At 43.5% G+C, this 72,089-nt stretch overlaps 1 protein-coding gene across 1 annotated transcript; it reads right to left on the reverse strand.

Annotated features, from left to right (window-relative positions):
• Positions 1–27,187: 27,187 nt before the first annotated feature.
• On the reverse strand, positions 27,188–48,698 carry serpinh2 (serine (or cysteine) peptidase inhibitor, clade H, member 2). The gene is made up of 5 exons (XM_069672500.1): positions 48,629–48,698; positions 47,403–48,046; positions 41,820–41,912; positions 41,229–41,461; positions 27,188–29,831 (listed from the first exon to the last, which is right to left on the reverse strand). The coding sequence occupies exons 2-5, from the start codon at positions 48,037–48,039 to the stop codon at positions 29,526–29,528; spliced, it is 1,269 nt and encodes a 422-aa protein (XP_069528601.1). The 5' UTR covers positions 48,040–48,046; positions 48,629–48,698; the 3' UTR covers positions 27,188–29,525.
• Between the last annotated feature and the right edge of the window lie 23,391 nt (positions 48,699–72,089).

Raw genomic sequence — 72,089 nt, forward strand, 5'->3', positions numbered from 1 at the left:
GGCTGATTGCAGTGGCAAGCAAATGCTGCTTTTAATGAAGCAGGGGGAGAGAGGAGAGGGGAAACACAGGAAATTAAATTGATATGTAAATGACGGAAATTCTCATTTGAGCTGAAGGTTGAGAGTGCTACAGCATTAACCAGCTTATGAGTTAATAATGATTTTTCCCTCCCTCCCTTCTTTCCTTCTCAGTCTGACTCCCTCCCTCTCTCTCGGAGAAAAAAGGATGGGAAGGAGAGGGAGGAGGGTGAAGATGAAGACAACATATGTCCCTGAATCTTAAGTCTCCAGAGATTTTCCCTTAAGCTCTTGTGTAATCAGTTTCCTCAGGATCTGGACCTCTTCAGAAAGCACGCATTAGAACAGACAAGACTTGACTTTAAAAGTACATATCCACTGGACCTCTCTTCTGATGACACATCGCTCCCTTTTGTGTTTTTCCATCTGTAAAAATAACCAGATGGCGCCGAATATATCTCAGATGGACACGGAGGAGACGGAGGGTATCGGACAGCTTGTAATAGCGTTGTAGCTCCGTGTAGCGAGGAGTAACAAAACAAAGACAACATCAGCTGCAGCTACAGAGAGCACCAGAGGCAAATGACTGCAGAATGATCACTGCAGCTATTATCAACCACTAGGGTTATTATTTTCTCTCCCCTCTCTTTGGTATTAGCTGGAACGAAATAGCTCAGTCAAAAGTCCTTGCCCCGCAGTCTTCAGTGATTGGAAAATGATATTAAACCAGACATTGTGTTCCCCAGTGCAAAAAGAGAAGAGCAGAGAGAAAAGAGAAGAAACACAAAGCTGCAACAAATGAAGAAAATGGTTGAGGCCCTGCAGGAGAGAGAGGGGGGCGGCGGCAAGTCACACACACACACAAACTCACAGTCCCAGATGTGCACACGGAGGAGAACACACAGCGGGAAACATTAAGTGTCTGCATTACACATAAAACACACATAAAAAGAGGAGAACAACGACACACGCTGCCATGAGACTAATGCACTTTGATTAGAAGGTATTAGCCAAAAAACATCAGACACAAATGGAAACCACATCAGTGATCTGGTTCTGCTCCAGCGAAGAAGGAGAGGGGCCTCGCTGCCTGATGGAATCTCTTCACTGCAGAAAATAAACAAGATATTTTCCATCTCTGTTATTTTGTACAACTGGAGGGGGAAGAAAGCTTCCCGACCATGAGAGGAGATAGAAAACATAAAGCGACGCAGGAGACGCCGAGGCCGTCTGAGAAGCACAGTGAGCGACAGGTTTCCTTCATGGCCAATAACAACATGCAGCAGTAAAAAAATATGCATGATTGCACTTTAAGATCTTTCTTTTACACTCCAATATGCAAACATTATGCAAAGACCCAGGTCAGTGGTTAATAGTGACGCCTGCAGACTGCTGCCCTGCTCAGCGAAGAGAGCGTGCCTTTATCCAGCAGCAGAAGAATCTCAGCGAAGATGGCAGTAAAATGGCTAACCTCCGCCTCAGGTGCGAGTAATAATAAATAAGTGAGTAAAAATGTCTCAGAGGCTACAGAAAAGCCTTTCATGACACCACTGAAGAGCACTGAATTATGTGAAAACATTAAGCCAGAGATGTAACCAGTTGTGAGAGGCTCAAGGCTGAGCCACTGATGTAGGCTACAAAGCCATCAGACCACTCAGCATATTTGCTGTCTTCTCATACTGAATAAAATAGTTCATTATGTTTAATGAAATTCTACTTCACAGGCAAACTGACTCCTCTGGTTGTACTGTCCATGGCCACAGAAATGTGCATAGAGTGTCAATACGTTCCCACTCCCAACGCGTCAAATACGGCAGCTTGGTTATTGGCCCTCAGCTTTAAAAAATGACGATCTAGGTACAAGGCTAGCATCAGTTTGGTAACTGTAAAGCCGGAGATATACTTGCTTGTAACGACACGTTGGTACGTGAGATGCAGTATGCACTTGCACGGTAGGGGAGTGTCGAGGCGGATGGGATGTGACAACGCAGCAGCAGGGACAACAACGGCAGAACGTTTTGAAAAAGAGTGGATAGACCAAGTCCGCAATTATCCTCATGTACGATGTGTCGTTGCCACTGCGCAGCGACAAACATGCCTGTTAAAATAGCTGGCGAAAGATAAGATCGATTTTAGAAGTCGACGAGGAAACCGGCAAAACTAAATGGAAACAAGCCCAGGACCGTAACGTCCGTGCACGGAGGAAAACGTTGGAGACACGAAGAGGGGATGGTGCTGATGGTGTGTTCTGCCCTGAACACACAGTAACGTCCTCGAGTGTCGCCATGTCTGTTGTTTACATCCCGCACATACGGCAGTTGCATACGGGCTGAGCTCTCTGGTGTGCCCTCTAGAGGTATTCTCCAGTAACACTTGTAGTGCAAAGACAAGTATGTGAACAATTACGTTCATGACGCAGGCGGCTGTGTACGCGGACGCAAGGCTAAAAAGCACATCTCCGGCTAAAGTCTCCGCAGTCAAGTTAGCTACAATAAATATGCAAATAAAACAGTCAAGCTAATAACAATAGATATAATCCATGTGCCAGGGGGTTGGTCGCACCAATTTGGACGGACCATGTCTCATAGTGATTTTTATAAAGGGTTAGGGTCACTCCTTTTTTCGTCATCATTACGATCTTTTCTTTTCACATAGAGCCAGTATAAAGGAGGGTAACCTGCACAGAATATCATTAAGTTATATATCATTGTAAAGCTTAGATAGTATTCTATCTACCAGTCACATTTTCATGAGACTGAGGACAACAGAATTTGACCTTTGACCTCTAACGCCGACTGACCAACCGATAGAATGAATTCTGAATCAGAAACAAACTGCACAAAGTGAAGTTTATTCTGATAAGAAATGTTGTTATTGTTGTTATTCATGCAATTTCTCATTTTAAAGCAAAGGAGCTATCCATACGCACATCAGATTAATATGAAGGTAGTTCAAAGGGCATTTGCAGAGGCATGGAGAATTGGCCCTATTACAGCATTAGAGGTCAAAGGTCAAATTATGTTGTCCTCAGCGTCATGAAAGTGACTGGTAGATAGATTATAATCTAAGCTTTACAATGATATATGTCTTTGTGATATTCTGTGTAGGTTACCCTCTTTTATATTGGCTCTGTGTGAAAAATGTTTCATGATGGAGGGATGAAAAAAGGAGTGATAGCACATAGAAAGCTACCATTGCTGCAATGCTGTCATACATTTTCCAACCTTTATAAAAATCACTATGAGACATGCTCCCTCCAAATTGGCACGACGTGCAAATTCTGGGGGTCTGGTTCACAGACTAATAATCATAATCAGGATTCCAAATTAAGCTTTTTTTTTTTCTTTTTTTTTCTACCATTTCATTCTCTGAACACGTAACAAGCATTAAAACATGGTTAACATAGTTAAATGGTTGCAGGTACATGGTTAGAAAAGGTCAGGGTTTGGGTTTAAAAAAGTACTAAGGTGTACAGTATACGCTAGGTACCAATATTACAAGTGTGTGTAACTAGCGCACCATAAATGACGTAAATAATGTACGTAAGTTACAGAACTAATGTACATTATGTAATTTTAAAAGTCAACTTCTTACAAGAATTTAACATCAAGTATGTTTTCCACATTGAAATCAAACATGTTTAATTGCTAAAAATCTTGTTTGACCAATCCTTTGCCTCTGACTGCCACCCCAAGCTGACATTAGCAATCGTTTTACTACTTCATCTGACTTTAATCCTGTTTAATGTCCTGAAACATACATAAGACATAAAGGGGCACCTGCAGCGTCAATTGTGACCACTTGGACCACTCACCAAGCTTAAATTTTTGAGGAATTGGCAGTGCGAATGGTCTCGGAGCGCTCTGCATTTTCCAAGGTGTGGGGTAAAGGTAAATTTTTGGATACAAAAGGTTTTAAGGTATCGCAACCATTCTGGAAGAAGCTTCATCCTAACAGTGCAGTCACATCCACAACTGTTTTGTTTGAGCAAGTACGCCTTGATGTTTTATCAAAGGAACAAGAGAGAGAGAGAGATAACAGGACGGAGAGGAGGAAGATGTTAAAATAGAGGGACACATAAAAGACCATCAGACAAAGAAGAGTCATGCAACAGGGCAGCACATGATTGCAACAATGAGGGTTCAACGCATAATTATTTTACGTTAAACATTTTTCCCTTTTAGGGCTGTCAATTGAAATGACACGAGTAACAAAAACAGAGACAGGGCCTTATATTTGGTGGGTATTCTCTTGCGATGTCTGGTCACCCTTGGTGAGTTCAGTGATGATGATGACGAGAGAAACCTAGTCCAACTTACGAGCTGATCTAAAACTGAAGGGATGCTCTGACAGTAAAAGGTTATCTGTTAATGCTGCTCCAACGACTTGTTTGTTATATACCAATCAATTATGTCCTCTTTGTTATATCATTTAGAGAAACCCAATATTAAACCATCACGAGGAAGCACTTGGCAACCGGCAGAAACTTTGGTAGTAGAATATCTATTAATTATCTCCAGCGTCTGTGTTAGATAATTAAAGCCAGATTGTTTGACAAGGGGCGGTCGCCTCTCAATCGGAAGGTTGGGGGTCCCCTGTCCTTGGGCAAGACACTGAACCCCAAATTGCTCCCGAAGGCCTAGCCATTGTGTATTAATGTGTATACTGATTGGAGATTGGCACTTAAGCCTTTACTATCAGTGTGTGAATGTGTGTGTGAAAGGGTGAATGTGACATGTAGTGTAAAAGCAGCTTTGAGTGGTTGGAAGACTAGAAAAGCTCTGTGTAAGTACAGTCCATTTACCATTTACAAGCCTTTTATTTGATAGGCACTCATTCCAGTTCGTCAAATACCAACGCTTTGTCAAAAGCCTTTCAAACCATGTCATTAAGATGAACAAGGTATACTCTTGCGTCTCATCCAAACTCACATTGTAGTGTCTGTTTTCTGCCTTAGAGAGAGGGTAAGGAGCTCGGAGATCCGGGCGGAGCTGCTTCTCCTTCACATCGAAAGCCAGTTTAGGTGGTTCGGGCATCATGTTAGGATGCCTCCTGGGCGCCTCCCTTCGGAGGTATTCCGGGCACGTCCAACTGTGAGGAGACACCGGGGCAGACCCAGAGCTCGCTGGAGGGATTATACATCCCGTCTGGCCTGGGAACGCCTCGGAATCCCCCAGGAGGAAGTGGAAAACATTGCTGGGGAGAGGGACGTCTGGGTCACGTTGCTGAGCCTGTTGCCACCGCGACCCGGTGCTGGATAAGTTGATGATAATGGCTGGATGGATGGATGAATTTTCTGCCTGTTTACCACATCTGTATGGTTACATTTAGGCAAAAAAACAATGTGGCTATGGTTCAAGAAATCACTATGGGGTAGGTTATAGCAGTAATGCAACTCCTGATTCATACGTGACTCAAACCACAGCCTCTTGGGTGATTGGGTGTTTTTTGTATGCCAATCGCTGCACCAATGTGCCAAAATGTGAATTGGCTGGTACATGCAGGATCTTTGTGAGAGTGATTGGAGTTAAGTTAGAAAATCAAGCTCAGAAACTGTGGCAAAATGCAGGTGCCTTGTGGAAGAGAGCAGCAATTCTCTCACTGACGTTGACCCAGGTGATGCAGATGGGAGCACAACTTTTATACACACAGAAAAGTAAGCAGGTATAAAACAACTGTAATGCAATCCCTCTCAAACATCCATCTTTTCTTTACACTCTCTCCTATGGACAGTTGCAGGCTATAATCTACAGGTATTTTGTGCTTTACCTCGAGTGATAAATGGCAAATGTCAAGCGCTGCCCCACACAAATAAAAGAGAAGCTTTGATAGAGTGCAGTGTGCTTCTGCCCCACAGCCTGCTTCTGTTTGTGCACCGAGACTTTGCTCCACATCCTTTTCCGTTCCCGTCTTAATACATTCAATAAACTCCAAACACTGGCTTCAGTCTTACAGCAAGCCAACTGTGTGCGATTTGAGCATTAGCCAGTGTCATCAGTCATGGAGTGCCTAAACTTCATATCCACACAGGTGCCATTGGGCAGACTTGGCCCTACAGTGTTAAATGGATTGTTTAGCTGGCTAAGCCAACTCAGAGCTGTAAAGCACAGTGGATAAAGCTTCATTATTCTCTGTTTGCCCATAATTCATCATACTGTGCTTCCATGGTGGCTTTATACCAGCCAATATGCTGTTGGCCTAAACTACGTGCACACTGCACACTGCTGCAAGCAACATGCACCTTGCATGCAATTTGAAGTTGTCTGATGCAGGGATTTGATGGCTAACAACTAAATGAGACATGCAGCATCACTTATAATGCCAGGAGTGATTTATGTGGCACAAACCGTTTCAGCATATTCCATTTTTTACAACTCAAGATGTACAAGATGACAAAGAAAACATTCTGAAGTTCAACTCAAGGCTCATTGATTTACAGAATTCGTAAAGACTCTTACATTGGTCACAGATCTGCAGAGTTTCCACCACTGTGTTGCCCAAGGAACAAGGACATTTGAATGACTATCTGGATGTGCTTGACCTTTGCAATTTGCAAATTGGTACAACAGCTCCTCCAGAAGGCCATCTCTCGCAGGAAGCCACAGTTGCCCCTATCATCCCCATCATTTCCTGAGGATTCAGTAGCTCCTTGGTCTGAAGTGATGGAGGAAAGGGAAGATAAAGAGGTTAAAGAAATAAGTCATGGACAAAGGCAGCTGAGAAAAAGTTGATGTTGGAAACAGAACACAATGAAAGAGAAAAGCATGGATTGAAAGAGATTGTTTGGAATTGGAAGGGGAGAGATGATGGAGCAACAAAGAGCCGAACGAGCGAGAGACAAAAAACAATAAAAGGATGCGGATAGGTGAAGGTGAGAGGTTGCGAGCCCAGTGCCTCATTAAATAAAAAGTCTAAAGAGTCAAAGTCAGAAAGCAGATGCCGGAGCTTCAATGGTGTTTTGAACAGAGAATCACAGATCAAAAGATAAAGTCTGTGTGACCTTTTAGACAGCATCCCCAGAGAGACGGGTTGAGAGACAAAGGCACCCACACAAACACACACAAACACACATACATTGAGCCCCTTAGGCTTACACTCCATTCTCTGTGCTGGCTTTTTGTCCTTGCTGGCCTCCTCTGGGCTGTGCTGTAGGCATTCCTTTGGGGTGTACAGCATTATGATGCCTACTGCCATACACACATTATCTGTGCAAAAATTATATAAAACATTACGCATCAGACAGCCACATCAAGGGTTTCACTGGATTACACCCAGGTGTGAGGAAACGCAAATGAGGAAGAAAAAGGTTTGTGTTCCTGATGCAGTCAAGTCTTACATCTCCTCAAGAGAACAACGCTCTCTGAGGTTTTTATGCTTACCAAATGCAATATTTGGAAATGAATAAAAGCGGAGAGTATGAAGAGAGTGGTGCTCTCTCAAGAATAAAAGAAAGGTATTGCACAGATTTCTTCATCTTGGATGTACCGAGGAAATTCTACTCCTGCATCATTAAGAATGTCCTGACGGAGAGCATCACTACCTGGTATGGAAACATCGTCCAACAGGACCCAAGGAACTGCAAAGAGGGGGCTGAACATAAGCTGTGCCAAAGCATTCTTGTTATAGTTATTCCGATACCAGTATACAAGTAACGATCTCGGCCTCCAATACTGCCTAAAATGCAATATTGGCGAGGACGCCAGTCAATGCACCAATGCGACACTATGACCAATTAACCCCAAAGATCAACTGGTTTCAGGTAAATCTTTTGACAGTATCAAACAACAGTGTGGTTTTAGCAGATGTCACGATTTGAGGTTAAACTAAAAGGGGGGGGACCCAGGTGAAGACTTAATGATTTATAAAATAAAACAAAAGGCAAATTCAAAAATGTCAGAGCAAGTGAAATACAAACAAAAAGACAAACTCCAAAACGCTTACTCGGGGGAGGCACGAAGATAATCCAGTGTAGAAACACGAGGAACAAATTCACAGGAGGAAGGACATAGACTCAGTGAACTGGCACAGAAGGGTAGGAACACAGAGACTAAACACACACAGGGTAATCAGGGACAGGTGAGACTAACCAACACAGGTGAACACAATGAGGGCAGGGCACACAATCTAAAAGGCGGGAAACAGAACAAAGGAAGGAAGTAAAACAAGACATGACAAGCAAGGGGAACAGGAAACACTAGAAACCAAATGCAGGACTAACAGGGCTACAAAGTAAAACAGGAAATTCTCTAAATGAAAAGCACAACTAAACCAAGACAGGAACACAATATACTAAATACAAAACTAAACAATAAGAACTCATGACAACAAGAGACAATGTGACCAAGGAAAACAGGAAGTAATATCTTAACACCAAAATACAAGACAAAACCAGAACTTAACTAGAAATAGCAGAGAGAATATTGTTAGTCAAAGCTGGCAAAATGTCAGTATTTTTCCACCAATATGAATGTAAGCAAGGGACAATGTATAGCGAGCAGGTTGTTATCCTGGAATGGAACCCTGACAGGGTGAGCGGGGTCTTGTCTCATTTGACACAAAAAAAAAGATTATATTTCCATTTTCTGTTTCATAATACTCAGTTACACTCACAGTGAGTCCATAGCAACAGTTAACTCTAGCCTACTTTAACTGAGCTAACCTATAGTGTCCTCGTGCAGTGTGTTGAACTCTGACTTAACACCAAGGTAAACCAGAGTCAATGAAGAAAAACTCGTAGCAAGGTTGACCATTTACTGTCACTCTTTTTTATACAACATGCTGTTTAAAACTGTGAATAAACAATACAAAATGTTTGTTTCTTTTAAAGTTATTAATATTGATACAAATTGCTTTTTGAAAATGTAAATTGGGTTACAATGGCTGCCAGCATTAGCACTGTACTGTCCACACTGTGTTTGTAAATAAACTGTTTTTAAATTGCTTATTAAATATATTTTAATTGCAAAATAATTACTAATATGTACTTTTAACATCTTTTACATCAAATATACAAACTTACAGCATTGCCTCTATGACGCTTCTTAGCAGATGCAAATTTTCTTTTCCATACACCGTCTTCAAACACCGCCGTATCCCGTACGGTGTTTCGTTTAATGTTAACTTCATGTGCCATCTTCAGTTTTGTAGAGCTCTCTGTTGTAGCCTACATTTTTTGCCTCTTTTAACCTTTGTTGCTTTCTCTCCGCTGGTTTCTTTTTTTCCTCAGTAAACAGACCAACGTCAATTTCACACGACTTCTTTCAGCGGATTGATGTGATTACAGTTAGTCCTCCGGATTGCGTGATTAGAGCCGCATCCCTAGCAACGGTCTGTTCTTCATAGCAACAGTCTGCTATCGAGGAATAGCAAACCTCGAAATGGCGTAATTAACCATCACAATCAGGTATTTAACACAGCTGTGGAATAAATGTGCGTAGCTCTTTTAATAGAGGGGTACTGGTTACCAGTCAATACTCACTAACAGTGTTTACAAGTTCGCCTGCTATGGAAAACAGAAACTTCCTCTAATCTAAAGCAGTATAAACCCTTAAGAATATAAAAAGAAGTTGCACAAGGTGAAAATAGTATCATCAAGAACATCAATTAGGATGAATAAAACTATCAGTCATAAATGAAGAATAGGTGCATGAATGAAAGCAGAGGGAAACAGTGTGCAAGGTCATGAAGAGAAATGAGGGACTTTAAAGGCCAGTGTGTTGGTGAGACTACAGCTTCCTGCTGTCTGTTTCTACTGAAGAAAAACTTAAAGAACTGAGGATCAGCATAAAGAATTTGGCTGGGCATCATCAAAACACACTTTTATGCCCAGTGGTGGCAACATCTTGCCCTCCATTAGCCTTTTAAAAGGGGAGCTAAACAAGACAAGGACAGGAAGAAATGCAGGAAAAAAGCACAATAATGAGCACATAGGGTGAGCAAAACTGCTTATGAGCACAAAACAGAAGTCTGTGTGTTCCTTTGCCAGCCAGTGGGTATTATTTCATCCCCATACCTGTTTGTGTGCATGTTTCAGTGTGTGTGTCATGTGCATGCTTTCTATGGTCACTTAACCTTTGTGAGCCTGAAGTGAACGGATGAAGACAAAGTGATTGCGGTGCAGCCTTGCTCAGGGCCAAATAAGTGCTTTACATGATTGCTACCACTCAGTCTGACATGGGAGTAAAATCTGTATACCCTGGAGCTATAATATTACCTGTGTTCTCCATTTACATACATATTTATGCTTGGCAATGACTTCATTGTTATTGAATCTGGAAAGTTTAGAATAAAGTTTCTAGAAAGCAATAAAAAATGTTTACCCCACAGGCCCGATTTAGGAGTCTCCGTATTCTAAATCCCTGAAAGGCCTTTGATTGTCGGGGTATTGACTGAAAATGATATTGCAAAATGAGAATTTGCAGGGGGGCTGGGGGAATGAAAAGGATTTCTGTCAGGATTATCCAATCTTTGTCTGATTATCCGGGAAACATGGAGCTGTGTCAGGTAGAGGAGGTTGTAATTGTGGGTGTGCAGTTTCTGTTTACTACCAGCGTGGGTGTGCACACATGCCTTTGTGTTCCCGTGTATGAGTGTGAGTTGCCTTACTGAAAAGCAGTGGCGTTTTGTACACTGATTGAGATAATTAGCATGAGAATTGAACCATCACAACTTACATGTATGCTGTGTGATTACCCCTCGGTGTCTCTCGATTTAACTAGTCCGTCAGCATTTACCTTTCTGGCTTTGCAAACAACAGGGAGAATCTGTTTGGCTGCTACATGAAAGAACAAATCCAAATTGTAAATGCGCCTGTTGTTCCACATGAAGCAGATCAATGTTTGGCTGTCAAACTGACATTTTGTCAGAGAGGAAGCAACGTCGCCGTTATTGTGATGAACTCTTCATTCAAGATGAGATGTTTTGCGTGTACAGCGGGTAATTTAAGGCAGCTGTAATGAAACAGATATTAAGTGCTGCTGTTAAAAAGGGTTGGCTTAGATTTGGCTTCCTGTTAGGGGCTGGAAGAAAAAAGTAAACTATGACGAACATTGAACCACAGTAGTGGTATGGATTTGGAACAACAACGGAAGGTGTAAAATAGAAGTCTTACATTTTTTTAATTGATTTGCAATTTGATTTTTTACCATCACCTTAATCAGCCAATCATCCTGCTGCTGTCAGCTTGTCATTTCAGTGTGGATCGTTGCAACCCTCCTCCACCCCAGTTACCACCACTCCAATTCTAAGCAAGCTCACACCTAAATAAGTTGAACTACAGGGAAACTGCCAGTGTTGTGACCAAGTCATCTTTGCTCAAGTCCGAAGTAGGTCTCAAGTCATTTGGTCCAAGTCCCAAGTAAGACTCAAGTCGAGTCCTTAGTTAAGGCAAGTCAAGTCACTTTTTTTCCACCCAAGATCCAGCACTCTTATCTTTAGTATCCGGTCTTTATAAAGAGAAAAGACAAGGTGTTAGCAGCTCGTCTAATAATGATATTATTGGCCAATTTATAGAACCTGTTCAAAAAGTATGACAGTGAATTTGTATTATTATCTTGGCACAGACGCAGCCATGATGATGGTCTGCTCTGAGACCGTATTGAGGAGTAACAAGTATGACTGATGAGGCTTCTCTTTGGGGGCTTTGATGTTGCGTGTTGCCATAGCGAGGACTTTGCGTACATACTTGATAGTTAGACAGAAACTTGACATCATTGAATTTTATCATTTTATATTTAACAGCTAACATTCAAACTTATGAACACACACGCAAGTCATTCGAGGCTTCATGCCTCAAGTCAAGTCAAGTTGCACGTCATCAAAACAATGACTCAAGTCAAGTCAAGTCACCAAGTCTCAAGCCCACGTCTCTAAAAACTGCCACAGCTGGAAATCGAGTTTTGTCAAGGTGCTTAATAAAACTGGTTCAAAGTAATTTGTGAAAATAGCAATAAAATAAATGTCTGTGTAGATTTGATTTAAATTCATAACAACATAACAGAGAAAATGCCACATGGCAACAAAAGTGCCACCCGGTTTTTGGGTTTATTGCAAACATTTCACCTTGTTCACAGGAGATACATACAGTGTCCATCATTCAGACACCTGCCTTCCACAAACGAGAGTCCAGGCGGGGATGTTGCACCAAGCAAGGTCGCTCAGCTGGCCAGATGACCTCGTAACATTTGTAATTAAATATAAAGATCAATACTTGATCTCGTATGTACTTAAGTTTACTTCTGACGTTTCTGATTGAAGGCATTTAGCATTTAGTGTCTGCTAAATTAAATTGTAACATTTAAAACGAGAGCCAAATATATTTCTCAGGTGGGCTGACAATCCTGCCTCCTGAAATGACCCTAAACCTGTCCGAAACAAAACTAAACAATCTGGGCTTTTCACAAAGCTGCAGACAATCTTACATTTTCATTGTGTCATGGTTTGGGTAAAAATAAAATGGTGAAGGACCCAGGTGCAGACTAAGATATATGATTTAATTAACAAAAGGCAAAAATGCAAAACCAAAATCTAGAATCCAACAAAAAACGGGAAACCAGATGGTAGAACAAAAAGTCTCATAGTCAAGGTAAAAGAATAAAAAGGAAAAACTGGAAACACGCACAACAACGGGGAGCCACGAGGGAACAGGGAAAATCCACAAGGATGACAAAAGTCGACAGGTAACACGACAAAGACAGTGAACCAGCACAGAGACAGGGGAGCACAGAGACTAAATAAACTTAGGAGGTGAGGCTAATCAGACACAGGTGAGACAATCAAGGGCAGGTGAAAACAATCAGGGCAGGGCACACAATCAAACAAGCGGGAAACACAAAGGCAGAAGTGGATATCACAAGAGACAAGGTGTCAAAGTAAAACAGGAAATGATCTAACCAAAGAGACACAAGTGAAATACTTCACTAAACAGGACCAGAACACAGAATAAACTAAATACAAAACTAAACGATGAAAACTCATGACAAGGGACAAAGTGATGAGGTAAAACAAACAATAATACCTGAACACCGAACTGCAAGACAAAACCAGGACTAAACTACAAACTCATGACATATTGTCAACTAATCATCCGACTAAAACATAGTTAAGAAAAATATTTAATTTGCACATACTTCGGTTATTCATGATGACTTTGTTTGTACAAACCGGTTAGCCCATTAGTGGCCACGTTAGCCGGTTAGTGTCATAACCTCGCCCACAATACAACTGCCAAAAAAATGTTATTTTATTTAACAAAACAAACAAAAAGGAATGCAAGTATTTTAATCACGATGATATTTGTATGTCATTGAACTTGCTGAAAGCTGCAAACTGTAGTTGCATAACTAATTTAATTAATTTACTGCTCCCCAATATGGACTATTGTAAAACATTCCTCTGAAAATTATAACATCCCACTCGTTTCAGCAGACAGTAGAAACCCGCCACAGACCAGCAGGGCAAACTCAGTTACTGCAGGACAGTACATATTGTACAGGAGACCCATACGTGTCCTTTTTCTAGTAGAAAGTCAAGTTTTTGACAGCAAACTTTCTCTTTCCATCAAGTTACCCACCTGTGAGGCTGATGAAGCAGCAGCACACATTGGTAGCGTAGTTGTCCTTGATGCTCTCCTCCCAGTAGGCGCCGAAGGCAACGAGGGTGCATGCCAACAGGTCGTCCTGCTCGGCTCCGGGCGGGGTCACGCTGCGCTGTGCCAAACTGTACGGCCGCATCAAATGTCTCCTTTGTGATTACTACCCATGACACATGGACCTAGTGGGCCAGCTGCTCTGCCACCTGTCCGTGTAAAAGAGTGAAAGCGCCGGAGAAATTAATCAGAGCGATGAAGAGAGGCGGAGATATAAAAGGAACACGGGGATAAAGGAAGAAGGTGAAAAGAAGAAAAGAGAAAAGACAGGAAAAATGGGGAAATGAGAAAAGATAAAAAGGGAATAAATAGAGATAGGTGTTGAGAGAGGGAGAGAGACAGGAAAAGACAAAGAGCAAAAACCATAATGGGGATACGAAATTTCCAAAAGGCACAATACACGCAGAGACACCCTGAAATACATAATTAAATTATGGCATTCAGTGATTCTCTTTTGTGATCTCTCGAAAGCAGGAAACTGCTGCAGCCATGAAATGGGAGACATTTTTATTAATTCCTGTGGGTCCCTTTAGTTGCAGCTCACTTGGTATTCAGGGACATCATTACCAAAATCTACAAAAGCTCTTATCAGTTATAATACTGCATAGCACAGCCTCCGTGTGCAGGGGTGTGTGTTCGTCTTTGACAAGGCTTGGCAGCAATCTCTGCTTCACATCTCTTGGCTTCTGAGGAGAATGGGCAGTCCGGCTTTTTCTACAGTGTTTTTGACATTTCCATTAGCCGGGATGAAAGCTAAACAGGTATCAGACAAGCTGGACAAGGGCGCATAAAGAACCGGAACAAAGGCTTTCGAAAAAACCTCTCTCTGATGGGGACATGCAGGTACATGCATACAAAGCGGACAACACACGGCCAATTAAAAAAAACCTCAGCTAAACATTGTTTCGTCCGTCTCTGCTCAAGCCGCACTTCCCTATATCAAAATGTGTTAGCTACTTGAACCAACTCATAGGAATTAAGCAGCTCCCCCCTGGGATCCTCAATGTCAGAACATTCATTATAGGGCTCAATGGGGCACAACTCTTTCATTAAGGGCTCCGTAACACACGTCTCACTGGGGTTCAGTCGTTATCTGTCGGCAGTACAGCATTCACTGCCACTACATTTGTTTGGAGGGGGGTCAGCTGTACCTTTGAGGACACTGTTGACGCCATCAGCCGCCATAGCATCAGTAGAATTATCCAGCCTTCTCTGTCTGACCTTCAAGTCGTTGGTTACAGCTGCCGTAGCTCGGAGGGTCCAAGGACGGGAGAGAGAAGTTTTTCATCCAGTGTGATGTCAGCATGCGACTGTGCTCACCAGATATAAATGGCCGGAACAGTTTGTGCAATTACACCAGCTGATATGTATCCCCCAATTATAACGATGTATATCATAATTGAGGAAAGCTGTGTTGCAGTTCCACAAAGTCACACGCCCGCCAACCCACCTGGCCCCCATTCCTCACCATGAATTTAAACACGCCAGCAGGTGGTGCCTGAGCTAGCTCCATTATTAGCCAAATGATATCACTATGCAGATTATACATGGAGCTGTCCTGTTGAGTAATGCTAACCAGGCACAGCAAACGGTGCATGATCCAGTGTGCGACTGTAGAGGTGTTATTTTGTACACACACGTACGCGCGCATTCACTCACACAGCATGCATTAACACTGCAGAGAATGGATATGGATCACCAGATGTAAATTCAATTACTATTTTCCCTGAGAGTGAAAATTAATTGTATTAATTCAATTAATGAGAGGACAGTGACTGTGCAGGTTCAGTGAGCGCACACCAGCAACTCATCTCAACCTGCTCTGCATTTTCTCAGTTATCTTTTTTACCTCACTGATGTTTGTTTGCTAAATTGAAAAAAAATATTGGCGTACAATATAAAGACAAAAGTTTAAGTTTGATAGGCTGGATGAGAAAAACAACAGGGAAACATCGAAAGATGATGTGGTTGTTGTATGACAAGGACTGCTTTTAAATGCATCTTAGTCATCAGACTAGTCCGGTCAAAAAGGGAGAGGGTAACTGAAAAGGTAACTGAGAAACAGTCCAGGTAGAAATCCAACAGAAACACAGGGAGCCACAAGAAAGTCCAGGTACAGGTTCGGGAAACAGGATGACTGACAAGGATCCGGGATAAAGACGACAAACACTGAGACAGGGGAGCACAGAGACTAAATAAACTTAGGAGGTGAGGCTAATCAGCCACAGGTGAGACAATCAAGGGCAGGTGAAAACAATCAGGGCAGGCAACGCAATCAAACAAGCGGGAAACACACAAAGGCAGGAAGTGGATATCACACGAGACAAGGTGTCAAAGTAAACTCATGACAAGAGACAAAGTGACAACAAGAAATAATAACTGAACACCGAAATACAAATCAAAACCAGAACTAGACTAGAGTAACTCATGACAAGTCCTAGCATTCAGCTGAAAAAGAATAAGAAAACAACACGTGAAAAGAAAAATCTATTTCTTCCATCAGGTTCAGAGATAGAGGGCATTAAGGGGAGTCTGGTTAGCACAGTTTGGGGAATACTGGTGGGGATAGGATGCACTAGAAGCAACATCTGCCACGTGGAATATGGAGCTACACTCAGCAGCCTCCGAGTGAACACAGCCGGATCGGGCCTGATGGGAGCCGGTTTAATGACAGGGCTACGGAGCTGATTTAGAGTGGCCTTAAAGACACGGCAAGTTCAGGCAGGGACAAGAGAGGCATAATGCACCAGAGGCTGGGGTTAAATCTGGGGATAAACCACGGAATAAATCCACCTCAGAGCTGTGAAAGCCCTCCAACACTGTGTGTGTGAGAGTGGCTGAAGCATCTGAAGAAGTGCAATCTGCTTTGATTGATACGATTAAAACTAATTGTATAAAAAAGTAACAATATTGCATATTTATTAGGAATACATTTGCCAGGTTGTGACATAAGTCACATAACAGCATATTGGCCTACATAGAGCTTTGTTTCAAGCTTAATGTTTGTTGCTGCCTTCATCTTACTTTCTTGACGTTTAACCACCAAACAAGCAGATTTCCAGAAATAACCAGCAGACTGTTTGTACATATAAATGCTTTATCATATTCTCTTTCACAGCCTGATATCCTGCTGTTACGCTGAAACCAAACACTACAAAAAGCTGCTAAATTAATCTTTAATGCAGGAAATTCAACTGTTTAGTTTTTGTACTGAGAGGTAAATTACAGGGTTACAAACAGGGTGCGATTTGCCGGGGGGGGATTTCCCCCTCTGGTCATTATAACCCGGCTTCTGCTGAATTATTTTCATCCCCGGTGTGGACAAAAAGATATGCCCTTAGTGATAAATGGTGTTTCACCAATTGGCCATATAAAATAACTTAAAACATCTTCAACATAAATCAAAGGACAGAGCTGCAACGGGCCGACAACACTGAGCGCGGGCTGGATGACAGCAGTGTTATTTCTGCTGCAGCTGCTCTAAATCCATCCAACGTGCCATCTGATGAACACGAGCACATCCTATATAATAAATCATCATTTCAGTCAGTCAGCTCACGTTTGTAATAGTTTGAAATGTTTATTGCAGCAGCAGGCCTAACTCGACGTAACACTGGTGAAGGGAGGTGCCCTCTTGATAACCCTGTTGATGTGCTGCTTCTTGCCGTCCATCTCACTACAAGTTTGAGTTGCGGGGGCCGTTAAAAGCCGTGCGGTAGGGTAGGTAGGTAGTATCAGCTTGGGGTGAGGGTTACCCCCTACCCTAGCCTCTTCTCTCCTCTCTTCCCTCATGAAAGTGAGGGAGTTCCTGAAGCGAGGTCATGAGGGAGTAGGGGGAGGTAAAGCTTACAGCCCGATCCAGTGGGGGTGAGCGCTAGCCCCGGACAGGGCGCCTCACCCTGGCTCTGCCTTCTATCCTTCCCCTTCTATTATTCTCTGTCTGTTTGAAACATGGTAGTATCAGCGTTGTCAATACCTGGAGCCTGGGTCTTGGCCTGGGTTGCGGTGGCCATTAAGGGCCATGTGCAAGTATTGGGATGAGGGCACAAGGGGAGGGATGAGCACTTATCCTCATCGTTAGGGCACAAGTATCTTCTGTTTAATTCAAACTGAGATTGGCGTTTAGGCTCCGACCTCATCTCTTCTTGCAGATTTATCTTACATGCAGAAATTTGAGGAGTGATGAGATCATATCTTAAACCCCCAGCAGCCGGAGCCTGCAGGTGGATGCTGGGGTGCTAGTGGGGCTGAAAGTATGAGCACAGTGCTGGTGCGGGGCAGCAGTGGCAATGACAGAGCCGAGGGAGAGACCAGAAGTCTCGCAGCTTAAATAGACCACCAAATTGGGGGGGAAGTGTATGTCAGGTGATTGTGGAGAATGTCAAGTGTGAAATCAGTGCCGCTCGAGTTGCCTGAACTACTTTGCAGGCGTCACTTCATTTCTGTCATGTAGAGTGCATTTGAGAATCAATTAGAAAAAAAGAGAAGAATTACAATAGAGTTTTTTCAAAGAATAAGGGCAGAAGTTGTCGTCAACACTGGTTTCACAACAATAGAAAAAAGGCTTCTGAAAGTTCCACTTTCTATTCCCTGCTTCTGAAGCACTTCTGAGACAGCACATTTGCATGACACAGAAAGGTGAGCCCTCCGTTCGTTTAGGATAAGAAATGTTCATGCTCATGAATATTGATTGGACCATAGTAAAATACAAGAATAACGTACTGTAGTTGATCGTATTTCAGTTTAATGTTCGTGCCTTCACCGGTGAGACCTTGACCATCAATTCTTCATTGTGGATGAGGTTTCCGTTACCCCGCCTGTGGTACGCAGTCTTCCATTTCTTCCTCCAACAAACCCTTAACCCTATTGAACTTTTTAATGGTTTAAAGTACAATACAGGTGAAGACTACACTGAATCTTACCGTATGTTCTGGCCTACACAAGGATAAATTGAAGGACATCAATTTTCATAACAACATCCAGTTCACATTTTCAGACTAATCAGGCGCCACTTTGTTATTTTCAGCACCATTATTACTTTTAAAAGTGGTCTGGGCTTCAGTGTTGATGTAATTGTACTGAGACTTAAATGAATGAAAGATTAAAAAAAAACACACACAATAATTTCCTCCCAGGGGAAATCATGTCATTACATCATTAAGGGATTTTGAACAATTGTGTGTGACTTTGTCACAGCAAGATTCGCTGGACGCAACATGAAAAGGAAATTGAAAGTGAAGGAAATTCACTAAATAAATCTTTGCAGATAATTGTCACTTCTTTTGAACCTCAGAAGAAAAAGTTAACATAGCTTGGTCTGAAAATTAAGCTGCTGTAGACGGGTGTTAAACCTGCGTCCTTCTTATGTCCAGCAGGGGGCGACTCAAGTGGTCAGAATGTATGGAAACAGATGAGAAAATTACCCAGAATTCAGTTGATTTATTATTGCTGTAAACATTTTCCTGATGAGTTTGTCTCAATCATTAGTTTTACATCTTCTTCAACACAGCATGATGTTCATTCTGTAAATGATGATCCCATTAGAGTGAAATAGACGATAAAGCAGGGGATGCTTTAGGGTGTGGCTACCTATGATTGATACGTGACAAATATGTATGCATGTATGTAAATATGGTGACTTCCAAAAAACAAGATGGCTACAGCCAAAATTCCATACTCAGGGATGCAAAATAGTAGTTCACAAACCTATATATGATGTAACCATGGTTACGGCCACTACAGTCTTTCATTTCCTCACATCAAGAGCATTTACTTTTTGTTAATATATATTTTAACTACTTGCATTATATGAAATCATGCCACACTACGACGGTGGCCGACCAAGTAATAAATTCACTGCCTCGTCTCTGCCTCTCACTCCGTTACACTGAGCGCCCCCTACAGGCCTGGAGCTCTTCCGTTGTGTGGACTGGAATTGCAGCGTTTTCCTTTTGCATGTGTTTTCTGGGTTTGCATCGTTTCTGTATTTGAAGTTGATGCATTTGTTTTGGCTTTTTGCAGCATGTTTTTTTCATTTACAGCGCGTTTATGTCGTTGCATTTGTTTCGGACTTTTGCACGTGTAGTTGAATTTACATTGTTTCTGAATTTGCAGGCCATTTCTTAGAATGGAAACCGTTTGCCTGTTCAAGCGCGATTGCCTTTGTCGGACACTGTACCACAGCCTTTTTTACACAAGTATTAAAATAAAAAATGAAACATCGCATTTATCTTTTTCAAACTGTCAATAACAGTTATGTTTATGTACAAATAATCACATCTTGATCAACAAGATGTGCCATTTTGTGACAAATGGAATGTCGCTGTAGCCATCATCAATCTTTACCTGCAGCTTGGACCTTCTGAAGCCATTCAGGTATAAGAAAAGCACTTTTTCTTTAACTGTACTGAGTGAACTTTAAATAAAGGTTGGCAAAAGTTCATACAACTAAAATTTCAAGAAGCAGCCTTGTCTAACTTCAGAATCTTCACCGCCGCAGCTTTGTCTTTTTCTGGGTAAAGCTGAAATGATTATACGGTATCATGATAGCTTTTAGATTTATCAAGATCCTGGCAAGTATGAATGCACCTGAGCTCATGACAAACTTACAACTCCCCATCTTCCCTACCAACTCCTAATCCTAGGATTGACAGCTGGGGCCTGTAGGGAGCAGGATGAATAATTTGTGGGGAGAAAGAGCCGCAGGCAGGCGGAACATTTCGGAGACAAAAGTAATAAAATGGTGAAGTCAACAGCTTCATGAACTATTTATCTTTCTAGAACCGATATGTCGTCCTTCGGTCTTATTCTGTACTGTTCCACTCTAGCCACCTCACTTGTCAAAGCCCACAGCAGGCCAGACTTTATTGAAAATTTGATTCAGCTTCCCAAGTTGTCACTTTCTAAGGACTGTGTGCAATAAAGGAGACAGGTTATTGGGGAAAAGAACAGAGAGAGGGACTAATGAAAAAAGAAACCTTTCCTGGAGAGAATAGGCCAAAAAAAAACTAGAAGCCAACGTGTGATCTGAGGACGGAGGAAGCACAGAAGTTGACAATGATCAATAACATTAATATGGGCTTCTACAGACATTGTGCTTCAGGTAGATTAACTATCCGCTGCTGGGAAAGACAGTGGTGACAGAGTAAAGCTATTGCATGTTATTTAGCCTCAGTGGTGTTTTGTGGGCTTGTGGTTTGCCTCGAGTGATCCCACTTATCAACGGTGGGTTTAATATTACATCATCACGGTGAAAGGACAATCTTTATTTGTGTTGTGTGTTGACTGTAAGCCATGCACAGCCAATCAGTTTAACGTATTGTCATTGCTATTGCAAAATCAAATGAGATAGCAGAGATTGAAGAAAAATGGAAAATTGGTTTCCCACCGTTTGTCACGGTTTCAAAAGAAACAAAAAGGTGAGAACCGAGAAGCAGACTTAGATATAAGAATCAAAAGAAAGAGCAAAAAACTTACAAACAGAACCAGGAAGCAGGTAATCCAAGGGAACACAAGGAGCCACGATGAAATCAGGGGAGGCACGAAGATAATCCAGAGTAGACACGAGGAACAAAATCACAGAGGGAAGGTCAAAGACGTAGACTCAACTCCAACAGGAAAGACGACAATGAACTGGCACAGAAAGGTAGGAACACAGAGACTAAATACACACAGGGTAATCAGGGACAGGTGAGACTAATTAACACAGGTGAACACAATGAGGGCGGGGCACACAATCTAAAAGGCGGGAAACAGAACAAAGGAAGGAAGTAAAACAAGACATGACATACAAGGGGCAAGAACTACAAAATAAAACAGGAAACACTAGAAACCAAACGCAGGACTACAAAGTAAAACAGGAAATTCTCTACAAGAAATGCACAACTTAACCCAGACAGGAACACTATAAACTAAATACAAAACTAAACAACAAGAACTCAAGACAAGAAGAGACAAAGTGACAAAGGAAAACAGGAAATAATATCTAAACTAGAATGACTCATGACACCATATCAGCTAGAAACACAAGGCAACAAGTTGTTGGTAACTTTGACAACATAGTTGACTCTGTTCAGTCCACGTTAGGTAACATTAGCTAACTCTACCGACATTTTGACCTTGCATAGCGGTGAAACACATTTTGTTAAAAGTGGCTCGGTTCCATTAAGTGCCCAACGAGGCCACTCGTAAAATGCCAAGGCCTCAGAACAAGCTCACCTTTATGGAATGCACTCCTTGTGTTACTAATGACACCTGTGCTTTTTCCTGCTATTTTGAAAAGCAAATTGAATTTCCCCGAGCGGTACATTTAAAGTATCTCTTCTTTTGCTCCCCAAAAGTCTGCAGTTATTAAAATGTAACAAGGACGGACAAATGGAGCAGAGGCATCATTTATATTATTTGTTACACCTGTGCTCTGCCTGCCATGAGTCAACATGTCTGTTGTGAGGTAGTCTGTAGGTACACATACTGATGTTTAGATTATTGTGTTACTGACATATTTAACAACATGCAAAGTTAATGTCATTGTTGATTTCATTGTTTTCTCTGGACCCGTACCACACCTGACCAGTGACAGCACGTATAGCTGCAGGTCATAAATCAACTCTCGGCTGTTGAGTTGTCTGGCGAATGATGTGGGCTTCATAGATAATTGGCAAACTTTCTGGGAAAGATCTGGTTTAAATTGGATTGGACAACTACTATTGGAAACCTGAGCCATGACAACCCAGAGATGAGTTTATAAGTTTAGTCCTTAGTACAGATAAAATGATGACAGCAGGTGACTTTAATATTTATGTAAACGACAGTAGTGATTGCCTTTGCGCGACTTTTATGTCGTTACTGGACTCCATTATGTTCTCGCTGTGAACATAAACCCACTTACTGTTTTAACCACAGCCCTGACCATGCTCTGGAATATGGCATAGAAATTGAACCTCTATCAACAAAATACATATTTATCTGACTTTTATTTAAAGTTATAATCTCGAAGATTTCAGTTTTGTTCCCTTTAGCGGCACCTGTGTCGATAAACGGTGACCGCGGAGCGCACACTTCCCAGATATCCAAACAGTGCTGCATGTGTGACGTCCACGGCTGGCTCCGGTTGTAACTCTTGATTTTCCTCGCTGATGGTCACTTTCCTTTTTAGTTTGCCTTCATCTGAGTGGATTTTCACTTATCTTTGAAGTTGTATCTGTAGTAAATGAACTTTTCTTTGTTTGTTCAGCCATAGTAAATTATTGTTTACTGCAACACTTACAGAGACACGAAAAAGCAGCCATCTACCCTCTCTGGCAGACCAACCACTGCTGGGCTGCACGATTAATTGAAATAAAATCGCGATCTCGATTCACACTTCCATGTGATCTTATTTCTCATCAGACATCAGCTGATCATCAAAACGAGCGCTCCCCCTTTCTCCATCAGCAAATGAAAACGTGGCGTTACACCACGTGGTGCAGAGCGGCAGCAACTGGCCAAAACAAACCCACGTGAGAGCGAGTCGGAGACACCGGCGAATTACAGCGTGAGAAAAGTTGAGTGAGGAACACTTAGATTGCCTTACTGTCCTTATTAAGGACAAATAAAAGGACAAAATGAATCGAGAAGATTGTGTGAGAACGAGATAAGGCACTTTGTTGTTTTTGACGTGTTTGGAGTAATACTTGGACTACAGCTTTTGACCTTATACAGCACATTTCCTCCACATAAACTGTCATTGTTATGCAGATATATGGAATGATACTTATCAATGAAGTGAGATTAAACCAGTGAACTAACATCCAAGCAGGCCGTAAGCGTATGAAGACCTGGATGACCTGCCATTTTGTGCTATTAAACTCCTACACCTTTTTTATGTCTGAGGGCGATTCAGTTGTTCAGATTGTTCAGAGACAGTATTTTTATTACAGTCGTATCTCCCATTTCCCTTTAAAATTTAAATCAACGTCTGAATGAAAAAAGGTCTGATGCTATTTGCTTGTTTGTGTGGCTCTTAAGGATGTCGACACATGTATGAAATGTTGCTATTTCACATTGTTGCCTCTTACTTTTGACCTATCTTTCAAGAGCAAGGCGAAAATGGTGGAGCCCCTGTAGCATCCCTATCAGCGAGTTGACCCCCAGTTGAACAGAGGCACTTCTCTGATTCCCTCTAAAGGGTAAGTACTGTTGCTGGTGTGACTCTCGCTCTGAGTGCTCTCTCACTGTCTCACCCTTTTCTCTGCCGCTCGGATCGTGCCAGAGTTGAATCCATCATACGAGGCAGCAGGAGAGACACAAAGTTCACGGTCCCTCTTTTATCATGTTTTATTTAAAGACAAAGATTAAAGATTAAATTCCCTTCAAAGCGGGGGGGGGGGGGGCGAGCTCTACTGTTGGTGAGTGTCAAGTTACACAGAGATCATAATGCACTCAACCTCAATTACCTCCAAAATATCGCTGCTGCAGAGTGCTCCCAGACGCAGTGTGTGCCGAGGAGGAAAAAAACACGACAACATCTATAAGAAAGGCCTTTAAAAACAAGAGGAACGTAATATATAGTTCAGTTTGGAATATATGAAGCATGGTGGAGCAACAACTTAAAGGGTTGCTTCCTTAGAAAGCATATTGATTGGATAATTTAATTCTAAAATATATTGGGTTATTAGTTGGAAACTTTGCCTAACACCATAAGAGAACATACTTCTTATCATGCAGTACATTGGCGGGTTAATGGGCTTTTCTAGCCCTACGACCACTCAAAGCGCTTTTACACTACATGCCACATTCACCCATTCACTTGCTCATTCACACACTGATGTCACAAAGACCTAAGTGCCATTTTCCAGTCAGGATCTATGCCCATTCATACCCGATGGCTATGCCACCAGGAGCAACTTGGGGTTCAGTGTCTTGCCCAAGGACACTTCGACCCCCAACCTCCCGATTGAGAGACGACCGACTCTACCACTGAGTCACAGCCCCCCCCCCCCCCCCAAGTTCAGCTCAGTGACATAATTCAAATGGAAAAAAGCTTAAAATCGATCTGAAACGGCATTTCGAGAGTATCTAGCTTCCGTATCGTGACGTATTTCCTAGTGAAACAGGACGTGCAGGCGGGACATATCATTAGAGGGATTTGATTGGATCGTTGAGAAGTGGGCGTAGACAGACGTTCTCCACAGCGCAGTAGCTAGCTAACTGACCGAGCGTTCTTGGTGCTCTGCGGCTAAATGTTGCAGATTGATTGGTTGAAATTGTTTGGTGCTAACTTACGTAAGCACGCGTGAGATTTAGTTTTACCGTAAAGAAAAAAATGATCGGATTTTGATATAAGAATATGAAGAAATGGATTTTCTGTATTTTTTTTTGGCCTATATTGTCAAATAGATGCACAATATTCCCGAGGATGAGATCTAAAAGGATTAAAATGACATTTTTCATTTCACCTCGACTTTAAAGCTCCTGTGAGGAACTAAGGAACTTTTTTTGTGTGGCTTTTATGCCTTTTTTATTTATTTATTTAATGTTTATTTGTATAGGGACGAGTATGAAGCAAGTAAACCGCTGCCACACACTACAGCATTTATAGCCTTGGCTAATTTGCATTGCCCGTCCCTGGGTGGGCCTTTAAAATACATGAAATCAACAACAAATACACAAGAGGCAAAACAGACTCAACAGCAATAAGACAGATATAACAATACACTCCTACAATAAAGCTTAATGTAAAACAGGGAGCACAAAATCATACATGATTACAAGACTGAGCCCTCTTCAAAAACTGTTTCATTAGAATTGGAAGACAGTGTTGAAAACAGGGGGCAAAGGGCCGAGGGCGGGAACCCGGGGCCGCCGCATCGAGGACTGTAGCCTCAGTACATGGGCTGCCAATTTAACCGCTGAGCTCAACCAGCGCCCTAGTTGGAGGTTTTTAACGAAAAAAAACTCATCCTGCTTTCTTTAGCAGTCGTATGTATCACTCACTTCAAATTTTTGCACTGGAAAATGTAAACAATGGCAGCGTGCAGTTAATCGCTTCCTCTGACACCTACCCCCCGCCAGCCGTTTCAGGCATTAAAAATAACTATATAGGAATAATTGATCGGTTTGGGCTAGGTGGGCCTTTCTGTGCGGAGTTTGCATGTTCTCCTTGTGCATGCGTGGGTTCCCTCCGGGCTGTATAATCAGCTGTGATTAGCAGCAGTTAATTTAGCAAAGCTATCAGTTGATCAGGAGCCGTGTCTCAACAAAAGTTGTGAATTCTTTGCTCATGTTTTAAAGTTGTCAGTAGTACATGACCAACAGAGACGCTCCGCTTCAGCAGCGTCTAACATTAGAAAGTCTGAGAAGTAATAAATTCACTGTCTCGTCTCCCTCTCTCTCCCGTTAATAATAAACCTGTCACACCGAGCGCCCCCTACAGGCCTGGAGCACTTCCGTTGTGAGGGCTGTATTTGCAGCGTTTTTCTTTTGCATGTGTTTTCTGGGTTTGTGTGTTTTTGACTTTGCATCGTTTTTGTATTTGCAGCGTGTTTGATGTTAATGTATTTGTTTTGGCTTTTTGCAGCAGGTTTTTTTTATTTACAGCGCGTTTCCGTCGTTGCATTTGTTTTGGACTTTTGCATGTGTTTTTTATTTTACATCGTTTCTCAATTTGCAGCTCGTTTCTTCTAATCGAAATCGTTTGGGCTGTTGCAGCGCGTTTGCCCTTGGCGGCCACCGTACTCCAGCCCCCCCTCCTCACAGGAGCTTCATGACAAATAAAATTTAATTAAGATAGCAAATCAATAGTCTCATGTTCCTTTGTGATAAAAACATACAAAACCAAAAAACAAGGCCTGATTGCACTGTAAGGCCACCCCACAGTTTTAAAGCACTTTAGTAGTGGCACAGGAAAATCAGCTTTTTCACTGAACTAGATATTATTCTCATTGCGGGAACTGATTTGTTTTTAACTCTATACAAAGTCCATTCACTTCAGCTCCTTTTTATTAATTCAATATAAAAGAAAATGAGTAGGCACCTATCGAGCATGAAAAAAATGCAGGCTCAATGCGTCTATTCTTTCAGAGAGCCTTTAAAGTATAACATTGGCATTTAAAGCCGCCTCGATGGATACAGTGCATGTAACTGCTCCACACATCGCTGAGAAGTGCTTTTTCATTCTAAGCCAGATTACGTCCAGGCTACCTGTGAGCGGATGTGGACATGCATGCGTTTGTATGTGTTCCGAGCTGAATGAAATGTGAAGGTGAATCAGCGGGGGGACTGGTGTTGGAATGAGCAGGATTGATGTGCTCACAGCAGACGTCCTCGGATCCATCAGCCGCTCGTCTAAATTGAGCTCCCCGGCTTATTCAGCGCAAAGTATACCTGCAGTATTGTGCCCTTTACAAGTCTGAGCTGCACAGAAGGCCACTGCAGAGAGGTCATTGTAGTAGCTTTATTCAGACATGGATGCACACATGAACAGTACACACATATACCCATGCACGCAGATACTGTTGCTGAGCAGACCTGTGCAAAGGGCTAAATTAGGACCAAAGCTGTAATACTGAGGTGTTACCGGAACAGATTCAATAAATGCTGTGCAGTAGACGGACCAGCTGGGTGTCCAGACACCATATAACTTAGCACTCCAACAGGACTGATGTAGCACATTTACATTTTTACCTTCAAGAAAAACTGTAAAAAGTGAGGCAACACCAAAGTACACTTTGTAGTCGCTGCAAAATTTGTTGCACAACATTGAAGATATTTAAATGCTAACAGTTTTAAGAAGAATGACAAGGACAGACTGTTTTTTAATCCCTTATATATTTTATTTTTGTTTTACATTTGTGGAAATTGATGAAACATATTATATCTTTGTTGGTCGGGAACTTTAATAACTGATGATCCAAGTCAAAGGCTTTAAATCTGGTGTTCTCTGTAATCGATAGAAGCAATAATATTTTAAATTGGCGCCATAGCTGTGGAGAAAGTTGTACAAACAGCTCTACATTCCTACAACACCAAGCGTGCATTGCGCCCCTCCCTCTGAAAGGAACGGCCCAGCAAGAGACGCTGGAGTGACATACCACCGTTTTCGCTGCAGGCGGGACAGAATCCAAAATACGACGAGAATATACCGGTGGATTTTCTAAAAAATCTTCGGTGTAGTTTAGCGAGCTCCCTAGAGGTTTTCCAGGGCCAATTGGAGAAGCTGATAGCGTCCTCTAAAGGCACAGAGCGAAAATTTTTTCCTCCCATAACGCCATTAGCTCCCCATAATAGCATAATAAGACAGAGGTTGAAAATCGGCCAACTGGCCCTTTAAGGGTAGAGGTAGTAATAATAACAAAAAAACCCTCCTGTCTTTGCCTGTATCAGTGCTGTCAGAAAAGGTGGCGCTGTGCCAAATATTATGTAGTAAAGTGTAAAACATGTTTTAAAGATCGACTGATTTGTATCAGTATTGAATGAAGACAATGACGGATTAATTAGTAAAAAAATGTAGATACTATTTTTGGCTGACTGCCCGGTTCAGCCCTACACCTGGGTCTGTATGTGACTGACTGACTGACTGAGTGAGTGAGTGAGTGACTGAGTGACAGTACTTTAAGAGCCGTAGAGGGAGAGAGTTGCAACATCATGATGGCGGATCACGGAGCATATTGGACCTCCACTGACGCGACTCTCTGCCTACACGGCTCTCGATACTTTGTTGGGGAGTAGGCTGGGCTGCTCGTCCGCTGTCCTCACCTACATCTGCAGCGTGCACCTGCTTTGAAACACGTTGCCATCGGCGTCATGAGGACAGTCCTTGTAACATATCGCCCACAAAAGCGCACACTGACCTGATGCGGTCAGCCACATACAAGGTTTTCACCGAGTCTTGTTGTTGTATATTTGATGAGTACAAACATAGTACCTACATATCTCAGCCCTCCACCATGCTTAAAAAAACAAGTACACAAATGAAAATCAATACCTCTGTGAATCTTAGTAATCGCGCTAAACGTCAATATTTAAGTCAAGCGATGTCAGACGTGTATCCAGTGGCATAACGGTGTCATTGATCCCTGATGGTATTAAGAGATTAAAAGGTTCCCTGTCCTCTCGGTGTTGTTGACAAGCGTTGTGACTCATTACAGCCATTAGCATTGAGCTTGCTCATCAATAAGCACTTGGCTGATCCATCAGTCTTCCTTAGATGCGGCCCGGGGGACCCCGCCATAGGTCTCTGCCAGTTCTGAGAGCGGCTGCACGGGCACCCTTGATTCGTCAGGTCACCACACACACACACACACACACACACACACACACAGATATAAACACAATTTCGCCTGCCCTGCTGTTTGCCTGACAGGGAGGATTCAAGTGTCACTGCAGGCCTCTCTCCGTCAAAGTTCTGTGCTGGTGCTGCTGTAAGTGTTGTGTCAGTGCAGCCACTTCTGCTTGTCAGCATGTTAGTGTTTGGCAGTGCACTCTTGTTTGTCATTCTGCTTTGTGTTGACTTGATCATTGAGACCTTGAAAGTGTGAGTGTGTGGGTGCACATGTGTGGGAGAGAGAAACGGCAGTCTCGCCAAGTTAGTGTTTTTTTTTCTGTCTGTCAACTTCAGTAATGTCTCGTACAGTATTTTCATTTAAGTATGCCATGTAGGTGTCGTTCTGTGTGTGCGACTGTGTAAGTGTCGGTATGGGAGTGTCAGTGTCAGTCAGCGTGAGACGGTGTGGTGTCAACGTGTGACAGCCAGCCGTAGTCTGATGTGATAGGGTGCCACTGTGAATGACAATGTCTCGACTTAGAAACCAGTGTGTCGCCTTTGAGGGAGAGAGTGTAAGAGACAATAAAAAAAGAAACACAAGAGGATATATGTTAGAGGGTGCTAGAGTTCATCATGGAGGGCTTCTCCCTCTGCATGGTCCAGAGCTCCAATCAGCAGCAGGGCTCCACTCGTGTTGTCTCTAACAAAGAAGATGAAGGGATGATCCGCGTAGAACAGCTTTGGCTTCACGACGTGTTCCTCCTCGAGCTCTGCGCCTCTTTTCCCGGCTTGAGCAGCCAGCTCCATGGACGCCCACTGCAGGACTCCACCCAGGTGGAGTTTCCCCTCGCTCTTCTCCGACACCCCGGAGAAATCGGCCGCCTTCTGGTCCCAGGCATCGGTCAGGCCCAGGGCGGACAACTGTTTCTGAAATCGAAAAAACACAGAGCGAATTTATAAACTGCCTTGAATTAATTCCAACTCTTACGGGCATACAACAGGGATGTCCTGTGAGTGTATGCCAACAAGCATCTGCTAGGACACTGATCAATTATGCACGCAAGACGACCAAACAACAAGTGGGAGGCAAACCACATTTTAAAATTTCATGATGCTGCGACCTTCAGAAGTGGAAGACTTGCACCGCTCCTCCCAAACATGATTAAGCATAAATATGCCCCCCCACAACCGTCAATCAGTAACTTTCCTAACAATAATGTTTTTCACAATAATGTTTATTTACTATACGTGTACCCAAAAACTCACAACGGGAAACAGGCTGACAGTTTGCCCTTGTTGTGAGCTGGCAGAACAAAGTGGGCGACAGGCAGAGAGGTTTCGGAAGGAGGAAGCAGAGGATGAATAATTTAAGAGTGATGCCCCGTGACCTCAGCACCTCCTTTGTTTTGCCTCTGATATGAATTCCACAGAAAGTCGTCGGCATGACAGGTAGTTTATCCTCCCATGGCAGAGGGCCACTCACAGTGACAGGCTTCTCCAGGGGCCAGATGAGAGCGCGTGTGGGTGTGAGTGTGCGAGCCCCCTGCGTGTGGATGCGCGAGGAGGCCACGGCTGGAAGAAAAGTTGCACGGAGAGAGACGAGTGGGTGAAGATGATGTTTTCGAGCATTGTTTAAACTTCAGCTGATTAAACTCTTCATTGGAAACATCTCAGACAGGAACACAAACTCATTTGGACGAGTTGTCAGGGTGAATTGAAATGTTCTGCGGGTGCTGAGCATTGTTAGAGCTCTGCTGACTTCATGAAACCACATGCTAATGGACAACTGCAATAATCCATATAGAGTGTCTGCTTTTGTACTTAAAGCATGCAAGGGAAGTTAAACTGGATCATGTCAGCTTGTGCCTAAACATGAAATGAATAGATGTATATACAGTTGTCGGCATCTGTCATTCCCATTCTAGTGTCTTCATGCAAAGCTCCCCTTCCACAGAGACACACACGCCACCCCCTGCTCTAATGCACTTCTATTGTCCTCATCCATTATTCCTCCTCTCTTCCTCTCTACCACCACTACATCACTGTCTTCCTCCGATGCTCTGCCACTCGCCTGGCATCCCCATTCCTCATCTGCCCCACGTGCCTCTATTTTATCCCACTCAGTCTCTCTCTCCGCTCCTAACCCAGTCTTTTTTCCTCCCTGCCTCATTCTTCTACGTCTGACAGGCCGGGCTCGCCCCCGTACGCATCGCTCTCCCGACTTCTCAATCTCCATCGGCAATCATTTCGAGGTTTTGTGCTGCTTATCTAACAAGGAAACAGAAACAGGCTTAGGTGTCATATTTTTGGAAATGTCGAAGACAAATGTGTGTGTGAAGAAAAGCAGCTGGCGTCACTCAATGTGCTTCCTTCCTCATCCTCTTCACTGGCTTTCCTTGAGGACCCAGCTCACTTGGCCTACAGTTGTGCAGGCGCCTCTATGAAGCAGCATGACCCCTCGTGACCTTGCCGTCCTTTCTGACTTTAAGCACCTTGGTAATTTTGATTTTCATGCTACAACGTGTTTAAAAATGAAGCTAGTCTGTGGTTGCATGCTGGGAAACAGGCCAAGGGTGTCAGAGAAGCCCACGGAGGCCTCTTGCACCACAGAGGTGTCGCACTGCATTATATGGGGAGAAGAAACCTCTGGGAGGTGCTCTTTGGCTGCCCTTTCTCTCTGTAGCACCACATGAATCTTGGATGGAACAGCACTGGGCGGACTGCTGATGCCTCGCACACAACATCAACGAGCTATTTGTCTGCGAGTGAGAGCCACAGGCATTGTCAGCTGGTGGTTTCCTCTGCGTGTGTGCGTAGGGCTTACTTGGCCTACAGCGGTGCATTCTACCCGGGCCTGAGGTTGCATGGCAGAACCCTCAGGCTTGCAGCACTCCACATCACATTATTTCCGCTGGATGGTTGAGCCCACTAAGTAGCTTGTTGGGCGTACCTGTGGGGGTTTTTACGGGGATGGGTTGTGGCAGCCAGGTCATGTTACAGCTCTTTCTGTGGCTGATGTTAGAAGACAGAGCAGCCTTAATAATGACAAAGAGAGAGGAAGTAAGTGATCAAACAGGGGGACTATTTCTCACTGAGCTGCTGCGACACCTGAACTGGGAAAAGTCTCGCAATCTAATAGCAGCACAAACCAACACCTGAGTAAAATCATGTATCACCAGGTAACCTCCAAAATGAAACACTGAACGTCCTTGTGTTCCTTTTTCAAAATTGTTTTTTATTGACTATGTTTTTACGTCTTTAAATGACATTCTGCATTTATTGCTTTTGCAAAGGGAAATGCAATTTCCCCAAAGGCACAATTAAGTATACTTCTATCCTTCTATCACATAAGAGCTGGAATCGTTGTTTCTATACCAAAACAGAAATCAGTCAAATAAGTCTGCCTCGCTAATTATTGCTGCAATTTGCTTAGAAGAGACAAAGGAACAAACACGAAATGTGGATGAGATAGTTGACGGAGAGAGAATGGCAACAAGGGCTAAGTTTTCAGAGATAGTTAGTGAGCGTGAGAGAAAAACCAGCTGATATTATCATGTTACTGCCACAGTACATCACAATACTTTACTGAAGGCTGCGACTAACAAAGAACGTCCTTATTTTAAAACTGTCAGAGGAGGCTGAACATTTTTATTTCTCATATGTCAACACTAACTGACCTTGACAACACAAACCAGGTCCATTTATCAAACCAGAAACAAGTTCAACAAACGCGTAACATTTTTAAGTTGCCTGGCTTCTTGTAAGTTCTCACACGACGCTGGTTATCAACTTGGTAGGTCAGCACAGGGTTGTGCAACCTAGCCGTGAGCGTGTTCACATTAAAGGGGTGGTGATTGCAGCACATGAGCCGTCGTAAGCTTGCAGAAGTTTACTTGCAGCAGAACAGAATGTTATATAAACTCGCAAACTGCTATAAGACAAAAAGAAGTTAAGCACATACTGAAAAATTCAGTATATAAGACGCACTGTCACTACATTTGTTTCTCATCTAAAAAGTGGGCTGTACACCGGTTCGACCAGAGTAAAATGCAGAGAGGTATGTAATCATGTTCTGGTGTTTTACCCAGATGATGGCGCTATAATCTAGCTGACGTTGTCAGTTGTTAAGTGGTGACGTCACACCTCCGCATTCAACTGTTTCCAAGGTCCAAGCCGCTCCAACTTTTAAACTAACTTGATATTTGCTAACGCTTCGTCACGGACATGCACCGGCATGATCACCGCAGCCACCACCATTCACAACAATCAACGTTACCACAGGCTGCCAGCTACCGCTAGCTGCAGCATCGGTAGCTAGCACAATTGCAAACTCGACATGGTGAAAACAGACGGTAGGCTGTAATTTGTGTGTTTTTGAACGTGTTTTAAATCAAAATAAATTGAAATATTGTTTATTAATAAATAGCAATAGAAAACCTTTTTCCCTCTGGGATACATCCAAAAACAGAATGCAACATATATTCCTAATTTTACGGTAATCCAGGCTCAATGCAACACGGCTGCATCTGCCAGATGAAGGAAGGAGAGCTGGCATAAAAAGCTGACTGTGTAAATCTGCTCCATCATAAGGGCACGCACTGATCAGACTATAAATACAGTGTATTCCATGAATCTAATGTGTTGCACTGGTGTATTCTCCGTTTCAGACTAATTATTTATACTGCAGCCCTCGCCGCGTCAAACGGACCGGGGAGACATAAAAATTCAATATAAAAATATAATATCTGATAAGTACAAAAAGGACAATGTGTTGGGTGTTTCAGTCAGTTTTCAGTTGCAGGATTACACAGGTAAAAAGCTCCATATCTCTCAGAGAAAGTCAAAGTGTGCAAGTGTCAGAACACTCCTGCCCTCCTCCCCGCTCACTAAGCTTCTAGATAAAGAGAATTGATTGGTCAGGCAACAGTGCTTTCAAATGGGCTGATCTCTTATCTCCAGCATAACCTGCTCTGGATCAGGTCAGGTGTGCAGCAGAAGTAACTAACGCCACGGACCCCGGGAGGAAGTGAAATCCCGTCGTATAGCCCTGCAAATGTAGGGTTAAACCTTCCCTCGCCCTGTACTCCCTTTAAGTACAGGCCTCTGCTCCAATAAATTGATGCCTTAATTGTAAATATATTCAACAATCATAGGAAGCTGGGGGTAAAACTCCCCTCGCCTGCGCTGCTCCTGCGAGGTTTATTACTCCTGTTCCCTCCGGCTTACCAATCACACCGGCCAAATGATTCTTTTAAGCTGCTGCCACATTGAACAGCTACAGACATGTTCTGCTTAATTCAATACTGCCCCTAACATCCTGTGTGGGTGGTTTCAAGTATGCAGCATGCGGCACTGGCATCATCACGGCTCCGTTTCATGGACACATATGATGCAGGCTTTTAAAGAGGAAAACATCTCTTTTTCTATCAGCTCTCTGGAGGCTTCAAAGCCTCTCTCTTTCTTCATTGAGTCTCATCAGCGATGCCACTATTGGTATCTTATTTACATGAGCTCTTAGCTCTTTTGTGCTGCGGCTGCTCACATAGACACAAAGCGCGAGGGTAATCTGACCACAAATAAACATGGGAATGAAACCGTGAGAGGTTTTTAACTGATGGCCGTGAAACTCTTCCAAAGGACGCAGGGCTGTGGGAGCTGTGCTCAAACAGCTGTCCCTCCGCACTGTATACCGTGGAGTGTGCTCTTGTAAATATTTGATGGCCTTTTGACCTCATTAGCCATGATTGAGTGAGCTCCGCGGTGCGCACTCATACGTCTTAGTCACAGACTAAAGATACAGCGCAGAACGAAGCTCAAGCCGGACCATTAGTGTGTGCGTGCGTGTGGCCTGGTCAGCGCTGCATCAGAGACAGAGGGGGAGAGCGATGAGGGTGGTTTATTCGGTGACCTCTGGGCCAGGCTTGTTAAGAGGGTTCTCCGTCTCTGGCTACAGACTCCAACACAGTCTGCCCTTCACCAGAGGAGAACACAGCAAACAGTAAAGGAAGAATTCTCAGCTATATATAGTTCTCCGTGACTCTCCACCTTGTCCCCGAGCAATCATTGACCCCCCTCGTCCTCCTCCACCTCTCTTGCTCACTTGCCTGCTGAATGTCACTCCTATTTAGGTCGGCAGAGGCAGAGCGATGGCGTATTACAGCCACACGTGAGACTCAGGAAAAGGAATGAGATATCTGGGACTGATCTGACAGGGAGGACAGAGGTGAAGGAGGGAATGAGTGTGTTTGGATGTAGCAAATCCACGCGAAGGCTCAGAGGTGCCTGGTTTTGTTTGTTCTCATTCGTGTGTGAGCGCGAGGGCCGACACGCACGCACGCACGCTTCTATGATCTTCCGCTTGTCCAGATGCCGGCCCTCTAATCTCAGGAGTCCATGGCCATCCCAAGCACTGACAGACAGAGTGGTAAACAGTATTAACGCACGGTGATGAGCAATTATTTGCCTGACCCAATTGGAAAAATGATTGTCGGAGAAGATATGGCGGGCTGTCACTGGCCAAATGAGTTGGGCAGACAGACAAAATGAGATTGGAGTGGGCTGAGGGTTTGCTCAGAGCTTAAGCCCTTTCATAATGATTCCTCAAATGCACTTGTTTTTCTGGAGAGAGCAAACGGAGGGAGACAACTCGTGACGAGTCAGAGGAACAGAAGCCAAAAAAGTGCTCGTCCATAATTAGGTTACATAATGAGAGTAAAGCTACTTTTACTTATTTACTGGACTGAAAGTTTTCTCTTCCATCAGGCGGACTCTCCTGCAGACACATTTGTATGCAACAGTCTGTTTTCTGCTTTCTCGTCCCTGGCAAAGTCATCGCTGTGTCAAGGGGAGTTGTTTCAAGCTTTAGTTCTAGATTACAGCCTTCTCCCCAGAGTGTCCTGACAATGTTAATGTCAAAAGCTTGTTCTTCAGGGCACGGCTTGCAGAATAACATGGCAGCGCAGCTCTGCAGAGATGTTTGTTAAACTAAAAAGAGGGCAAAGTGGATTTCATCAGTCCATGATGAGGTTACAATGTACATCTAAAGAGGATGTGGTAATAGGTTCCAGTCAGAGTACGCTGCTCAGGGGAAATGGGTTTTACTGGCGTGCCCTCTGTATCTGTCAGCTTCAACTAACCCTCTTCTCTATCTTTTTCGCCGCCGCTCTCATTCACAACTGTTTTAACACAAACTATCTCTCTCCGACTCACAGGGTGTGTTCAGGCTCACTGTGGTGCAAATTTTCCGAAGCAGCGCGACTGCATACAAATTCAACGGGAGGACGCGAGAGGAAGCGAACGCGCGCGGATTCGCTCCAAGTTGAAGACACATCCATGAAAATTACAATTTGAGGATGTTTCCGCCAGGTAAGAAGCGTGCTGATCCTGAGTGTGTACGGATCAGGAAAGTAAGTCTGAGATGACTGAGTCTGTCACATGCACACGGACACCCTCCACATAGCCATGAGTGCGTGCATTGCGTGCATTGGCCACAGGCGAAGTAGGGCTGTGATTTTTATTGGAAAACCTAACACATGATGGGGGAAGAGTTCATATATAAAATGTAATGACTCTTTGAAATTCAAAGTTTACAACCGATAAGCTCAACAGGCAAAAAATGTGCATGTAATTTGAAAAGAAAGGGAAGAACCTAAACTCCATTGTACAATCACAGCTGCACTGACTTACTATTTATCGACTAAATATTTCTTCCGAATCATGCATCAGAACTAAAATGAGAGGAATAACCACGACCACAGACTGTATATAAAGATGGACGACACGACAGCTCCCGAAAAGTGAAGCCAAAACATCTCTGACGCCCCCTGCTGACTGGCTGCAGCATAGCTCATAAAGCCCGCCTCCTCCTTGTTCAGAGATGGGAAATGGGAAAAGATCAAGGGGCGCTGGTTTTGGCTCAGCTGGAGGAGCGGACACCCCGTGTATACTCCCGCCTTCAGCCCTTTGCTGCACGTCGTCCGTGTTTCCTGTCTCTCTTTAGCTGCCCTATAAATAAAGGCAAAATGAGCTTTGTTGACAAATATGGCTCCTTCAGCTGATCTGTTCCGGATTAGCAGAGCAGAGGAGGAACAGCGTAAGGAGACGTCATTAAAACAATCACTACAGTCATGGAACCTTTTATATCTATAAATATCTACCAACAGAAGAAGCTGCTCTGCCGCCGACGTGAGGGATCTTTACCTTTTTTTTGCTAAGTTAAATGTGTGTTTCGGTTAGCGGAAGTAGCGGTGGCTCCACCAGCTGATCTCCAAATGTGCAAGATGGCAACGCTCATTTCTGGGAGTATTTTGGCTTCACTTTTGTACAAGGAATGGAGATCTAGAGGCCTCGTCCATCTATCTACAGTCATGACCACAACAGTAGGACGTTTGGAGGCCTGTAAGTTCAAGCGACTAGCCTGTGCCCTTGCTTTGGACCCCATGGGCTTGTCAAAGTCCTCCTTTTCCACAAGCAAGACGACTCAGCAGCAGTGGGCTCGGCCTGAGCCCTGAAAGCTGCACTCACATTAGAATCAGAAGCCACTAAACTGCTGCCTGTCTGCCTGCTGCTCCTCCTGGTTTTCTCTTTTCTGCCTAAGATCAGCCACCTGCTGGCTCTGGGGTTAACAAGAGTAGAGATACAAGCAGACGACCAGCAGGGCTGAGGCATGACCTTAGTGTTCCTGCAAAAGGAGATCTGTGGGAGGTTTCAGAGCTACATGTCACGGTCGTCCTCAGGCCCCTCTTGGCCTCCTAGCAGCCAGGGTTCGTCTCCCTGCTGACAACCGTTACAGCCCAATGCTGCGAGTACAGCTGGATGTCCATCAGCTCAGGGAGCAGAGCTGTGGGAAGGAGTGACATCTGAACTCACCTGAGTCAGAGTCTATATTGAACTGGAAGGGGCGAGCGAGGCCACAGGTTCAGCTACTACGAGCTCAAAGGAGGCAGAGAAAGAGGCAAGAACGCGAGGTCACAGGTGAAGAACGCATAATAAAGGACACTGCGTGGAGGCAGAGCGACGAGAAGCAAGGACAGAGGGAGAGGAGGCGACATAGCCAAGCGAGGAGGAAGAGGAAAGACATGAGAAAGAAATGCTCTTGAACGGGAACAGAAAAGAACCGAGATAAGCAGAGTGCAAGTCAGTAAGAGGAGGTAGACGAGACATACGCAGAGAACAAAGCAGACGAGACACGGGGAAACTAAAGAGGAGGATGAAGAAACAATGAGAATGATGACTGGATTTCTGGGACATATGAGAAACCGTATCAGTTGAAGTGAAAAATGATGCAGAGCGTGGACGCAGGAAGTGAATGAAAGATAGAAAACAAAAGAGAAAAGTATAAACGAGGCTTCGTGCAGGATCCACTCTGTGTAATTGCACTAAAGTGAGCCACCACTTCTCCAATGCACATTTAATGAACTCCGAACATCACCGAAGTCTGACGTGTCAAGTGCAAATACAGGAAGCACAAACTAAAAAGAACCAGTATTACTCCTTTGGGAGAAAAGGCCAATTCAAGAAGAGCAAATGAAGTAGAGCTGTTCCAATACCAGGACCAGAAAGGCCTCCGATACAGCCTGTAATGCTGGATGGCATATTGGCAAGTCTGTTCAGCAGCATGATACCAAAGCTCTGAAAGAATCTATTTGATCCACCAGAAATAAATTCTTCTTTGCTACCCCAATAACAGCTCTGTGCTGCCACCAAAGACTAAATAGATTATGGATGTTAACTGGATGTTACTTTAAGTTGCAATATATCGGATTAGAGGGCAAAAGGGTGAGTTATCGTAAAAGTTATCAAAGCTAACGGTCTGTAGCCGTGTCTATTTTTCGAGCTAGCAAATAAACTTCTTATCAGGAAATCAGATTCTATTTGTCGTGTCTGCTCGCAGTCGTTTATTTAATAAACAAAAGAAGTTAAGAGAGCTTGTGGAAAGTAGCAGCCTCGCGGCTCGCCTGTCCGTATCCGAGGTGAGAGAGAGGCTGGTGAACGGCACTAAAGGTTAAGTTCAGTGACTGAATTAGCTAGCTAGCGTTACGCTACTGTCGCTAATAATGAATAACTTTGAGGCTTAACAAAGTTAGTAATATAAAATATAACTCTCCTTACAGTTGTCATGAATGTAAGGTTAGCTATAGACTCGGGGTCGACTCTGTTTTGGAGCCAGCTTCAGCGGCCACTTGACAAACTGCAGTTGGCTGCCACTGAGGATGCTTTAAAGCCTCCGCTGCCGACTGTTATTCAGAGCAACGACAAACTTGATCTCAAGTCATTTATCAATTTCAAACAACAGTGATGTGCATGAGATTATTTCTTTCCTTTCTGTAATTAAATCTCAGTAATTAAAACCAGTTAGGATGCTGAATAATAATTGTCTCCAACTGAAAATGAGTCCCTGACACTCTTCAGCAGCCTCAGTGCTACAGAAGGGGCTGCTAGCTAAGCTGCTAGCAAAGGTTAGCTCAGCTTTTGTCTAGGAGCTCAGTTTGTTGTTCTCTGAGTGTTCGCAACGTTTTAAGAGTCAAAATACCAGCAGGGGTCCTCTCCTCTCCTAAACAAATGCTTCTGGTAATTATAACCTGTAAAGTCAATGAATAAAGCAGCTTCATATTAAAAATCAGTGTCTCTCTGGCGCTTTTCAGGAAAGCTTATTGGTCCAACAAGGAGAAACTGAGAGAGAGTAATGTGTCAGAAAAATCTAATGAAATTGTTTAATATTTTAGATTTATTCTTTCATGCTCTTTCTCTTTTATAACTTTTAAACTACTGTAGATAATAAAAAATGAACTCTCTATACAAAGGTTTAACCAAAGATAACAACAGCGATAACAATCACAGGGGAGGGTAAATAAGGATGCAACCACAAGCCTAGAGGATGCACCTCGTATAAAGATGTAACCCTAACATGGAACAGTCTGTCACAGACGTCTCTTTGATCAGCACTTGTGCACATGAAGCGTTACACTCCCTGTCATGTGAGCAATATGCCGTCAGCAGAGTCTTTTATCCAAACATTTCAGACATACCACTCTGCCTGCCGTAAAACATGCTGCATTCATCTGATCTATATGTGATTCAAGAGTTTATGGTGAAACAATCACAATGTGACTTATAGAGAGCTGGACTGTAAGAGATGAGAGTCTATAAGCGATGGAGGTCTAGTTTACTGCATGTCAATCTAAGACAGGGGTAGGGAACCCGAGGCTCCGGAGCCGCATGCAGCTCTTTTGCCCCTCTTCAGAGGCTCCCTGCAGCTCCGCCAGAAAAGAAACATTTTAATTTTCATTTATCATTGTTGTAGCAAAGTGTTTTTACATGCACTAACTATAAAAGTTCTGCAGCCTATACACCAAATTATTATTTGTAATTTGTCAACTTAGGCCATGTCCACACAGAGACAGGTTTAGGAGTAAACGCAAAAGTTTTTTGTCGTATGGTCGTTTCGTCCACACGGAACCGGCGTTTCAGGAGCCCATATACGCTAATTTTTGAAACCGCCTCCCAGAGTGGATAAATCCCTAAACGCCACCCATGAATGTGCTAACCCCACCACCACCAACAACAACAACTATGGCGGACTACAGTGTCGCGCTCGTTCTGCAGAAGCTACTTAGCTTGATATCATCGTCAGTTGGGTGGACTGACGATGACATCAAGCTAAGTAGCTAAAGGTCTCTTTTCTAGTTCCACTCAAATCTTGCGCCATCGTCTTCTGCTTGTGTTTCTTCTTGGTTGTTACACTTATACACATGCTCTATTTCTTCTTCTCCGGTTTGTTGTATTTGTGTGGCTGCGTTACAGCACCACCCACAGGCTGGTTGTATATATTACAGCGTTTCAGCGGTTTCGTGGGGACGCAAACATTTCCTGAGACGGCGCCGTGTTTACGGAAAACTTTTTCAAACGAAGTCGGCTCCGCCTCCGTGTGGACATGGCCTTAAATGTGCCATCATACCTTGCATCTACGGCACCTGTCTAGTCTTACCAGTGGCTAGTTATGAGTCTCACTGGCTTGGCTAGTCTTGAATGTCAAATAAAAAAGGTTAAAGGTTAACAATCAGAAAATCGCCCAATGGAGAGTAGTCATGTGTGAAGTGATCAATGAATGCGCAGTGAGATCTATTAGTAATGTTAACAGGCTTAGACTTAATAGGCTGCGTTACCTTTATTATAAATAAAGGGACGGGTAAAAATGTCTCCTTTAATAGAAAAGGTTCCTGACCCCTGACCTAAGATGACGCCTCGCCTTGTAAAGCTACAATCACCTATTGCGAGCTTAAACTGATCGTTCACCGACTATAAATAAAACTCTGTTGTGCTAACCTGCAGGCTGAGTGTGCTGCTGATGTTTGCCTTGGGTAGAGAGACGGTCACACTGGTCATGTTTGTCTTCCCCAGCCACTTCGAGAGCAGCTCCAGGGTCAGGAGTTTGTCCAACCTTTCCAGATTCTCAACATGGAAGGGCAGCAGGAGCACCGCGCTGGCCTTGCCGCCCCACAGAGGCACCTCCAGTACCTGCAGCATGTTTGCAATGTCCTCGTGGTGGCGGTACAAACCTGGAGGAATAGAGAAAGTGAAATACTACAACTTTAGATATACATGAATAAGCGGACTAATACTTGTTATTATTGGCAAAGACATTATAATGCAACATTAAACCAAATAAAATATCTCCCTCTAACATCTTTTACTGCTGTTAAAGCAGAAACACGCTCGGCCTTGCTGTTGTTTTAAGACAATTCATAAAATATGAAAAGCATCTTAAATAAATCAGAAGGTACACAGTGATAAATAGTAGGGAAGCAGATTGGACCTTACAGATGTTGCAGCCATTTTAGGACTCAAATTGCTTTTTGCTGCACTTATTCGCCGGATGGAGTACAACTGCGACAGAGCGTGTTGTTGTTTTTTTACCTGCTCTGTGCATCATCATCACTTTGGTGTATTTCTTCCCCAAGAAAGTACGAAGATCTGTGGCGTCCTCGGTGAACTCTCTCTCCCACAGCCCTGAATAAACAGCCAAACAAACAGAGAGGACGGATGCATTGTGACTACTGTATGCTCGGCAGTCTGTAAGGAAGTACTGAATGATTAATAGAGGGGAAGAGGTGGACAGCAGGTTAAACAATGCTGTGTTCATAAATACAGATAGCCCTGATGCACTGTGACTCCGGCTGACATTGCTCATGATTCATCAATATCTACTGCTGATTAAAGCATGTCTACTCTTCCTAAAGCAGAGGAGGGAGCTACACTAAGGCGGTTATGAGGTCCTCAAGGCCACGTCGCTCCATTCACCGTTCACAACATCCCACTTAGCCCTGCTAACCCTCTGACAGCTGTCAATTTAAGAGGGGCAGAGCGTAGTGGAATTACTGTTGTAATAACCTCACAACACTTTCACAAAGCTGCTGGGGGGGGACGCCGCATCGACAAGGAGGTCGGACGATTCTGACTTGTCTCTTTGTGAATGACACCCGAGGCCAGCTAGGGCCGCAGATGAAAATGATTTTTCTCATCGATTAATCATTTGAGAAGATCGTCACATTCATCACACAATGATCAGGTCAGAAACATCATTTGATACAATCAAAGTCAGCCTTAATGGGCTGCTTGAAATGGGACAAAGGGTGCAAAGCTTTGTATTCTTCAAATCATTACACTCAAAAATGTCTCAAAATAACACTGCAAGTTCACAGAACCCGAGACGGCGTCTTTGATCGGCTTGTGTTGTCTGACAATTTTTACTTCCCAATTTTAAAGCTCCTGTGAGGAGTTTTTTGCTGGTTACTTAATTCTGATGACTCTATATGACCTGCAGAAGCAAACAGACCATCAGCGACAGGACTGATTATTTCTATAAAGTTATTGTTAATGCCTGAAACTGCTGGTGGCTGATGAAGTGATTAACTGCACGCTGCAGGGAAATTATTTAAAGTGAGTGATGCGTATGACTGTTAAAGAAAGCAGATTAACCACCTCAGCACGTACAGGACAAAATCAGCAGAGAGATTAGAGGTACGGTTTGGCCACAGGGGGCGCCAAAATCAACAGAAACTGAAAGTTCCTCACAGGAGCTTTGAAAAAAAAAAAGGTAAAGCAGTAAATCTTGTCCAAATATTTGCCTGACTTAAAAGTACAGTAAAGTCACGTCTTCAGAAGTGAAGCCCATGCATTATTGCATTAAATCTGCATTCTTTTTAATGGCCCCGGTTTGGGCAAGGTGGGCCTTTCTGTGCGGAGTTTGCATGTTCTCCTCGTGCATGCCTGGGTTCCCTCCGGGCTCTCCGGCTTCCTCCCACAGTCCAAAGACATGCTTGTAAGGTTAATTGGTGACTCTAAATTGCCCGTAGGTGTGAGTACGAAAGGTTGTCTGTCTCTATGTGTCGGCCCTGTGATTGACTGGCGACCAGTCCAGGGTGTACCCCGCCCTTCGCCCAATGGCAGGTGGGATAGGCTCCAGCCCCCCGCGACCCTTAACAGAATAAGCGGTTTAGATAATGGATGGATGGATGGATGTTTTTACTGGCCAAGAGGGGACAAGTCCAAAAGAAGCAGATGAGAAAAAGAATTTAATTTTTTACCTCAATAGTTGTGACAGCGGCACATCGGCATGCTAACACTCTCACAATGACAATGCTAATATTGAAGTCTAAGCAGCTACAATGTTGATATGCTCAACAATTTGGTTCAGCTTGTTAGCATGTATACCAACGTTCAATGACTGAACACAGCACAACTGAGGCTGAAGGAAGTCGTTAGTTTGGCAGGTAAAATTAATCAAAGCCAGGGACACGTTACAAAAAAGAGTGACGCGGATGATGGCACTATAGGGAATATTGAAGAATAGTTAAATACATATTGGTATAATATACCAATCTGTATTGTCATGATCTATCACTAAAAGACACATTCGTCAACCCCAAAGGAAAGCTGAGGAAGCACCAACGTCCTCTAGGGCAGTGGTTCTCAACTGGTCAAGCCTCAGGACCCACCACCTCCTTAATGACGCACTGCAACACAAATCTCTGACATTTTTCAACCACTCAAGCTTAAAAGTGATGCGGAACAAAACATCACAGTGTGTCAACATCAAAAAACAGTATAACAGTCAACCAAAATGACCCGCAGTGCAAACGAAATCGTTTAATTAACAGCCTTTATTCAACAGCAAAAACTCAACAAGTGCATAATTAATGCAACTACTGTAGGGCTCATCAAGTATGTAAATGTAACTGTAGCTGGGATTATCAGTGGATACATGGAGTGTGAATAAACTACACAACTACTGCACACACATCAGAGGAAACCCATGTCCTTCAAAATAAAAGCACTGACAACAGCTCCACGACCAACCAGAACGTTGTGTTATACCATCTGGACAAAGTCGAGCTATTTCACTGAATATGTTCCAACTTTAATCTACTGATGGCACCAGAGGAAACATCAGGGATCACCAAGTCATCAGGCTTCATCCTCACCGTGGTTATCTGCATTAAATGTCAATCAATCAAAGAGTTGACACAGCTGTCTAGCTCTTCTTATGACAAGTAAACTGAACTTAATGTGTAAAATTATCATCACCATTTATCATTTATCATCAAAGAGGAATATACATTTCCTGTGGACACATCATTGGAGGAACCGTTAGAGCTCTAGAGGTGGCTTTCCCAAAAAAGCCCCCACTGGACCCGAGCCAATCACAAGCCACAGTTAAACGACATGCGAGTTTCCCTCTCGGGCATGCTAGCGCAAGTCACAGACATTCGCTCTGCTTCCTGTAACATCAGAGAGTGAAACGCGATCGCATTGGAATTCAAAAACAACTGGCTGAAGGTTACCTGAAGTGGCAGGCGTGCTGCTGAAACGATGTCATAACGATGAATAATGTCTCCACAGCGTGCGTGCATCCTCACGTGTAGATGCTGGGAAGCGGCAGCTAGCAGGGATTTCATGACCTCACCAGCCGGGCTTGTTGATCTCTGTGTGTGGCACTGTGGGATTGCGTCTAGACAACAAGGTCTGCTCAGGTTTCCATTACATTATCTTATTTTATAGGACACCACTGCAGCGGAGAGATCGCTTTAAACCTGAATCCATTTATATCCATCAACAATAAAGATGAAACAATTGCACTGCTCAGAAATCCAATCGCTCACAGATTCCCCCAATTCATACTGTAAACTTCAGGCCAAAACCAGAGGACAATCGATGCCGCTGACTGGCTCCCTCTCCTCCCTCATCAACTTTTGATTACAAGTAGTTGCGGTATTTCAAAAGCTATTATTAGAGGTTAAATATGTAGGGACTTGTTGTTCTCTCTTGCTTTTTCTTTCCTCCTCTCGTCTCCCGTGTTGTTGTGTTATCTTGCGTATGAGTTTCTTTTTTCTTCCAGTCTTATTTTTCTTCAAGTGTTTGTTTGTCTAAAACAGGAACAAAGCCTGAATTAATTAACTGGTGTGGACCGGAACTCCCAAGGTAGGTCTTTTACATCCCTCTACTATGTCTGTCAATCTCTCTCGCTCTCTCAGCAGGCCGCCCTCGCTTTACTTCCCTCAGATTTTACTTTTCTATTTACCGCTTTTTGTCCCATTCCCATCCAGAAAACTCTACTTACACTGCTCTTGCTTGGAACACGTCCGCTTTATAAACATCTCCCACTACTTAGTGCTCCTGACCTTCCCTTTTTCTGAATGCTGTGCTCAGCCCAGGGAAGGAGGGACAGCAAAAGAGCTTTTTAATTCCTTCAATAATTAAAAGGGAATAAAAAGAACGGAAATGGGGAAGGAGGCAGAATCCCTTTTAGTGCCAAGAGAATGTTCAGCACCGTCTTCGAAACCCTAATATTATCACACACTACGAATCGCCTCAGGACCATAAAATTGAAAGACAAATAAAAAAAGTTACAACAATCCAGAGTCGGCCCGTAAGAGCAAGCAGCAAACTATCGACCACTTTTAAATTATGAGTCAAAACTAAAGGAATCCAATTTTCTGTAATCTAATTTGTGTGGCGCAATCTGCTGTATAATCTAATTTGTATATTTCCTCCACAAAATTAATGAACCGACCAACGAGGGTCGGTTCACAGAGAAACTAATTTTGTAATGAAGTCAAACATCAAACAAAGAAAATTAATTAAATTGCTTATCAAATATATAGTCTGTCAGGGAATGTTATTTTCAAAAGGCTGTCTATCTGTTGGCAACCTGTTTTCACTTCAGCAGAGCTCTTTGCACGTAATAAAAAGAATACCTGCAGGAGGAAACAGCAGGAATCGAGGCAGATAGATGCAGATAAGGACGGGAGCAGGAGACGTGTGGGAAGAAGAGGGGTAGATTAGACGCGCGATAAACAATGACAAAACCGCAAAAACAGTGACAAACGCCGCGAAAGGAACAAGCGAAACAGAAGGCTATATTTAACACATAATCTTTTGTGTAGACAAAAATGGGAGTCTACGTCAGCAGGCAAATGTTGGCTGTGCCCTGAGAAGGAGAGAGGCTGATTCCTGAAAAGGTAGCAAGAAAATATACTAGTTGCAACGGCCTAATAATGAACTGTGAATTCAGATGCGGATTATATGGATATGTTTTTGGACTGCAACTGTTAAATGACAGATGGGGCTTCTAACTGACTACATCCGTAAACACTGACTAGTTTCCACCACTGCAGCCCGTCACAAAGAACAGATCCGAGCCAAGCTGTGCCGCCGCCGCCGACTTGGAGCGCTCCGAGCACAGATGTTAGGCATGACACCAAGGGAGAGAGTCTGGACACTTGTTACTCAATTATTTAAGATGACACATCACCCCCAATGGAAGATGAATAAGCTCTCAGTGATGGACCCCAGAATCATCCTTTATCTGCTGTGTCCCACCAGCTGGAGTCCAAACGCACGCACGCACTCAGAAACAGGCACGCTTGGTGGGCACGCTGGCGCACACTATGTGGCGGGCAAACTGGCGTGTAGGCTCTCACTGCTGCCTGAGCGCTGAGAATGGTAAACGAGGAAGACTTCTCATGCAATGCAGCAAACTACGTCAGTACCGAGACATTGCATAATTACAAATGACTCCACAATTACAGAGCACAGCAGTCTATTTCAGCATTATTCAGTGCGGCGAAGCTGCCATGCAACGTGTCTACATCCAGCCAGTTATGCCACAACATAATGAAATATGTAGTTGGCTATAGCGATGCTGCGTTTAAGGTCACAAGCATGGTGAAGACAGGAGAGATCAACTAAAATATTGTTTCACATACCAGTATAGACATGCTACAAATATCCAGGGATATTGCAACTGTTTTAACGCACGTATAAGGCAGGAAACAATGCACTGTACTTTAGTGGTGGTGTACTTTACGCTGTCTGCAGCACTGTAGCAAAGCAGAGCATCGGTCCACACTAGAATTGGTTGACTATACGGTCTGTATTCATTACAGCTGCCTGAGAACTACTGAACTCTTGCAATTACTGTGCACTGTCTCTACTCACCTTTAAAGCGCACTGCATTGGCCAGTATCAGCGCACCAGCCTTAGCCTGGATTTCAGCCGCTAATGGAGCTCCCTCAAGCCCACCAAGGCCAGCTTTAGCCCAGCCATGGAGCTGCTTCAGGTCAGCCTTGGAGTCTCCCTTCCCCAGTGGCCGATGCTGCAACTTGAATCTAGCCTGGCTCTCCTTCACAAACGTCTGGCTGACTGGAGGCGCTTGCTTGGAGAACAGAGCTGAGGATGTGTGCAGTTGAAAGCCGGTCCCATTGGCTTCAGTGAAGCTTTTCAGCGCCCCAGACAGAATCTCACCAGTGTTGGCTCCAGGTTTGGCTGGGGATCGGGCCTTCAGGAGGTCTCTGAGCTGACTGGCAGTGGTGCCGGCTGACCCGTCAGCTAGCGCACCAAGTGAGGAGGCCACAAGCAGAGGAGAGAAAAGTGTGTTTACTGAGCTGGAGTCAGAGCGGAGGGCCTGGTACAAGCGCAGACCCAGAGCCCAGCTGGGGTCACCCAGAGGGACAGGGGGGCGGGTTGGAGGGCTGGCCGGGGCAGCAGGGCTCTTCTTGGATGAATCGGCTGTGTTGGCCTGCACCAGGAAAGCTGGCAAAGAAATGAGGATGTAGAGAGGAAGCCTGGACAGCATGGCAGCTCTGGGAGAAAGCACAAAAAAGGGAGTTGTTGAAAAGATTATCTATGAATGTGTGTTTGACAATGAGAGATTCCTCTTTTTTATAATGCAAGAAATATAACTGTATACATATATATATATTTTTACATATTTCAAACTGTGTAATAGCTGCTCATGCTGTTATTGCACTGTTCATATTTGAGATAAAGCAATATAAACACCGCCTAAGGGTTCCCACTTTGCTGTAAACCTCCTACTTGTGCAAACAGCAGCGCTTGCTCATACAGTGCCACAGCAGTAAACCTGATTTTGTAAATTCCTCCCCACTTGACAACATGGTTATTATCTCACCCGCTGCGCCAAAACCAGAGTGTGACAATTAACTTCGACGAAGTTTCAAAAGGAAGCTTTTTAGTCTAGAGACGAGCAAGGATGAGGAGCAGAAAACATCTTGCCATACAAACACCGCGACTTATTTGTCGAACCGGTGACAGGAGTGACGGGAAACATCTGTGGTCCAGTTCGTTCAGCCTGTTCTTGTTATGAAATCCGAACACCCGTCGGCGATAAGGAAAGAAGGAAAGGCTTGTTTGTTCAAATTTACCGTTAATTAATTCAAGTTTATCCCTCTCCGTCGCTGCTGTCCTGTTAGCTACGTGCTCCAGAGGAAGTGGGGGCTGGGCTGTGGGCTCCGACGTGGCAGAGGAAGTTTACCGTCTCCCCTCAACTTCAACCCGGACAGGACAGCCTTTGCTTTTCCCGAAACTTCCAGGCGTCCCAGTGATGTTTTGCTGTCCGCTGTTTGAGATAACGATAAAGTGTGAGAGGGTACATCTGTAACCATGTTGAAATGCATTTCTAACTTTAATAAAAACACTCACACATTGTTAAAAGACCCGTTGTGTTTCGGTGTCGTTTTACTGCAGTTATAGTCTGCATAACTATGTTGAAAAAATTATGGAAGCCACAAGAGAAAGTCTCCGGTTAGGTCGCTGGTTTATGCAGGGATAATACATTTATGCTTTACAAAACCATAATTAAATATTACAAAGTTCCAGTGGGGTTAAGCTATATTTTAGCTATCCCCTTGGATTTTGGCAGGGATTATGTGCATGTAATGTTGGGCCTGGTTTAGGTTTTTAAAAGAACAAAAACCCACCAGTTGCAGTAAACGAGGCGTTCCTTCATACATTTAAAGCCAAGCTTTGCGGGTTTGCTTGGATAATAAACCCTCTTGTTCTTGGCTCAGTGGGAGTTGTAGTTCCCAAAGCCACTCAAGCGGGGTCGCTAATGGTCTTCTCATCCGCTCAGCTCAGTGACCCTGTGAGAGGCTGCAGCTTGTGAGCCAGGGCCTCGCGAACTTGACACCCTGCCCTCCCAGTGGATAGGACACAGACCACAGAGCCAGCAGGAAGATGAGGTTTATTCCAGGTAAAGCCCTCTGAGGAGGTTTTATATTAAGTTGTGATTTAGTTTTAAATCTCTTGGCATGTTGATGTTAATTAGGGAATCAGCAGTAACATTAATGGGGAAAAACCGCCCCCCTTTTAGATTCTTTATTTTTCAAAGGGGCACTTAGAAAAAGGAAATTTGCAGGAGAGCCCCTCTCCTCCCAGTCCACCTCACTTTGCAGGAGCTGTACTAATGTAGTCTACTGTCAAGGAAAAGTAGGGCAGACCATGCAAGCCTGCATTACGTCTGACCCTTCCAAATGTCCTCATTCCTTATTCTCCTCATTTCCCTGTTTTTTGCCTTCCTAAATTGCACCTGCCCTTTCCCTACAGCGGAACAAAGAGTGGAGAGCAGATAAGTTGAAACAAAAATGTCTTCGGGACGGGGATTATTGCCCAAATTGAAGGATGGAGAATGGCCATATAGGGTCCTAATCAATAAATGTAGAGATAGACTAAGGAGGCTAGAGCAGGATCAGAGAGGGATATGGAGGAAGATAACTGCTCGAGACCACCAATGCTCAGCAATCAGGCCGAACATGACAGCTTGTAGACCCAACCAATTATTTACCCCAGCCAAATCAATAGAGCTCTCTGCGAAAGATAACCATCAGCAGCACTATCTGGAACACATTCACAGCAGAAAGCACAAACACACTCTGCTCTCTGCCACTTTCACTCTCTGTCTCTTTTGGAAATACACACACGTTTCCCTCGCAGACACTTAGTTATCAGACTTCCTCGGAAATAAGACACAAATCATCTAATTATTGGACATCTACGCAGACAAGAGAAACATTAAAGCAGCATATGTCAAACCCCAGGGACACTTAAAAGAAACATACACACACTTTGTTAATGACGTTGAGGCTGCACAGACACGCTGTGTGTTACACGTTGGTGGTGATGAGCTGATGTGTGCAACCGCAGAGGTCTTAACCCTCACCAGAGGAGTCACCACCCCCTCCTGGGACCCCCCAGCACCACATCACAGTCAGTCTGGTCGGTAATGAGCAGCGACACACATTACAGCGCAGGTGATTCATATAAAGCGCGGCGTGCGCTGCAGTCAAACGAGTCCCCCGGGGAACGGGTTGGGAATCTGAGAAGCTGCTCAGTCAGCGGTTTGTGCATCAGGGGAATTATAAAGGGACGCACTTTAACCATGATGCACCTCCAAATCTTAGCTTTTACCCCACTTAGTCTCGACACTGTTCACACTCACCTCGTAGCACCTTGTCCAAGCCTCGAGCCCTGATTCAGTTTCCCAGCTCCAGATGTCATGGTCTGAGGCAGTAAATGTTGCATTTCACCTCGCGTGTTATCCGTTTATGCGGCTGATAGCCATTGTTCTTGGCTGTTGTCGAGGTTAAACGCCAGTGGCTCAAGGGCAAGGCAACAGAATCAACACCTCACAATGAAAGCCGTTGCCAAGTGCCAAGTGGCCTAGAGCTATATCCAGCTCTCATTTTGTTTCTCTTCAACTCACATTCACAGTTTCACACATATTGGAGCATTTATTTCACTCTCAAGTCACTTCCTCTTTACTCCTTTCGGATTGACCAGAACGAGATATTTCACTTAGCACTACATTAGTGCTGCCTCTTTAGACTCCCCACTGCTTCCTCTTTTCCTTCCTCAATCCCTCCACGTCACTGTGCTTGGGGTTTTAGCAGTTCCCTATATGCTACCTATGGGGGGGTCCACACACACACATATCTATTTCCTTTCCTGGAGGAGAGGTGACATTTCTAAACCAGGACACAAAACAGAAAGAACACCTTTAACGTAAAACCATACCTAAAACTTTTCTCATGAATATGTTAAAATCCCCTCCCACCGCGCTCTCTCCCCTCCCTCCCTTTCCTGCCACCTTCTCCTACCTTCTCTTACTCACTGTCAACCCATTTCCTCTCCGCTTCTCACCTCCTCTCATTCCCTCACCCCTACTCCTACTCTTTTCCCATCTCTTCTCCTCTTCTCCCTTTCCAACACTGTTTAAATCACTCCCCATCCCTCTGTGTCTCACAGATTTTGGATTCCGTACAGAACAAACAGCATGTAACATGTGAGCCCCCGTTCTCGTCAGTTCTGGTCTGCCTGTCTGTCGGCAGCTCTGGCCCGTTTCAGAGAGCTAGTTCAGACCCCGTCTGGACAGGCACACAGAGTCCTGTTGGTTTACATCAAGTTCCCTTGTGTTCCTTTCAAATTAGGGCTCTTACTTAATGTCTAGCCTGGCTGCTAAACTGCCTAAACTAACCTTAACCCCAGCTACAGTACGTCCTGACTGGACGCCAAACCTTGACCATAAACAAAAGAGAACAGCTGGATTCTTAAAAGGTCATCAGGATGACCTTTTCATCTTAAGGATGTTGTCCTTAAATTGTACTCGCTATAATGTTTACAAAGAGAAGGAACGATGGAAGCAGGCAAACATTAAAGGGAGAGTAAAAATATAAAGCATCATTTTTGAACAAACAGAAGAAAAAGCTACAAAGGGTGTTTAGGTCTTCTTTCCTGAACATCTAAAAATACACATTTGGAAGGGATTTAGGGAACGGGAGATGAGTGTGTCCCCCGACTGGGGTGTTTTTTTCCCCAATTTGAATCTAGGGCAAACTTTAGAAGGCAACGGGAGGTATGGCTGGACAGATGGAAAGAAGGGAGTATGTGTATTTAATCGATGCAGGAAAGAAGGAGGGGGCCGCGGCAGAAAGGTGAGGAGGATCAGTGGCGGTTGGGGTCAGGGTTGAACACGTTGAACAGTGCCAAAATCGCAGACACATCTGCTGTTCATCACAAATGTTTCCAATAAGCTTGAAATGTTTCCTCCAGTCCTGTGAAAGTGTACCGAGTTGCCAAGACACAGGGGGGGGGTGATTTTCTTTGTATGAAGGTGATCTATCACCTCTTTTTTTTGTCTAAACATTTCGATAAATTACCCAAACCTGAGTCAAACGCACACAAAGTAGAAAAGCAAAGGGTACACATCTCTACGGGCCCACATCCACACACAGTGAGGAAGGCAAATAAGTGGCTTTTAATGTGCTCGGTGACTCAGGCAGAAAAGCAAATGCCAAGCACCCACAAGAGTACACAGCTGCTTCAAGCAAGTGTTGACAACTATCTTTATAGGAATTAAATATTGCTCTTCTCACCACCCCGAGTAACCGCCAAACACCTGTGACTCAGATCACTCAGGCTCAGACTCCATGACATTAAATCAACATGTTCGCCTTTTGACGCATCGCGCTGAACTCGTATATAATGTGCCACACATGCAACCGCACACACACGAATGCACCTAAGGCTGTCAGAAATATGGACACACACCTCGGAAAGACGAGTAGGATGACACCCCTCACCCACCCACACGCACGCACACTCACACAAGTCATATCCTCTGGCTGTGAGTTTGCCAGCAGCCAGCTGGTACTGTCATGTCTGATAGGCTGGAACAGAGACAGAGACGGAGATGGGGCCGGGAGAGAAAGGAGGAAGGAGGGAGGCAAGCTGGGAAAATGTCTACAGCAGAATAGATTAGTAAGACTGGGAAAACTGTATCAAACCCTGGCAACTCATTACACTGTCTCATTTGGGTCTATTGGGAGTTTTCCCTCTGTCTTTTCTCCCAGTCCTCCACACTGTATGACATTTTGTTTGCCTGCCTACTTTTTGAGTGCTCTCCGGTTATTGATCTTGATTTAAATAACTCTGCCATTCTTTTAAAAAATACAGTTTTGTGAAGTAAAAGATAATAATGAAGGTCACAGGCTTCTTAAAGTGAAACCATGTGTCCATTGAAGACAAATACACCTTTCAGATTCATCATGTTTAATTATTTCCCCATTTTAAACTGATTTGTTGTGTTTTTTCTGTGTTTCAATGAGGTCCGGACACCCCGGCTGTCTGTGGGAGGGATTCAATCTGTACTGTCACAACAAAATCCTGCCATAACAAAAGTTACCTTCTCAGTTTGGTTCCCTATAGAAAAAGTCTGGCAAATCATTAAGACACGGAGACAGATGTCAGGGGGGTTGATGTTTAGTCTGATAAACAAAGTGGAAAAACTCCCACACACCAAAATATAAGTTGTCCTCTTGAATGACAAATAGAACTACAAAAAACAGAGTCCATGGCATTGCTAGCAACTCTCTGAGGCTTTTCTTGGGCACAGGGGAGCTAACTGCTAACATTAGCTCAGTTTAGCTTGCTCGCATGCTAAGATTTGCTACTTTAAGCTTCCTCACTGTGAGTAAAAACTTTGACCTGCATGTGGCACAAGCAAAAAAGTCAAAACAGAACACAACATTGATTAGAAATAGGATTTATCCTCCTGGGAACGAGGGGGAACTTTAGTCTGCTAGCTACATAGCAAAAGGGCATGTTTCTTAAGGAACATCCGTATACTCGGCTCCAGTGGAGATGATCAGTGTCAGACAGCAAGTTTCCCATTACCCTGCATGATAAGCAAAATATTATCTTGAAACATTAGCATTTTAGGGGATTAGCTTTCATGAAAATAAAAAGCATATTGTCATTGCTAGCAAAAGGTTTATAAAGTTTAACATCTTGTTTGCATTTTACTCATTGGACATAAAAGCTGTTCGAACCTTCATTGTGTGTTGATCTTGGCGACCCCTGTGGACAAAGCAGTACAGCTTATCTCTTTGCTGATGTTGTCCCTACATGCATAAGTACTATTATGTAAAGGAACAATCCTGTGAAACCAGTTAAACGTGTTCTTCACAGTGAATCTTTGCCATAGAAATGTAAAATAAAAAGCTGCTGTTCTGGCAGTGTGCTGTTAATCGCTTCATCTGACACCTACTCGGTGGCAGCGGTGACAAACATTAAAAATTCAGTCTGCTTCATAACCAGCTAAAAACTCCTCACAGGAGCATTAAGTACCTATACCCCTATAATATGTATTTTGACAAAAAAAATAAAATCTTAAAGGGCCAGTTCACCGATTTTCTGCCTCAGTCCTATCATGCTATTATGGGGGGGTAAACGCCATTATGGTAGGAAAAAAAAATCAATTTTGCTCCGTGCCTTAGGAGGACGCTATCCGCTTCTCCATCGTGCCATGGAAGACCTCCACCAGATGACGGGTTTGCCGTCGTCTGACGGAGGCCAGAGAGCTCGCTAAACTACACTTCCTCAATATACACATCCTCCACTGATCGCCTGCAGCGCCTGCAGCGATCAATGTCCTTGACTGGGTAACGGTAATATTTCACTCCAGCGTCTCTCTTCCTCTTGCTCTCCTCACACTCTGGTACAACGCAGATGGACGCCATGATGCTCTGCTTTTGTTTTGTCTGTAGATATATTTAGTAGAACTTTTTTTTCACCAACTGTTCTGGTCAAAAGAACGAACACAACAACCAGGTAGACCCTAGAACGTCCCTATGTAACCACGCCCTCGCCGTTCCTTTCAGAGGGAGGGGCAATGCATGCTGGGTGTTGTAGGAATGTAGAATGGGCGAAATCAAGAGCTGTTTTTACAACTTTGTCCACAGCTATGGCGCCAATTTCAAATATCATTGCTTCTATCGATTACAGAGAACACCAAATTTGACTGACAGTGGTGACACTAGTCTAAACGAAAAAGAATACCAGACAGCCTGAACCTTCAGTGAAACTCTTCATATTTAATACTACGATTTTTGAGGTCAATAAAAAACTTTTACTCTCAATTACAGGTTTGAATCATTTTGTCTCATGTCCTCTAAGGACCAATTTGGTAACTTTACTTGAATAATATCCACAAATCAAACAACTTGTGGACTATATGCATAATCTCCTTTCTATTCAAGGTACTACAGATGAATCCCGGATATGTTAATCAGGCATTTCATAACCGAGAGAAAAGCTTATCTGGGTCGTAAGTTTGTTATGATGCCTGAACCAAAAAAACTCAAGTCTATCAAAGTGAGTGATGTTTCCAGAATTATAAGTAGCCGGGCTGCATATGAACGTCCTCAGCAAAGTTAGATTATAAAAGGAGAGCTTGTGGCTGACCTTTAATTAAAAACTTTATTGCTAAACTTTCTATGGTTGATGATACATTTTGTTGTGGCGCTTTTACCAACTCTCCCTTTCACAGAATATTCCTATATGAAAGTCATTGATATTGTAATTTGTATTATGAAGAATAGAAATACAGCACACACTCAGTGTAGCATAACCGCAGAATGCAGTGACATTTGAACAGGATATTGTGATGTCCTCACAATCACAGCCAGGTAACAACCTGAGAGATTAACATCCATAAAGAGTATGGTAGAGCTACCATCACCTGCTCCCATGTTTTATTCACCACCTCTCCCCGTGCATTACCATACATATTTATAGAGATAACTACATTTACATGTACATGTACACCTTTAAGCATGTGCACGCACACACATACACACGAATGCACGCAGAAGTTCAGCCTGTCCCTGAGGGCTGGAGCTGTCATTTTAGTCCTTCACAGCGGTTACTGTACGCGTGTATCCAAAGGAGCACACACAGAGATCCATTGTGTGTGTGTGTGTGTGTGAGATTCAGACTGACTGATAGATGATAGCTGCAGGGCAGGTGGGCACTGAGTCATCTGCGGGTGTTGGGAGGTGGATGGATGGAGGGGAAATGGGTGGAAAGTTTTGGGGGCAGGGAGGGGTGGAGGAGATGAAGTCAGGTAGCCTGTCGGTCAGGCTGCCACTCAGCCTCATGGGAAACTGGTTACACCGCCGCTTAAGGGCACGGAGATGGAGGGAGGAAACCGAAATAATGTGGGAAAGGGAAGCAAGGCAGAAGGGGAAAGGGTGAAAGGTCAAAATATGGGGCACAGGAGTAACTGAGAAAAGCAAATGAATAATGTCACTGCTTTATTAATCACTCCGCCTGGGAAGGGAGGGAGTGCCGGGTGCGATAGACGTGGGGAAATCACAGGAACACACATTAAGAGACGTCGTCTATAAATAGGGGGATTCTGGTAAGCAAAGGCAAAAGGGAGCAGATGAGTAATGGCGCAAGAATGAAAGAAGAGACGAGCGGCACGCACGGGCCGCATCAAAAATGTATAAAAAATCTCAATAAAAGAGTAAGAGGTGTTATATATCACCGCGCCTGTGCTTGCAAATCAACAGGTGATGTCATGTGTTTGACTGCGATGCCGTCAAGCTGGCTTTGGGGTGACAGAGTTGAAATGGAGAAGGGGTCATTATCCCATCATCTCTCCCTCTCTCTCCAGTTTGTATCAAAGCTTCTCTGTCTCTCTCTCTCTCCCCTTCGCACCCCCTCCCCTCCCCTAAGCCGCTCTGCTATTCGCTCCGGCGAGGCTTAAGATGGAGGGATTTTGCCCTCTTCTCCCCGCGTGTCGGTTCATTTCCCGAACAGAGTGCTATATGCAGAGCCCGCATCTATCAGCACGGAGATATAAGCTGCTAGGAATGTCAAGGGTCAACTGGTGATATTATTCTGCTGTTAATGGCCCACCGTGTTATAAGGCCTCTAATATCCCTGGAAATGACTGCTCAGACAGCTGCATGGTGTGTGTGTGTGTGTGTGTGTGACATCAAGAGGCTGTGAGACCACCTTGCAGTGAGTCATGTGACATCTTTCGACTCAGAAGCAGGCTTTGACTATCTCTTACTTTACAGCCCCCGTTCCGGCCCTCTGCTCCTCTAAAGAACTGCAAATACAACATTAAAAGACAAGAAAAACATTTAATGGCATTTAGTTGAAGTGTGCTTGTGTGTTTGGGGAGAGTGCAAACATGCATTAATTCATTTTGCATTCATCAAATTTACATTAGCTCAGCCTTTAACCAGCGTGAAGTCAAAAAGATCGACACCAAGAGGCTCGTAAATATTACTTCACTGTGATTCTAAAGTAGCCACAGGTGCAGCCTTCATGCATAAATTAAAAGCACATTTACATTTTTAAACGGTTGGATTGCATTGCTTTGTAATGCTGATCTGCAGATTCAGTTGGCGTCTCTCCCTCCTGCTGCAAAGAGCAATAAAAAACTCACAAACAAAGGGGGGTAATGTACAGAGTCCCATGGAGCACGTTTAAGAGCAAACCCTATATGTTCATCTATGTGGGACTGGGACCAGTAGCACAAGATTACCGGTGCCATGTGGAACATTCTACAATTCAGTGGCATGCTAATTTTACGACATAAAAACAATTAATATAAATACAGAATGCATCACAGCTGAATTGAAGTGGCCTCTGTGCTCGATAATAAGTAACAGCAGTTATGGGAACGGGGGACAAAAGCTTCATATACTCGTGACTTTGTAGTGCAGAGTGCTCTTATTGTCTCAATCGGGCACAGCTCTTATTTCAAGGTACTGTACCTATTATGATGTCCATGTATTGATTTTCAAGCAGTTTATTTTTTTCATCTCATTTGGGAGGACAAAAAAAAAATTCAATTTATTATCTGATTGGGTCTGAGTCATTTCTTTTGCCTGAAGTGCCCCCGGCCTTGTGTTGTTCTATTTTACATTTCATTAATAACTGCAGTGGGGAGACCACTGATGGGAAAAAAAAGTATTCAGATCATTTGAGTCACAGGGCGAATATTACAATGAAAAATACAAAGAAAGTCCTGCCTTCAAAGTAGAAGCATGGGAATATATTCGTTCAAAAAATCACATATCACAAGATAATGTACTTATTTTAAAGCATGTCACACTTCAAAGTATTCTGACCAATGACTGTATATATAGATGGACAACGCGTCTCCATCTGCTCCCATTGTACGTAACTGATGCCAAAATAGCCCCTGCGATAGGCGCTGCCATCTTGCGATGGTGACGTCATACGAAGCCAGAGTCTGCGCAGTAGAGATCGGCAGGTGACCTCTTCCGCTAACCCAAACACACACTTAACCGGTGTGTTTAACAGCAGAACAGCTTCTTGTGTTGGTCTGAGGTTAACGTTCACAGGTATGTAAACTTCAGTGACTGTAGTCATTGTTTTAATTACGTTTCCACTCGCGGATCGTCCTCCGCTTTGCTCACCCGGAACAGATCAGCTGCAGGAGCCTAATTTGTCAACAGAGCTGTCAATCATCATTTTGACAGCATCAAATAACTAATTAAAAATGAACACTTGGACGTAAATCAGTATGATAATAACTAGCTATAATGACAGAAACCATGTTTGAGAAAAATTTATCGGGCGTGTATTTTGATTTTATAGTTTGACTCATGTCCCATCTGTTAACATGGAGGAGGCGGGCTTTATGACCTATACTGCAGCCAGTCAGCAGGGGGCGCACTAAATGTTTCGGCTTCACTTTTAGGGAGCTGTCATGTCGTCCATCTCTTTACACAGTCTATGATTATGATGCATTGTTACTGCAAAGGGAAGCCAACACATAAACACGGTGAACAAATGTAACTAAGCTGCACAGCATAAAGGTGAATTACTCAGGTAAAGGACTTTTTTCCAGCTCTGCAAAAGCATATCATTAAGCAGGACAAGATTCTCAAAGGCCCTCTCACTAAATCTGGGAGCTTTCACCTCCAGTCTGCAAAAGGAGGCAGTCCCACACATCATCTTTCCTTACAAAAACTGAATAAGTGTTTCATGTTGAAATCATGACTCCAAAGTCAGAAATGGGTCGGGGTTGGATTAAATAATTCTGCCATATCTAAAGCATAAACAGCTAGTGCTCCAACCGACACAACAACAGAGGTTAATTGGTCCTACACTCCAGCCGATACGTCCGTGTATGTGCATGCAACACGCACGAAGGGTAGCCAGCGACGGTTATTTCATTCATCATCATATCATTACGGTTCTCTTTTAACGCAGCAAGTCAGCGAGCAAGAAATGAGGTAGAAAGAAGTTCTGATTTGTTGGTTTTAGGGCTGCAACAACTAATCGATTAAAATCAATGATTAAAATAGTTGGCAATGAATTTCATCATTGATAAGTTGCCAATGCCGCAGCTTGTGTAGCTAAGTTACTCCGTCTCCCGTCTCCTTTGGGATAAAAATGGATTATTTGGTGCAATGCTGGTGATATGTCCGCCTCCAGTACATTAGTGTCCGTTTACATGGACAAACACACGATTACGGTTTCTAACATTAATTTAAAAACAAACGTAACAGACTGAAACTTTGTCTATTTTCTCTCCTCTCTGTTTTGTGATGGGCCCACAGCCGGGCGGCTGATAAAGCAGCGGAGGACAAGCTGCTAATAAGCTAACACCACTGGTAAAGCTAATTTAATGCTAATTCCTGATAAAGCTAATGCCCAGCTTCATTCAACCATCACAACATGGAGAGAAAACTAACGTGTTTAAATTAACTTGTAATCGTGTGTTTGTCCGTATTCTATCGCTAATTAGCTGAACTTCGGTCGGACAGACACTCGAGTGTAACATAATAATATATGTATAATATAATAACGTTATGGAGTTTTTGAATATTTCATGACATCAGTCAGAGACAGACTAAAGTGAATCTTTTTTTTATTCACAACAGAAACTTTTCTGATTAAATATATTCTGGTTAGTTACATTTCCCTGTTATACTCAGTTCATGGCTGCTTCCCCACTGTCCTTTTTTATTGTAGCGGCCTGTCTGTACTTTCTTTTTTCATGTGAAATTATTAAGTAAATCAACAAGATATTAAGTGAGTTACATAATTGATATATATATATTTATTGTTTTGAATATAATGCTAATACAAAAATTTAGCTTTTTCTTCTTTTTCTTTTTGTCCGATTAATTATCGATTAATCGTAGAAATAACAGATTAATCGATTATCAAAATAGTTGTCAGCTGCAGCCCTAGTTTGTTTAATGATTTGGCTCCACCCACAGCCCTTCTCTTTGGTCCTCTGCCTCGTCTGACTCCTCTTTTTGTCTTTGTAATTGAAGAAAGCCCATTAACCGTTTTCCTGATTTGTCGCTTGCTAAACAATAAACGTCTTGTTTGCCTGAGTACGTCGGCGTTATGTTGCTTCCCTTATCCCGAGACATTTTGTTGTAACATAAATGGGGGCTCGCCCGGGATCTCATTAATTCCTGTGAATCTAAAGTCGTAAGTCTTATTGCTGATTGTTTCTTATCGGGGGCGCAAATGGCACCGTTTTATTTGGCTAATTCCATTAAGAGTACATCTGTCCTACGTTGCTTCCCTTATCCCTACATTTTCTGGGCTGTAACACTCGATTTAAAATAAGTATGCTCATAGCATACATGTTATGTTGTCTGCATGACATTAGTGACATTACATACGTGATGTAACAGACTTAAACTTGGGTGTTGGAACGGACTCACACCTGTCCTGCTCCAATGTATTTTCTTGCTTCTAACAGGTGACCTGACTTCCACCTTTGATCAATTATTACAGTCACTGGAGGATGCAGTCTAATTATATAAATAGGCTGTAATAGGCTGTTGCATATCTGTGGTCCTAGTTTTGGAGAGGACATTCTCAGCATAAAGGCTTAAGGTTTGTGTCAATACAGCATTTTGTTCTTATTTTTTCAGTTAGTCCCCACGAGTAGAGAGTGGAGCGGAGGCGCTCCGAGTCTTTGTGCTCCTGCTCTGAGCGTGGTGTTGTTACTGTTGCTTCTTTGCCGGCAGACAATCATATGGGACGAACACCATGGTAAACAACTAAACGAAGGGGAGGCTTGTTCTGGGCATGTATGTCCATCCCAAACTTTACAATAAATAAAAAGCAGGCCCGCAAGTGGGCTCCTTCGGTTCTTGGACGAGGTGATGATATTCACCTTATTGTCTGACTGTCGAACAGCCACATTGTCCTTGCTTCGAGGCAGCAAGTTTGAGCAGTGAGCTCATCAATACAAAGATTGAGGGCAAGCATCCATCGGTTGGTGCTCAAAGTGAAAAAACATTTCTAACAAAAGGAATAACAAACAGGCTGAATAATAATACACGAAGGGGAGACACTTGTCAATCACACACAGGCTGCTGTCAGGATTTTGTTGTCATAACAAGAAAACCATTGTGCACAGATTTACACAGCAGTGCTTCATCCCGCCACTGCTAGCACTTGCTGCCAGAAAAAAGCTACATGGAAGAAGGCCTCAGACTTCGTAAGTCTTGTATTAGCTTCAACAACTCTTTTGGAATCTATTTTGGTGAGTGACAGGTGAGCGCGGTAAGAAGAAGGCTGTCACATAACAGTTGATAGAAGGCAACGGTGGGTCTACCGTGACGGTGCAGGCAGGAGACGTGTCCAGAACCAGGTGAGCACTCAGTCTAAGCCAACAAACTAGTAGCTAACTAGGAGTGGAAAATTACTGGTTGAGCAGTGAGGCAGAACTGGGACAGGATAGTGAAAATGATGAGGGATATTAGGCCATACTTTTTGATAACCCATTAGCTACAATGCATCAGCATTCAACTTCTTATTAGCTAATAATACTATTTGATAGTGTCAAACCATCTGACAGAGAAGGCATACATTACTAGCTAACTGTCAATATAGGCCTATCTAGCTAACATTATGTGACGTTATGTTAGCTTGTAATGGTGTCATGATTTTAGCTGTGGTGGTCTACGGAGGATGCGGCATTCTTAGCCTGCGTAGACCATTATAGCCAAACTGAAATGAGACGGTCTGGTCTACGGAGGACTTCCTTATTTTGCATCAGCAGCTGTTCCCGCCCTTACCCTGCGTCACTAAATGCCGCTCCTGTCGCCTAGCAACAGGTAGCCAGCGGGCTAACTAGCTAGCATAACTAATGTAACTTAACCTATAATTTGTTTTAAGGCCCCCTTCGTTTTTTTTAAACGTGTGTAATGCTAGCTTTGTGATTGAGTTGAAACCAAAACCTAAACATTTAAAAGTGTATTCCTCAGCCTCAGTCTTGTTTGAATTGGCGAACAATGCATCTTGGGATACGTCGGGCTGCGAAGGATGCACCGGATAGGATCCTTCGTCGCCATGGAAAAGGAGGAAGCTTTTGTCGACCGCATCTGAAGGAGCCTTTGAATCGGAACAGCCTTCACAAGCCGCTGCGACGCAATCGGCCTTCAAACACGGCCTTCAAAGGCTGCAGCCTCTGGATTGTGACTCAGCTATTGTTAGCTGTTGGTACCAAATGAGTCAACAGATGTTTTTCAATATCCTTCCCAAGTTTAAGTATAATTACTTTAAATGTCTTTTTTCTTTCTAGTTGCTAATCTTGTATATCATTAAAACACAAAGCAGTACAACAGTATTACAGCATCTGAGCTTCCCACCCTGAGCATGACGTCAGGGGATATATGGCCAATTGGAGGCACATTAGCAAAGGATCTTTAATGTCCAGTATAAAAAGAGAAAAGATTAAAGCTAGAACCTTTCTTTTCATATGGTCACATGATGGAACCTAGCTTGGTTCGAGAATGGTCTCGGCCTTCTTCACCTTTTAACGGCCATCTAACTATCTGCTGGTTGGTTACCTTGACAACGTCCCGTCAAACAGTTGAGCAGTCGCTGGTGTTTAACAGGTATGTGATTTTTAGTGCCTTTGGTGTTTATTCTGTTGGGGGTCTTAACAAAAGCTGTTGCAACCATTTGTATACACAACTTCTGTTTCTTTTAATGGGGGTCCTTTCTTCCTGGTGTACCAGCAGTGAAGGCTACAATCTTCTCATTTGTACACTCTTGTTCGAGTCTCTGAAAGTTTAACACGTCTGCATAAAGAATGGATGCAAATGGGCCCCTCCTGTCAGTCAAACAGATTGGATTTAAAATGACGTTATTACAAAGTAATGAAATTATGTTAAAATAAACTGTATTGTGTTTTTGACAAGCAGACCCTGAGACCACCTTGCTGGACATCACACGGCACCCTCTGATTATAAAGCAACCTTTTTAGAAAATGATACCAATTCTACTTTTTCTTTGGCCTCAATAACCCTCATCCTGCCGCACCACCTAGCTTGACTCATGGTCGTCAAGGTAACCGGGCCCATTACAGGCCTAATAGCTGGCACTGAACAATGCATGTCATCATTTTGACAAATTTCTGTATGGCTCGCTGTAAAATCCCTGTCATGATAATTGCGATTACATGTGTGTACCGCCGAGCGAATACGTACCTGGGCACCTGGTATATATATTTTAAACGGTGTGGTCTGACAGCGCAGACAAAGAGGGCAGAATTAGCGACATGCTGAAATCTCAGACACCTACTGTTTGCTGTTTTTCATTTTGAAAGGCGATTTAATTTTCACCCCCCTCACAGTTTCTTATTCAGACAGCAGGAAGCTCACACTGAGGCACAAGAGAAATGTTCTGCACGGTCAGGACTCTATGAGCTACAACGATACACACCAGCAAAATTCAAAGGGAGCAACTTTTTCTGCTGCGGGATCATGTTCCTGCTTTATAGAAGTGATGAGAGCAGCACCAGAGACATGGCAATAAACCACGAGGCTGTAGTCTTAGCTATGCCGAGGCCTTTTGCATAATGAACAGTATAATTATTTTCTGTTCGTGTTCTGTATTGTGTTGGGTGTTAATCCTAACAGATGAGAGCTCAGGTGGACAGAAGGCAGTAAAGAGCGGGGAGGCTGTTGCAGGGTTTAGTGCGCTGTGGCCTCAGCTGTAATGAAGCAGGTGGATGCGGCTGAGTTAGAGGAGGGAGCTGTAATCTGCGAGGCTGTCTGCTTTATTACCCCACTGTCTTGTCATGAGGGCACCACACACACACGCGCACACACACAAGAGGAAAATATCAGAAAGATAGAAGGGAAAAAGAAAGGGAGAGCAAATCTAAATGTGTGAAGTAGAGAACCAGAGGGAGGGAGGGGAGGAAGGGGAAGCAATCAGCCGCCTGGTCCTAATCATGTTCCTCTCTCTTTCCTTTTCACTGAAGCCCTGCTCCGAGCTCCGCATTTGGACGTATTAAGTTGCCAAAATTATTTCATAAGCATCTCGGCCTTCACCACCAGCGAAGGAGGAATGCAAGGGAATGATGTACAAGGCGCTGATTAGACCTAATTATGAATCCTGATTAAGGCTTTTAATTAGTCGAGCCAGCACTTCAGCTGGAGAGGGCGGCAGAGATGGAGAAGACAGTGGGAGAGAAAGGGGGGGGAGGCAGCGGAGGAGGGGAGGGCGAGGGAATCGAAGGAGAGTGGAAAATAAAGAGCCTGGAGAGGACTGAGGTGAGGGGCAAAGTGAGGGAAAAAAAGCACTGGCAGGGGTCGGAATTCTGTTTCTGGAATATAGTAATATTCAGAATAATCGGAAAGTATATTCAGAGTATCATTTTTTAATGAGGTTATATTGAAAAGCAGAAAAAACTTCACATGTGGGGCTGGAAAAAAGACAGTTTGACTGGGCTTGATCTGATCTCAGCAAAGCGTTTAAGCTTCAGATGGTGAATTTTTTTATTAGTTTTCATCGACTTCTGAAAATCACTTATAGGTATCGTTTTTAATAAGGCAAACATGGGGATGTGCAAGAGGTGGGTCAGCTCAATGTCAACCCAAATTAAGGCAAAATATGACATCATGGCAGAACTGTCTTTAACATTTCAACAGTAAACAAACTGGTTAGACAGTGAAAAAGCAACACAACCATAGTTAGCTTTAGCTGAAAGATACGATAAGATAAGATTGTATTGACAATGCCAATAAAAGCTCAGTCAGGCCACTGTGTAGAGTCTTCTCCAGCACATCCCAAAGATGCTCAATGGGGTTAAGGTCTGGACTCTGTGGTGGCCAATCCGTGCGTGAAAATGATGTCTCATGCTCCCTGAACTCTTTCACAATTTGAGCCCGATGAATCGTGGCTTTGTCATCTTGGAATATGCCCGTGCCATCAGGGAAGAAAGAAATCATTTGGTGGTGGTCATTTTTTGGGGCACATGACGTTGCTGAACCTCGACATGACCAACTGAAGCAACCCCAGATCATAACACTGCGCCCACAGGCGTGTACGGTAGTTCACTAGGCATGATGGGTGCGTCACTTCATCCGCCTTTCTTCTTCCCCTGATGCGCCCATCACTCTGGAACAGGGTCAATCCGGACTCATCAGACCACATGAGCTTTTTCCATTGCTCCAGAGTCCAATCTTTACGCTCCCCAGCAAACTGAAGCCTTTTCTTCTGATTCGCCTCACTGATGAGCGGTGTTCTTAAGGCTACACGGCTGTTTAGTCCCAATCCCTTGAGTTCTCTTCGTGTTGTGCGTGTGGAAATGCTCTTACTTTCACTATTAAACACAGCCGTGAGTTCTACTGTTGATCTTTTAGGATTTGATCTCACCAAACGTTTAAATGATCGGCGATTAAGTGAGTACGATTACCACATTTGTTCCTTGAAGATGATGGGTCACCACTTTCCTTCCAGAGTTTAATAATGCGTTGGACAGTAGTTTCAGCATCTCCTTAGTCGTTTCCTTTGCTTGATGCAGGCCAAAAGTTTCACCCTTCTGAAACAGAGTCACATCTTTTCCACGACCACAGGATATGTCTCCCGACATGGTAAGGCATGAGAAGCTACTCACTGCATCAGTTAGGGTTAAACAACTTGTTGCCAGCTGACACATCACTGCAGTCATTGTCCAATGGAAGGCTCTTACCTATTTGATTACTTTGGGCCAGTGTATTTCAAACACAACCCACCCTAAGTATATAAAAGTAGTGATGTTTGGTTTATTCGCAGTGTGTCCTCTGCCCCACATGAATGATAAGAGAACATTATTGTAAGGCAGGTGTATTACGCAGTCAGCAAACACAGAGGAGTTTTTTCTATCTGTGGTGTAAAATTGAAAATGCTTTGATATATTCCTCGCTCTCTCTTGGTGATGTGATGATTTGTTAGCATGCTATTTTAACAGCCTTCTTTACTGAATGGGTAACATGCAATGCATTTTGGGAGTTTGTAGTAAAATGCCTGATCAATTAAATGTACACAAGAAGAATTTTTCCTATCAACATATAATAAAAGATTATGCTGATGAAGATGACGTGATACTACTGAAAGTTCTGAAGTGACTACAGCTGGGCGCTCTGTGCGTAGTGTTAAGGGTGCCCACACAGCACACATTCAAAACTACTGCTCAGTTTTTCCACTTGCATTCCAAAAAAAAAGTGTATTTATACATAAATGTTGTTTTCAGTGTTGACAAAAAGAGAGAAAAGCATCGCTGCTTTGTGCATTTGAAACAAAACTAAGAAGATCAAACACATATTTCTTAGAGACACAGATGTCCTCCAAGACGCCGGCAGTATGGTGTCTGCTCTTCAGTGAAGTTCAGTGTTTTAATCACTACAATGTATATAACACTACTCCAATCATCTTAAAGCACTCATACAAGTTGGAAACAGATCTGCTGACAGCAGACAGACTTTTGAAATTGCAAGACAGCTGACCAAAGTTACTAACATGCCAAAAAACCATCTGAACATCGATCATTCATGAGATTAAGCAGGCGTTGTCATCCCCCTTCATGCTGCATGACAAACAGGAACCAATCTGGTGGAAACTTGTCCCAATTTTGAAATTAGTCAGATGAGACCCACAGGGGGCGGATCCAGACTTTTTTGAGTTGGGTCGTCCAAATTGCTCCAAGTCTCCTCGAACGCTATCTCTTTAACTTGTATAATACTAGACAGACTCTTTAAGTTATACTAAGCTATCAGACAGTTATTATTGCTTTTATAGTTAAAAACAGAGTGGCAGCATATAAGGAATCAACATGTATTTTCAAAAAGTATAGACGAACGAACACAACAAAATGTGCTACATTAAAATGCCACAAAACCACTAAGTTGGTTTGAACTGAAGTCCCGCCTCTAAGTGGGAAGATAGCCAATTATAGGTTGGTTTAATGAAGTGGCACCTGAGGTTGCCAATCAGATTTCAGGGGGGCCATGCCAACCCAGGCCATCCTCCTGGACGCGCCCCTGGAGACCACTTCAGGAATAAAATTTGAAACAACAAAGTCTTGAAGATTTTCATTTAAATAAAAAGTCACTATCACCGAATGAGGTAACACAATGGTGACTGAGCCTATGGCCCACTGACGAAAGCCTTTGCATTTGCAGTGTATTTTATTATTACAGACTGGGTGTCTGTGGCGACATTCACGGAAAAAATCACAAGCGGCGCCCAGTTAGTGACGTGTTTTCCATCAGCCAGCAGTGGTTGGTCTGCCAGAGAGGGTAGGCGGAGCTAAGCGGCTGCTTTTCCGGTCTCTGCAAGTGTTGCGAGTAAACAGTAATCTACTATGGCTGAACAAACAGAGAAAAGATGGATGACTACAGATACAACTTCAGGAAAGAGACGGTCAGCAAGGAAAATCAAGAGTTGCAACCGTAACAATGGGAGCCTTAGACGTCTAGGACGAATGCGTCCGCAATCGCCTTTTATCGCCATGAGGGGCCGCCAAATAGAACGAAACTGAGAACTTCCAGATTATCACTTTAAGATAAGATAGTTTTTCTTATCTATACTGAAGCTTTTAAGATAAAAAGCATTTCAATAAATGTGATTAAGATGTGTTCAACTTAAACTTTTTTGCATCTTTCGAGATTTGTCTTTAATATGACCTCTCAAATGTTAATCTTTGTTTTGGAGGATAATAAAAGTATTTTTCTTGTGCGAGTGTTTAACAGTTAATTAATATAAAAAGCCCCTTTCTGCTGCTGGGGGTGTGTAAATTAATGAGTAGCTTCAATAGTTAAACCACCACATGCTGCTGGAAATCGAAGCTAAGCTACCAGCAACCCTGCTTATCCCCCAAACAGGGAATACAAAGACACGTCTATAAAAGAGGGTCTTATCTTAGTCTTCATTTCTGGTTTTTAATCTGTACCACTACTTTTCAACCTGACCCCCCCTGCTCCGTCAGATCTAGTTGTATCACAGGGCTTTCTTTGTGGAGTGCAGGGACAAGCTGTATGTTAAGTATGAGAAACACATCTGTGCCTTTCACCACTGAAATTTCTCTTTGACTTCTCCACCAGTGTTTGCATCCCTCCCTCTGATCTTCCTCTGTGAGAGAGCCCTGATTTGCCTCCGCGCTGTTGATCTTCACGGTGTGACAGATCCTCGTTACAAACATAACCTCTCAGTTGTTACGTTCTTCGCCTCTCATCTTCCTCCTTTCCTCATTTTCTTGTGCTTTTCCTTTGTTCTGCTTCCCATCTGGCTTTTTTCTCAAAGTACTTCATACCCTCTCTCTCTCCTCTCTCTCTCCTCTCTCTCTACTGTAGACCATTTGGCACAAACCTCATCTCTCCTCCTCTCATCCCTCGCTCTCACCTCAATTTTCGGCTGTTGCATAATTAATTAGCAGCACTGTTCACTATCAATGCAATTACTCCAGAGAATGGAGGAAGAGAGAAAGGGAGAGAGGCGAGAGAGAGAGTAGAATGGGAGAGAATAGGGCCAAAATGGAGATACTATGAAAAACATGGAATAAAAAGGAGGGGAGAGAGAGAGGGAGAGTGATTTTAGCCCTTAAAGGGACGGAGTCAAAATGGGCTGAAATCAAGGTGGTAATTTTGACAATGCAAAATCCATTTGGAGGCTCAGGGGTCCAGATGGAGACAGGAACACAACGTGATACACAACCTGTTCTTTTTTAAAACGACACACATCTCTGCTGTTTGTCTCGGGGCTGGATGTTTAAAACACAACGTTATTAGTGTTCGATTAATCTCTTATCATCTGCATGCGCGTACACACGGGGATACCCGGGCTTGGCTGCAGATTTATACATCATTGTGAAAGTGCACGAGCGCGAGCCGAACACACATTTCCAAAATGATTTATCAATTTACATCAACTCTCTCTTTTTAATCTTGTTTGGACGTAAACCAGACTCGTTCCTATCCTGGCACTGGCATATGGTTTCACACAGCCATATGTATTAGTGTTCTGTATAATGAAACATAAGTGGGTCAGATTCATGCTGCTGCTTCCCAAAATTCAGCTTGATTTGGGTGTGTGAGTATTTATAATAATCTGCACATGTTGGAACAAAAATCAAGCCTGCACAGGGAGATTCTTTTTTTTCACACAGCTTCAAATGTTATCGAAACTGAGTGTGGCCTCTATGATGTCATCAAAAAGTCTGCGGTTTCAAACGAATCGTCACACATGGCGCGAAGCATTCGTGACGGTATGCACATTTTTATCAATAAAGGCGAGAAACTATTTGTCTCCTGTCCAGATACATCGTTTCTACATCTGGTTGCGGCTTGTTATTTTCTCTCTTGTATCAGTGTGACGGGCCCAAAGGCAGGTTTTACAATTACAGGTCAAAACAAGGTGACATATTTGCTCGTGATTGACCCAGATAAGTAGAGCAGCATTTGCTGGGAATGACATTTCTGCTGCTGTCTGGTTTGTAACGACTATATCAGCTGGTGTTTTTTACAGCAGAGACGGTATTTCAACAAACCTACAGCCTGAAGATGACAAACTATTCATCTGTTTTCACTACATGCCCCTTTTATAAAGGAGGGGCAAAAAGGAGGAGGCCTAAAAGTGAGATTCAGCCAACGCTCGTTACTAACTCGGAGGCAATTAACACAAAGCCAGTGCATTCAAGGATCGATGCCATTTGTCTGTCATTAATTTGTTAGCCAGACATCATGTTACGCCGCTTGGATGCTGAAGTCCAGCATTTCATCCGTGACTGAGGGATCTGGGGAGTGTGCTGCATATGGAGAGGCTCACCAAACCAAATCACCAACAGAGAGAAGACGTTCTCTTGGGTCTGACAACCCGTAAATGACAGATGGACTAATACGACTTAATTCCTTCCGCCTGTAATTCTTTGCCCCGTTCTAAACAAAATAATTGCGATTCAAAGCTGGTTGTATTTCCACATAAAATGCGACTTGTGTCATTGTGTGCTATTCTTGGCAGTCTGCCACTTTTCATTTCTGCGCTCTCTGTCATTAACTGTCAAGTCTGCTTAGTTCAATACGGATTCATATCTGTGCATTGAAAATAATAACAGGAAGTGTTCGAAAGAGGTCAAGCAAAGAGAGACAGGCAAACAGAGAGGAGCTATTTCAGTGTATCCTGTTTCCCTATTCATCTGCAGCCCATTCAGCTTCATTTGATTGTAGTCTCTATGGCTTTACTTGCAGACATCCATTACTGAAATAGCAATTCTATGAGCATTAATGAGTAACACACACAAAAGGCCGGCAAAGTGGAAAGGAAAACAGTTTTAAAGGAATTTATGAAGACAACACACGTCTACGCGCACACGCAGAAATAAACTGGATGGCATTCTAATTACAGGAGAATGTATTCATTGATATTGTTGCAGCACCTTATCATCGGAGGATGTGATTTGCATTTGAAATGTTTTTTTTGCTGTTGTGGTAATTGTTTACTGCGGGCTAATTAAAGCCCGCCTGTCATTAACGATGATCACTGCTCTCTGCAGATGGAGGCAGCGGTGACAGACCTCGACAGCGGGGGGACGGGGAACAAAAGGGGGCTGGCAGAGGGAGGGAGAGCGAGGGGGCATTGTGGAGCTGTCCATGTGAGGTTTTTTAACATTGGTAGCGGCATGACTCTGGGAGTGACGATGTCCGTCCAGTTGTCCATCTGTCCGTCCAGCGCTTTGATCCAAACTGACATATGACAACAGCGACTGCGTGGCTTGGAATCGTGAAGACTTTGTTGATCACCTTTTTACCTTTCACGTTTTTACTCATCAAGGGACATCATCATCTATGACCTGGATTGGCACTAACTTTTTAATCGATGGTTCCCTAATAATGTATCCGTATGACTGTGGTAGTCCTCATTAATAACTAATATTAGCGTTCTTACATGCTAAACTAAAATTGCATAGAGCGTAAACATTATATGTGCTTATACCACAGTCTGATTAAATACTCTGTTTTGATTGGCCGCAGGGTGTCAATTAATTCTGTAGAGTTGGACAGGCTACGTATCAGCCTGTAACTAATTCAAAGCCTGCATTTACAATTTATGCAACTTTTTTAATTTATGACTGAAATGCAGCTGAAGAAATTCAAACTGAAAAAGTGAAAAGAAAGTTTTGTTATTGCCGACCTTTAATGCCTCATCCGCTGAGCATCGCAGGATGACGTGGCTGGTAAGTCTAGTAATTAAGCATACCATCAAATTACACTCACCTGCCACTTCATAAGGCACACCTGTTCAACTGCTCATTAACGCAAATATCTAATCAGCCAATCACAATGCAAGGAACTCATTTAGTCACGTAGACTACTGGGATTTTCACGCACAACTGCACAACTGACAGAGAACAGTCTGAAAAAGAGAAAATATCCAGTGAGCGGCGAAAATGCCTTGCTGATGGCAGAGGTCAGAGGAGAATGGCCAGACTGATTCGAGCTGATAGAAAGCCAACAATAACTCGAATAACCACTCGTTACAACCGAGGTCTGCATCTCTGAACGCACAACACGCTGAACCTTGAGGCAGACGGGCTGCAGCAGCAGAAGGCCACACCGTGTGCCGCTCCTGTCCGCTAAGAACAGGGACGACTTCAGCCTTCCTGGTTCCTGTCTGCCTCTTCCCCGTCGTTCCCCTGTGATGACGCAGCTGTGTGAGCTTCCCTGTTTGCTTACCTTTGGAATCATGTGGCTCAGAGACTCT

Source organism: Semicossyphus pulcher, unplaced genomic scaffold (genome assembly GCF_022749685.1).
Source record: "Semicossyphus pulcher isolate SPU_LCO1_2020_fin unplaced genomic scaffold, fSemPul1.0.p SCAF_21, whole genome shotgun sequence".
NCBI classification, from domain to species: domain Eukaryota; kingdom Metazoa; phylum Chordata; class Actinopteri; order Labriformes; family Labridae; genus Semicossyphus; species Semicossyphus pulcher.

Bases quoted from the DNA above. Each gene is read 5' to 3' on its own strand.
- serpinh2 (XM_069672500.1), bottom strand. From the start codon at position 48,039: ATGCTGTCCAGGCTTCCTCTCTACATCCTCATTTCTTTGCCAGCTTTC. The intron at 41,913-47,402 runs GTGAGTAGAGAC...CTGTTTATTCAG, and splicing joins CAATGCAGTGCGCTTTAAAG to GGCTGTGGGAGAGAGAGTTC. The intron at 29,832-41,228 runs GTTAGCACAACA...TTTCGATTTCAG, and splicing joins GCAGCACACTCAGCCTGCAG to AAACAGTTGTCCGCCCTGGG.